Source organism: Lepidochelys olivacea (genome assembly GCF_965140295.1).
Source record: "Lepidochelys olivacea isolate rLepOli2 genome assembly, chromosome: 10".
Taxonomy (NCBI): Eukaryota; Metazoa; Chordata; order Testudines; family Cheloniidae; genus Lepidochelys; species Lepidochelys olivacea.
In genome coordinates, this window is record NC_140420.1 from 84,674,657 (window position 1) to 84,742,370 (window position 67,714).

General features: G+C 62.3%; 4 protein-coding genes across 4 annotated transcripts in view; 3 read left to right on the forward strand and 1 right to left on the reverse strand.

Moving 5' to 3' along the window:
• Positions 1-3,233: 3,233 nt before the first annotated feature.
• On the forward strand, positions 3,234-46,378 carry SEMA4B (semaphorin 4B). The gene is made up of 15 exons (XM_084641783.1): positions 3,234-3,368; positions 11,661-11,900; positions 36,471-36,631; positions 37,205-37,267; positions 38,092-38,190; positions 38,743-38,839; positions 39,274-39,390; positions 39,781-39,938; positions 40,258-40,439; positions 41,252-41,402; positions 41,772-41,982; positions 42,077-42,192; positions 43,018-43,190; positions 44,327-44,421; positions 44,830-46,378. The coding sequence occupies exons 2-15, from the start codon at positions 11,798-11,800 to the stop codon at positions 45,612-45,614; spliced, it is 2,511 nt and encodes an 836-aa protein (XP_084497909.1). The 5' UTR covers positions 3,234-3,368; positions 11,661-11,797; the 3' UTR covers positions 45,615-46,378.
• Positions 46,379-48,878: 2,500 nt separating this feature from the next.
• CIB1 (calcium and integrin binding 1) lies at positions 48,879-55,975 on the reverse strand (the record flags this gene model as incomplete). The annotated part of the gene is made up of 7 exons (XM_084642224.1): positions 48,879-50,220; positions 51,302-51,390; positions 51,503-51,621; positions 51,992-52,145; positions 52,593-52,695; positions 54,297-54,331; positions 55,784-55,975. 7 exons carry the CDS (start codon positions 55,973-55,975, stop codon positions 50,199-50,201), a joined length of 714 nt encoding a protein of 237 aa, XP_084498350.1. The 3' UTR covers positions 48,879-50,198.
• A 387-nt stretch (positions 55,976-56,362) lies between these two features.
• On the forward strand, positions 56,363-61,628 carry GDPGP1 (GDP-D-glucose phosphorylase 1). The gene is made up of 2 exons (XM_084642212.1): positions 56,363-58,144; positions 58,946-61,628. Exon 2 carries the CDS (start codon positions 58,997-58,999, stop codon positions 60,203-60,205), a length of 1,209 nt encoding a protein of 402 aa, XP_084498338.1. The 5' UTR covers positions 56,363-58,144; positions 58,946-58,996; the 3' UTR covers positions 60,206-61,628.
• Positions 61,629-62,639: 1,011 nt separating this feature from the next.
• TTLL13 (tubulin tyrosine ligase like 13) overlaps positions 62,640-67,714 on the forward strand; it is a 22,897-nt gene continuing 17,822 nt past the window's right edge. The window contains 3 exon segments of the mRNA XM_084642204.1: positions 62,640-62,779; positions 62,781-62,898; positions 66,184-66,490. Coding sequence (XP_084498330.1) covers positions 62,660-62,779; positions 62,781-62,898; positions 66,184-66,490 — 545 coding nt within the window. The 5' untranslated portion in view covers positions 62,640-62,659.

Genomic DNA, 67,714 nt, shown 5'->3' on the forward strand with positions numbered 1-67,714 from the left:
CTGTGGACATGCCACACAGGGGCTGTGGGCACCGAGGCTGGGGCCTCGCCCTCAGGCTGTCCAGGCGCTGGGGCCGGGGGGGTGGGGGCGCAGTGGGGGTGCTTTCGGCTCCTGCAGAGAAGGGAAAGGTGTCACGGAGTCCCCGGGTGATGCTCTGGAACGGCTCCCTACAGAGCCAGTCAGGACTCTGGGGAAGTCTCCTCTCTGGGAGCAGCCTGTCTGCAGGACACACAGCTCACCCGGCTCCACCTTCCTGGGTCTGACCTCGGAGCATTCAGCATCCTCTGCCCCTCCGTGCGCTTCCCACAGCCAGTCCACCTAAGTGGGGTCCTGGAGAAGCCAGAGGGTCCTGCCCCCCAACTCCGCAGGCAGACGTGACTCTCAGCCAGTCGGGGAAACAGAAGGTTTATTAGACGACAGGAACATGGTCTAAACCAGAGCTTGTAGGTGCAGAGAACAGGACCCCTCAGCTGGGTCCATTTTGGGGGGCAGTGAGCCAGACAACCCCGTCTGCCCTTCACTCCTCGTCCCCAGCCAGCCCCAAACTGAAACTCCCTCCAGCCCCTCCTCCTCTGGGCTTTGGCCCTGTCCCGGGCCAGGAGGGCACCGGATTCCTTTGTTCTCCAACCCTTTAGCTCTCACCTTGCAGGGGGGAAGGGCCAGGCCATCAGTTGCCAGGAAACAGGGTGTCGGCCATTCTCTGTGTCCAGACCCCTGCACACACCTGCCCTCTAGGGCTCTGCAAGGATCACACACCCTTATCCCACCCCCTAGATATTTAAGGACTGCATAGGGGGTGCTTTCGGCTCCTGCAGGGGAGGGAAAGGTAGAAGGGGGGAGGGGCAGGGTCTTGGGCACAAGGGATGAGGCCAGCGGTTAGCCTCTCTGGACAGCCGGATCACTGACTGCCCATGGTTTCCAGTTTCTCCACGTCCTTTCTATGCATTGGTGAGCGATGCTGGACACAGTTCTCCAGCTGAGCAGAGCGAAACTATCTCCTCCCGTGACTTGCATGCTCTGTACCTCTGTCAATGCAACCTCAAATTGCATTGGCTTTTTTGCAACAGCATCGCATTGCTGACTCATGTCGAGGTTGCGATCCACCCCAACTCCCAGATCCTTCTTAGACGTGCTGCTGCCAGGCCAGTTCTCCCCCACTCTGGAATTGTGCGTTTGGTTTTTCTTCCCAAAGTGGAGCATCTCACATTGGTCCTTGTTGAATGTCGTTGTGTTGTCAATAGCCCAGGTCTCCAATTGATCCGGATCCCTCTGAATTTTAGCTCTGTTCTCCAAAGTGTTGGCAACCCTCTCCCCAGCTTTGTGTCACCTGCAGACTTCATCAGCGTGCTCTCTAGTCCTCCGTCCAGGGCATTAATAAAGATCCTAAATCACACCGGGCCCAGAACTGATCCCTGTGGAACCCCACTGGAGACCTCCCTCCAACCTGACCTCATTCCATTCCTAGTCACTCTTTGTCTGTGGTTGTTTAACCAACCATGTGTCCGCTTAATGGTAGTTCTGCTGAGCCCACATTTCTCCAGCTTACTTGTCACAATGTCCTGTGGGACTGTGTCCAAAGCCTGGCTGAAGTCCAGCCTCTCTCCTTCCGAACCACTAGGCAGAGGCAGGGGGCTCTTGGTGGAGAAGTAGCTGTAGAACTCCCTGCCGTTGGAGATCTGACGGACCAGAGCCTTGCAACATTGGGGTGTCCACACAAAACGCACCCCTGCCCTAACCTTCCCCAGTGCCAGATGCTGCCCGGGAGCGACACAGCCAAGGGGCTCTACAGCAAGCTGGACCCAGGCTCTGGGGTGAGGCCCCTGGAGCTGCAGCAGCATCAGAGAGATGTTCACGTGCCAGATGGTTCGCTGAACTCAGAATGGACGTGAGGGACCTGCTCAGCCAGTCACTCAGCCTTGTTCTTTGACATTACAGTCAGCATATTTCATGCTGGCCCCTGGTTTGGAGCTTTCTGCGCACACCATCCGCTGGCACATGCAGGCTTCCCACCTGTAGAGATGCCTGGGGCAGCAGCTCTCTGAGAGAGATGGTTTCAGGCTCTCTGCAGACTCAGGCAGACCTCCCTCCATTGCATACAAGTGGGTCATGCTTTTTAACTTCCCTTTGCAACCACAAGGGCTAGAAATGCTGATGAGTTTCTGGAGCTGACTGTGCAGCAGGGGGCGAGTATTGTGGGCATGGAGTCCCACATGGGACAGGAGGACTGGTGATGCAGACTGCAATCTGTACAAGGGCAGAGGGAGAATGACCCTCTCCTTGCAAATGCCAGCTGCAGCCCATGGGGTGGTCTAGTTGAAGAGGCATCCCCTGATGTCTCTGGAGGTAGAACCTTTCCTTGCAGTGAGAGGGATGGGGCTCCTGGACCTGCCATGGAGTGACGTCCCATAACCCATCTCTGGGCTCTCACCCAGACACGAGATGCCTGCTTTCTGCGCCTGGAGCTTGCTGCGGTCCCAGGAGCAGGAGTGTTTGCAAGTCTCCTGCTCTGGCTTGCAGCTGCCTCCCAGACAAGCCCACGCTTCCTGCTTGCCAGAGCCTGCGCTGTGGCTAGCCCTGCCGTTCCTCGCCCCGCTGTCAGGGGCTCGCTCACGCACCCCCAGAACGCTGGACGTTCCGGTACTCCTGGGAACGGTGGGATCCCGCGCCGGCCGTGTGACCTCTTGTGCACGGTGTGTGCGAGGTCACGCCAGCAGTGCACTCCGCCTCCCCCGTCCCACACCAGACGAAGCCACGGACAGGGGACAACCCTGAGGAATGTGGGTACCCAGCTGAGGGTGGGCGAACGCCCTGCTGCCTTGTTACGCTGGCCGGCTAGCACACAGAGGGCCCCCGACTAGCCAGTCTGCCCTGCCCGGGATCCCTGCTCCCAGCCTGAGCAGAGGTTTGGGACAGAGCCCCCAGGCCCAGGCCGGGATGGAGAATCCGCCCCAGGGGACACTGGCCCACTCCAGTCCGGCTCTGCCCGCTCCTGTCCCCAGGGCTCCCGGGGCAGCGCTCCAGGGCGCCCTCCCGCCTTCTCTCCCAGCTTTTCTGGGGCTGCCCAGAGCAGGGGCTTGGGACGGAGCCCTGCGGGTGACCCCCGCCTCGCCCCGGCCCGGCCCGGCCCGGCGAGCCCCTGAGCACGGGGCGGGGCCCAGCCTGGCCCCAGCTGCCGAGGTGCGGGGGGCTGGCGAGCCCGGGCGGGGTCTGCGGCGAGCCCGGCCGCCCCTCGCTCTCGGGCTGGGGGCCGCGCAGACCCCGCCCCGCCGGGCAGGAGGCGGCGCGGAGCCGAGCCGAGCCGAGCCGAGCCGGGGGCTCCCACCGGGGACATTCCCGCCCGGGCAGCGGGGCCGGAGGCGTCCGAGCTGGTGAGGACCCGGGTGGGGGGGCTGTCTGTGCAGGGGGCTGGTGTGAATGTGGGGCTGTGTGCAGCGGCTGTATGGGGGGGGCTGTCTGTGCCGGGGGATGTGTGTGGGGCTGGTGTGGATGGGGGTGTGCAGTCACTGTATGTGTGGGGCTGGTGGCTGTGGGGGGGCTGCTGTGGATGTGGGGTCTATGTGTGCAGCGGCTGTATGGGGGGCGCTGTGTGTGCAGGGGGCTGTGTGTGGGGCTGGTGTAGGTGTGGGGCTGTGTGTGCAGGGGGCTGTGTGTGGGGCTGGTGTAGGTGTGGGGCTGTGTGTGCAGGGGGCTGGGTGTGGGGCTGGTGTAGGTGTGGGGCTGTGTGTGCAGGGGGCTCTGTGTGGGGCTGGTGTAGGTGTGGGGCTGTGTGTGCAGGGGGCTGGGTGTGGGGCTGGTGTAGGTGTGGGGCTGTGTGTGCAGGGGGCTCTGTGTGGGGCTGGTGTAGGTGTGGGGCTGGGTGTGCAGGGGGCTGGGTGTGGGGCTGGTGTGGATGGGGGTGTGCAGTCACTGTATGTGTGGGGCTGGTGTAGGTGTGGGGCTGGGTGTGTGGGGCTGGTGTAGGTGTGGGGCTCTGTGTGGGGCTGGTGAAGGTGTGGGGCTGGGTGTGGGGCTGGTGTAGGTGTGGGGCTGTGTGTGTGGGGCTGGTGTAGGTGTGGGGCTGTGTGTGCAGGGGGCTGGGTGTGGGGCTGGTGTGGATGGGGGTGTGCAGTCACTGTATGTGTGGGGCTGGTGTAGGTGTGGGGCTGTGTGTGCAGGGGGCTCTGTGTGGGGCTGGTGTAGGTGTGGGGCTGGGTGTGCAGGGGGCTGGGTGTGCAGGGGGCTGGTGTAGGTGTGGGGCTGGGTGTGTGGGGCTGGTGTAGGTGTGGGGCTCTGTGTGGGGCTGGTGAAGGTGTGGGGCTGGGTGTGGGGCTGGTGAAGGTGTGGGGCTGGGTGTGGGGGGCTGGTGTAGGTGTGGGGCTCTGTGTGGGGCTGGTGAAGGTGTGGGGCTGGGTGTGGGGCTGGTGTAGGTGTGGGGCTGTGTGTGCAGGGGGCTGTGTGTGTGGGGCTGGTGTAGGTGTGGGGCTGGGTGTGCAGGGGGCTGGGTGTGCAGGGGGCTGGTGTAGGTGTGGGGCTGGGTGTGCAGGGGGCTGGGTGTGCAGGGGGCTGGTGTAGGTGTGGGGCTGTGCGTGCAGGGGGCTGTCCGGGGCTGGGTGTGCAGGGGGCTGGTGTGGACGTGGAGGCGGTGCGTGCAGGGGGCGGTGCGTGCAGGGGGCTGGGGGAGCTCTGGGGGGTATATCTGTACCTCTGACTGTGAGGCTGAGGGCCTGGAAGCGTTCCCCTGCCCTGTGTTCTCTGTGCAGCTTGTGGCTCTGCAGTGGGGCCTGTGGTGGGTGTGTCAGTCTGTCTGTCTGGATCCCAGGGAAATCCTGGGACTACCCCCCAGCACTCACCTGATGGTAACCATGGAGACAGCCAGAGAGGAAAGGGGGGGGACTGATTCCAGATACCCGTGTGTCGGTGCAGAGCACCCCCCTCCCCACACATCTGTACCAGGGCCCAGCGGCCTGATCCCCTCTTCCCTTGTCCTGGAGAGAGCGTTTGAATGGGGGGTGCCGCAAGCCCCAGCTGGCGCAGGGGGAGCCCTGGGCATACACACAGTGGTTGTCAGGACCTGCGCGTTACCAGTTTGTACATGGCACCGGTTAGATACAGGGCATGACAGCATGAGGTGTAGTGAGTGTGTCAAGCCTGAGAAGAGTTGCTGACACAGAATCGCGACCCATCCTTTGTGTCACAGGGAGCCAGTGCAGGGCCTTGAGTGGACATGGTGAGCACCACGGGCAAGGGGCCTGCTCTGAGCAGCTGATGGGTGTTGGGGAAACCAGCGAGCGGGAGGCTACACCCGCCAAAACAAGGGCAGGACGTGGCTGGGCTGGACGGTCCCGTGGGGTGGGCTCCGTGTGTAACCCCAGAGTGGTTTCTGTTTATTTGTTTCGGTGGGTGGAGACAGGTGCTGCCTGGAGGCCAGTATTGGGGGTATGTGGGGTGATGTTCCCAACAGGCTCCCTTCCAACGTGCAGCTACCATGTTAGCCTCTCCCCAGAGCAGCAGCTGCTGTTTACGAGTGGACGCGAGTGTATCCCATGCGGTGCCCTGAGCCTGGCGAGAGAGCAATGCCCCAGCGTCCAGCCATCGCCAGCCCTGCCCATCTAAACACAAGAGCCCCTGCGGGGCCTGGTTCAGAGTGCGTTTCCTCTCCTCTTACCCAGCTGCCTGGAAATCCCTCCTGGGCCCCAGACTGACAAGGGGCTGAGGGCTGGAAAGCAGCAGAGGCTGGTCTCCCCTCCCTTTCCCTCTCCTCCTTCACCGTTAAGTCCTTTTCCACCAGGGCAGCTCATTTAATTGTTCAGATCAAGCACTCCTCATGCTGAACATCGAGCTCTGAGTGCGTGTGTGTCTGTGTGCGTGCATGTCATCTCTGCACACGGGTGTCTGGGTCCCCGGGGTGTGCACATGTGCCAAACCCTTCCTCCCCCCAACCCCACAGGATGGGGAAGCTGCACACAGGGTGGGCAGTGTAGCTGTGAGCTCGCACGCCCACAAGCCATTACCTACGCTGCCTGGGTGTGTGAGACTGACCAGGAACATGTGGCCTTGCACATGTGTGTGAATGCCTGGCCTGTGCCATGCATGCTGCATCTGTGCCAGGAACCCTTGCTTCTGCTGCCCCCTTCCCCCCCCACGCCCACAGGGGAGGAGATAAATGGGAGCTTGTGGTAGGCAGGCCTCTGGCTGCCAGCAGCTGGGACCAGACCCGACTCAGAGGGAGCAAGTTTGAGGTGGGGGGCTGCTCCTGGCAGTCTGCAGCAAGCTCTTACGGGGGTAGGCCTCTGCACCCGCTCGGGTGAGATTGTTACTGGAGTGCACGTGGTACATCCCCTCCCCTCCCACACACGGTGCTGCCCATCACGGTGCCCAGACCTCGGCTGGAGGAACAGGATCTGCAGCTAGCCTGGGAGGGAAGGGGCAGGCAACCCCCTGCTCCCTCCCCCCTCAACCCCAGGCCCCTGTCGCGTCCTGTCACCACCCTCCCCCACTTCCTATTGGCTCCCTCTCCTGCCAACCCTTAGCACCCCTCTTCCTGCTTTCAGACTAGACCCCCCCAGCCCCAGGAGAGGCCCATTGGGGAGGGGTCAGAGGGCATGGGGAAGCCTGTGGCTTCCAGCTGAACAGGCCGCAGTGGCCAGGCACACCCGTGTCTGTGATGTCACACCCACTCCCACAGCAGCGCGTGGTGATGTCACAGTCCCCAGGTCCCATGGCCGAGGGTGCTCCCTCCTGACTGGCTGCTCTCGCTCTCTCTAATAATGATGCCATCAAGGGAGGGGAAAAACCAACAGCAGCCGAGGGTGACAATGGGGGGCGGGTCCGAGTTGCTGAGGGTGAAATCCCCTCGGTGCCAGGGTCAGGGTCCTGCCCTGGCGTCTCCAGGGGCTGCGCGGGCTCCTGGGGGTTGGACCTCACTCCAGCCTCATGCTCGGAGCTGGACCCCCACCACACCAGCCCCTCCCTTTGCAGCACCCCTCAACTCTGCGATGGGGCCCATGCCCCCGCTGCAGGGGAGTCGGTCCCTGCGGAACCAGGGCCCGCTATGATGCTGGTGAGGCAGCACCCTCCCCCTTGCAGTGTTTCAGTGGGCTAAGGGCCCGTAAGGTGGGGCAGGGAGGGACTGAGCAGCCAGTCCCCTAGGAGCACAGAGCTCGGGAAGGAAGAGAAGTAGCTATTTGGTAAACAAAGCAGGTGACCCGGGAGAGCGAGGGCCCAGAACTGAGGCAGGAGCTGCAGGAAAGGACAGAACGGTACTCCCCCCTCGGTCTTTCCTCTGCCTTTCACTCTCCTCTGGCCTCAGCTCCTCACCCCACGGGGCTGGGGCCTGGGATCCTTGCACCAGCCTGAGCCCGGGAATTCTTGGCAACCACAAATAGGGGCACTTCTCTCACTCATGTTGCCATGGCAAAATGTCACTGTCATTACTAACTTGTTGCCATGGTAACCTCCAGAGGAATCCGGGTGGTTCTCCAAAGGGCCCCTGCACATTCCCCTCCCCTCCCCCGCTGAGCTCCAGCACCTTCTGGGCCCGTGAGTCCCAGCCCCCAATGTCTGGAGCCAGGGAGGTGAAATGGCAGCAGGGCTGGGCAGCTGGCTCATGGCACAGTGACAGTGGTGAGGGCAGATCAGGCACCACAAGCATCCCTTCCCCTGTCCTGCCTGAGGGGCCCAATGTCCAGGCTCTGGCCCTGACAGCATCCATCTCCTGCCTAGGGAGGGACCGAGCTGGGCTCAAAGCCAGGGCGCTCCGGGACAAAGCAGGCGCCACAGAGGTTGGGTCGTGGCGGTCGTGCCATGGGGCTGTCCCGGAGCTGCGCCCGAGTGGGGCTGTGAAGGATCCCGTCCATGTGGGCCCTGCTGGGAGCTCGTCCCATTGGAACAGGCCAGTGCAGGACTTCGCTGTTCCCGGGGGGCTGGGGCCGCAGTGCCAGGCCGACACAGGGGGCCTGGTTGGCACCTTTCAGTGGCGCTCTGGACTCCCTTAGCCACAAGGGCAAGAAAGCGTCTGCAGGGCAGGAGTTCCTGGGCCCATCCTGGAAGAGGAAGAAACCTGCCCATGTGCAGGGAGGGTATGGCAGGCTTCTCTTCTCCATCCGCACTTGGTGTGGGATCATTGGCACTGCTGGGGAAGGCTCAGTGAGGGCAGGCCGAGCCCATCCTCCCCCCGATGGGCTGTGAACACGCTGGGCAGGCAGGCCATGGGGCCAAGGCCTCTGTGACGGATCATTCAGTCTGTATCAAAGGCCAGAGAACTTCCCCAAATAATTCCTGGAGCAGAGCTGTTAGAATCCTGATTTAAACTGCTCCATGAGGGAGAATCCATCTTGACCACAGTAAATTGTCCAAGTAGCTAATTACTCGGACCATTGAAAATTTATGCTTTATTTCCATTCTGAATTTGTCTAGTTTCAACTTCCAGCCATTGGCTCATGTTAGATCTTTCTCTGCTAGACTGGAGCCCGTTATTAAAGATTTGTTCCCCAGGTAGATACAGACTCTGATGCTTCTCAGATCTGCTCGAGACATGGATCCAGGCACTTCCCAGCCTTCTCTTGGGTAAGCTTCTTAAGCCACAAGGCTTCTTTTCCAGCCCCTGGATCAGCTTCCAGTTAGTCTGTATTCGCAAAAAGAAAAGGAGTACTTGTGGCACCTTAGAGACTAACCAATGTATTTGAGTATAAGCTTTCGTGAGCTACAGCTCACTTCATCGGATGCATGTAGCTCACGAAAGCTTATGCTCAAATAAATTGGTTAGTCTCTAAGGTGCCACAAGTCCTCCTTTTCTTTTTGGATCAGCTTTGTGGCCCTCCTTTGAATTCTCTCCAGCATTTTTCCCACCTGCTTGAAGTGCAGCGACACCTAGTCCCAATTACAGCCTCACCAGGGCTGCCTACAGAGGCCAGCTCACTTCACCACTTCTACCTAGTATTTGTACAGCTAAGGATGAGGCATTCCCAGGCAGCTTGGCTCTCGCCGGGGCACAAGGCTGCTCTTAGGGAGGAGGCAGTTCTCAGGGGATCTCTGTAGCAGCAGCAGCCTCCCTGGAAGCAGTTACCTCCCTGCGGTGCTGGAGCGTGAAGGGCTGCAGGCGCCAAGCTCATCCTGTGGTGACTTGCATAGCTTCGGACACTGGCCAGTGTGGCCAGTTCCTTGGGCCCTTGTGTGAAGAGCAGGCAGCAGGTGAACAGCAGCTCTCCAAACATACCAGGTGGCCGGTGGGTTCTGAATCTTCCAGGTGCCCATCCCCATGGTGTCTAGGCCCTGGCTCTGGGGCATGGTTTCCTCTCACTCTCCCAGCTGCCCAAAATCATTTTTAAATTCAGTCAATAGAATAAAGTTCTATAGTTCAAGAAGGCTCTGGTGTTAGCAATGGTATTAGAGAGGAAGAGAGGTCACCCTGCTGGGGTCCTACCTGGCACCGACAGGGCACTGCTTAGGGGGCACTCACAGCACTGGGGTCCCAGCTGGTGCTGACAGTGCACTGCTTGAGGGAAGCTCACAGCACTGGGGTCCCAGCTGGTGCTGACAGGGCACTGCTGGGGGAAGCTCACAGCACTGGGTCCCAGCTGGTGCTGACAGGGCACTGCTTGGGGGAAGCTCACGCTGCTACAGTCTTGGCTGGCATTGGCTGAACTGAAAGTAAACTAGTGTCTTGGCCAGGAATTGGTTGTTGTTCAGGCCCAGCCCGGCCCTGCCCCAGAGGCAGAGCAATAACCAGGAGCATAGGTGGGAGAGACAGGCTGGTCGAGCCAAGCACCTGGGCTCCAGGTGCCAATGGATTTACGGAGCAAAGGGGCCTATTGCCAGGGGAACCAGCTGGAGCTTGTTTGCAGCCGGGCGCTGAAAGGATGTTTTGGTCCCACACTGTGCCTGCCAGTCCTGGGCATGCTGCCAGGCTCCTCCTGGCCCTGAGCCCTGTGTGTATGGGAGTCATTCCAGCAGGGCCCTGCACCAGCTGCACTCCTCAGCCCCAGCACAGCCCAGGGGCGACCTGCACAGGGCAGGGGTGAGCGGTGGCATGAGCCATCCGTGAGCGTGCGACCCGTAGCGCACTGTCACCCCTCCTCAAGGCAGGCGTAGGAATCTAGGGCAAGCCTTCACTCAGCTGCACCAGGGATGGGGACTCAGCTGTGCCCATGTGTCCTGCCCCCTGCACAGGCAGGAGCAGATGGAAGCCCATCTTGGGAGGCAGCTGGCCGGGCAGTACATACAGAGAAACATGTTGAGTTCCCAGCTGGGCTCACAGAGCGGAGCCCAGTGCTGCCTGGGCGGCCCCCTGCCCTGGCTGTTTATTCTCTGTATTGCAGCAGGCCTAGGCTGCAGCTCTGTGTGCCAGGCGCTGCACACTCACAGCGGGGGAGATGGGCCCAGCCCCAAACTGCTCACAGTCCTGGCCCCCTCCTTTTAGTGGTGAGAAGTCCCCTGGGGCTCCTGTATGCCTGGAAAGGCACTAGCAAGGGATTGCTTTCTGGTGAGCGCGTGGCCCCGGGGCAGGGAGCTGCATGCTCTGGGGGGTGGAGGGGCCGAGCCAGAGGGCTGTGACTGCAGCAGGCATGAGCACACAGGGGGCAGCCTTGGCGCAGTGGGGGAGGTGGGTGGTGGCGGGGCTATGGGGGGTAGCACGGCGGGGTGCAGGGGGACAGAATGGGGTATGTAGGTCTAGGTCGGGTCGGCCCAGCCTCGGTCACCCCGTGAGCAGAGCGGAGCCGTGGCAGGGCTACAGGAAGGGCAGCCCCGCAGCTCGTCGTGGCCTGGGTGGCCGGGTGCCCATGCTGCTGGGGGTGCTGGGAGCATGGCCGCTGCGGCGGTGGCTGGCTGTGTGGGAAGGTGACGATGCTGCCGTGCAATGGGAGGGTGCTGTGGGGCAGGGCGTGGGGGGTACGGGTGCTGTCAGGGATGGGTACTGATGCCGGGGGCAGCGGTGCTCCCACAGTGGGGGCAAGGGGTCCTGGGGGTGTTGGCGCTGGTGGGGGGCAGCAGGGGGTGCTCGCACAGACACAGTGGGGGGAGGGGGGGCAGGCGGGGGGTGCTGTCGCAGGGGGCGCGAGAATTGACACGGGAGGGGTGCTGGCACGGGGGGGGCCGGCCAATACTGTCCCTTCCTAGGTCTGGCTGCCCGTGGGGGGTGGCCATGGGGCGGGGGATCCACGGGGGGCCGGCCGTGCCGTGGGGCCGCCCACGCTGAGCACTCTCTCCCCCTAGGTCTGGCTGCCTTCGGGGGGCAGTGGGGGCCGTGGAGCGGGCAGGGGGGCTGGGCTCTATGGGGCGGGCCGTGGGGCGGGGTTGCAGGGTGGCTGGCCGTGGGGCGGGGTTCCGGGGAGCGGGCAGGGGGCTGGGCTCTATGGGGCGGGCCGTGGGGCGGGGTTGTAGGGGGGCTGGCCATGGGGCGGGGTTCCGGGGAGCGGGCAGGGGGGCTGGGCTCTATGGGGCGGGCCGTGGGGCGGGGTTGTAGGGGGGCTGGCCATGGGGCGGGGTTCCGGGGAGCGGGCAGGGGGCTGGGCTCTATGGGGCGGGCCGTGGGGCGGGCTTGCAGGGGGGCTGGCCATGGGGCGAGGTTCCGGGGAGCGGGCAGGGGGGCTGGGCTCTATGGGGCGGGCCGTGGGGCGGGGTTCCGGGGAGCGGGCAGGGCTCTATGGGGCGGGCCGCCCACGCTGAGCGCTCTCTGCCCCTAGGTCTGGCTGCCGCAGGAGGCCCCGCCACGGCGGGCGGCGGAAAGTTTTGCAGCCGACGGACGGAGCCGGAGCCGGAGCCGGAGCCGCCCGCTGCTGGCTGCGCTGCGCTGCCCGGGAGCGGAGCCCGCCCGCCCGCCATGGGGCTCGGCCTCTCGCTCTCCCTGCTGGCCCCGGCGCTCTGGGCCCTGCTGCTGCTCTCGGCCTCCGAGGAGACGGTGCCGCGGGTCAGCCTGCACTACGGTGAGTGCGGGGGGCGGCCCCGGAGCCCGGCCCGGCCGGTGTCTCCTGCTGGGAGCTCGCCCGGCGCCGCTGGCAGGAGAACCCGCTGGAGCTGTGGGTCGTGTGGGGCCGGCAGGAGGGAGGAGGACCGGAGCGGGGGGGAGCCCCATAGGAGGTTTCTTGGGGCACTAAAGGCGCCTGGGCCGGGGCAGAGATCACAGCCGACAGGCCCCCGCCGTGTGTCCCATGCCCATCAGCAGGCAGGAGGGCAGGACCATGCACGCCCCCCTAGCCGGTGCTTTGTGGGCTCGCCAAGGGCAGAGACTTTCGCACCAGCTGCCGCACATGCAGGCAGCGCTGCCCACGTGTTGTCACAGATGTGCGCGTTTGCATGAATGATGCCTCTCCATAGCGCCTTCCATCCGCAGGCACTTCGCAAACGTCTGGCCCCAGGGACGTGTTTCCCCCGGCAGTGGAGGGGAAGCAGAAGCCCAGAGGTGGGCAGGGACTCCCCAGAGCTCCCCCAGGGAGCCAGTAGGAGAACCAGGACTGGGAGCCGGGACTCCTGGGTCTGGGCTCTGGAGCCTGGGTAGGCGTACGCTCACTTCCACGCCGGAGGCTGCTGCCCGGCCGTGTCGTGCTGTGCCAGTCAGGGCAGCGGGATGGGACCTGCTGCCTGCCTGCAGCTGAGGCCTGAATGAGCAGAGCTGGGAGCTCCAGGTGTGTGGGGGGGGAGGGCTGTCTCTGGCCTCAAAGACCCCATTGACTGCACCGTGTGGCCCAGGCCCAGAGCACTGGGAAGGAGGATGGGCAGGGCTGGGCTGGGACATGGGGATTTGTGTGGAATTGCTCCCAGTGGTGGGAACGTGGGAGCCAGGGAGATCAGAGAAACGCCTTCCCCACCCTGTGGTGTGTGATGTACGAGTCTGGTCTGGCCCAGGGCCCTAGGCCTGGCTCCTCTGGAGTGGCTGGGCTGGCAGTGGGATTGGGCTGAGGCTGCTTTCGTGGCTGTCCGCTCTACCCGTTAGCCCTGTGCTACCAGCGGTGCCCTTCGGGCCCTCGTCCCGCCCGGCTGGCGGAGTGTCCCTGGGAGGCTCAGCACAGGAGACGGGCGCCTGCTGAGGGATCTGCCCCTGCCCCGGTGGCAGCATACAGAGCATCATGCCAATCGCACCCACCTCACTGGCTCCCTTGCGTGGGCCTGGGTTACAGCAGCTTTTGGGAGTGGCTCCTGACTGCTGCTTCTAGGCCCCTCCACTGGCTCCAGGGGCAGGGGATGTGAGGGCAGGGAACAGCTTGGTTAGGGCCTGTGCACACTGGCTGGCCCCATTCTCTGGGCTGGGTTGTGGGAGCTGCAGGGTTGCAGCCCATGTGTCCTGCTGGTGGCCGATTCCCGGGGCCCAGCTCACCCCGCCAGCCTTCATTGGCCACAGCAGGAAAGTTATACACTGTAGAGACAGACCTGACCACTGATCCCGCTTGCCTGGGTCCTGCCTCCCCCTGTGGCCAGTACCTGTTGCACATGGGGAGGTGATGCTGTCAGGGGGGATCCCTCCTCACCCTGCTACCCTGGGCTGGGCCTGCAGCTTGAGAGTTCTCTGTGGACTGCGACTGTTGCTCCAGGACGTACAATTCTCTGGGACGTTCTAACCTGCCCTGCACTTGGCTCTGAGCTGAGCATGGGGACTCTTCCCTCAGTGTGGGACTGAGCGGAGTCTCAGGGGATGTCTTCCCTGCACAGTTCCCCACAGGGAGGGAGGTGTCCGGGCTCTGACATTGCCCTGAGGAGTACAGGGCTGAGCCCCTGTTGGTGCTCCAGAGAGGGAGGAATTAGGAGGTGAGGTGGTTGGGGTAGGTCAGCTGGAGGACTAAGGGGCTGGGCTTGGGGGCTGGGTGGCTGCACAGTGACGTATTTGAACTTCCCCCGTGAGGGGGCCTTCAGGGACTCCTCTGTGTAGTTTGGGCCCAGATGTCGGCGGGTTGACCCCCACTCCTTAGCTGGATAGGATTGTCCTGTCTGGCGTTTGTTGCTGATCTTAGAAAGCACCTTTCACCGGCGCTGAACTCTCTGTCGGGCTGGGAACCCAGGGCCACCCAGGGACAGTGACTAGCCCAGCTTCCCCAGCCAGGCTGGGGAGAACCTGAGAGAGCGGAGGGGGCCTGGGCTTGTGAAGGGCCTGCTTGTCCCCCCACAGGGCTGCGTGTGCTGGGGCCAGAGCCACGGTGATGTGTGTAGCACTTGCCAGCGTCCCTGTGACCTCCCCCAGGGGCCAGTGGGATGGTGCTCTGTTCTGCAACTCCGTGGTGCAATCCTGCAGCCTACGTTCTCCCTGGTGTTGAAATGCCTTGTGACACCTCTGCTAGGTGCTGAGGCTGCAAAACACCAGTGCCCTGCCTACCCCACAAGCCAGAGCATGCCTCCGAATGGTTCCTGCGTGGCAGCGTGCCAGCAGAGGGGGTGCAGCCTGGGCAGGCCCACGGTACATGCTGGCCCGTGCAGTAGGGCCAGGCAGTGGGTGTAAGTGATGGACACAGCGAAGGAAGGGGGAAGCAAGGAGAGAGCCGCTCGCAGGCAGTCAGAGCCGGGGGAGCTCCCCTGTCAGGCGGGCGAAGAGGCAGAACTGTCCCCAGCGAGGGGGTTCCAGGTAGCAGATGCTGCAGAGCAGGCTTCTGCACCCAGCATGGGGGGGCTGCCTGAAAGCCCCCAGGCCAGGCTGGAGAAGCTGGGGTGGGGGAAAGGCAGGATCTGTGTGTTTGGCTGGAGCGGGTCCAGGGAGGGGTGAATAGAGAGGGTAGCTTTGAACTGGGTCCTGGAATGGTGGGGGAGGGGAGGTGCTGGCACTTCCCTGCAAATGAGAAAGCAGGTCGCTGGGGAGGGAAGGGGTTTGCTTTCCGCTCCGCTGGGTCCCATCCTGCCTTGTTGCTGGGAGCAGAGGCTCCTCCCTAGTGCGTCCTTGCCAGGGCAGGCCATTAGTTTGCTGGGCCAGGGTGTTGCACAGGGATCCCGTCCCATGGGCAAGGCTCTGGCACGTCCGTCCTCTGTATATCATGCCCCTGCTCTCAGGCTGCGCTGTGGTGTGTCTGCCCTGGAATTGGCCTGCCAGGGCTAGGGGGAGCAGCCTGGTGGTCTGTCCTATGTGCTGATCTCTCGGGACCCTGCGTGGTTCGTGCTGGGGGCCCTGGCAGAGCTCAGCCCTGCTGGAGTTGGGGAGGGGCCAGTGCCCTGCCCTGCTCCCAGCTGCTGGGTGAGGTCGGAGCACAGGAAGCCTGTTTGCCCAGTGATCAGGGACCAGCCTAGGGCTTGGGCAGCCTGGGTTTCAATCTGTGCTCTGAGATCGGTCCTGGTACTGCAGGGATAACAGCCCTGCCCACCCCAGCAGGACGTGTGACAGTGGAACCGTTACCGATCGCAGGGTGCTCAGGGCTGTGGTGATGGGGGCGGGTGAGCAGCCAGAGCGAGGCACTGGGGACCTGCTGCAGGGAGAGCACTGCAGGGACCCACGTGCATGGGGATGGCTCCCTGCCACCCAGCGGGGTCAGACTCTGCAGCCTTTGGCAGGAGTCTGTTCCCAGTAACGCCCCAGCCTGCCATCTTGGTTTCCCTCCCGCTCTGCTGCGACCAGACCAGCAACCCATGGGTGCTCGCAGGGGACTGCTCGGCCCAGCGCTGCCCTGGGGAGGTGCTGGTGGGGGGCGCTCCCCATGGGTCCTCGCTGGCAGCTCAGACTGGACGCCATTTGCTCTGGCAGGGTGAATGCAGCAAGTTCTTACTGGCCATGTGCTATCTGGGGCTTGGTGCTCAGGGGCAGGTGCAGTGTCTGTTGTACATGGTAGCATTGAGATGCCGTGATCAGGATTGGGCCTGTGGTGCTGGGTGGGACAGCTAGAGCTCTGTGTATGCCCCATCCTGCCTGTGATGTGCCAGGTCAGTTCTCTGGCTTGTGCTGGGCTCAGCCCTGCCTCCAATCCCTGCCCCAGGTGGACCCATCCCGGCCTCACATGCCCACACTGGTTTATGGGCCCTGTCTCTGTACAGCTCCACTCCAGTCTGTGGGTGTGGGGAGGCTGCTCAGATGGATAGCACAGAGCCTGGCCCCTGCAGGCTCCTGCCCTGAGAGGGGGCAGCCTGGCCCCTCACCCCAGAAGAGCAGGGGCCTGCCCTGTCCACCATGACAGCAGGGAAGAGGGTCCATCCTGAGCGCAACCCACTGGAGTGTGCGGGCGGGGCAGGGCAGGGCGAGTTGCTCTCATTCACCTCCAGCAGGTTTGCCTGGAAGCAGCAGGTCCTGTCCTAACACATCCTGTTGGCTGCAGCGCAGGCTCCATGCCAGGCTGCTCCAGGAAGAGCTGCCTCCATGGCCAGGGCAGGAATACCTGCCCCTCCTGCTAGGGGCCTGGCTGGGGCAGGCTCAGAGGTTGTACTTGGGGCCCTGTGCTGCTCGAGTGCACCATCCCCTGCTCTGCTCCCAGCCGGCTCAGGGCATCTTGTCTAGGGGGCCCCGAGTAGCATCGGGACTTCCCTGAAAGCCTGGCAGCTGTTGGGCACGGGGGCAACAGAGGCAGGACCCCTGGAGCTGGGCTGGGATCCGGGTCTGTGCCTGGCTCCTGCGTGGGCATCAGAGCTCCCTGTCTCTCCTGCTAGCACAGAGAGGGCCCTGCCTGGGGGCTGCAACGGAGCAGCTGCTCCTGGGGCTCTTCACATGAAGTGCCCAAAGGAGCCTGGCTGTGGGCAGGGCTGGCTGGGAGGCGGGGGCCCTTCTCCACCACAGTCACTGCTAGCTGGCCCAGTCTGCTCCTTGTGGCCGCTGGGAGCTTGGGTCCGCAGCAATTGTGGCTCGTTCCTTCCCAGGCGGGTAGAGTCATAATGATAGGACTGACCTGGGCAGGTCATCGGCCCCTTCCCCCAGCTCCCAGACAGATGGGACAGGGTCACTAACCTTCCCGGTGCACAGAGGGGAACTGAGGCACAGAGACACAGGAAGGCAGTGGCAGAGCCAGGAAAGGAACCCAGGAGTCCTGATCGCCAGTTCCCCCTGCTCTGGTTGCCAGCCAGCGGGCAGGTGCGGGGGTGGGGGGGGTCCAGCAGGGAGCTGCAGGCAGGCAGCCATCGCTCTCCCAGCCCTGCAGGCTCATGCCAGCTGATTTTGTCCTGCCTGGGTGGCTAGACCCCTGTGAGGGGGATCTGGGATGGGAACTTGCAGGAGGAGTTGTCATCAGTAGCCTTGTGTTGAGCTGGGAGACAGCCAGGCCCCTCTCCCTGCAGTGCAGGGCAGGGTTGAGAGCTGCTGCCCTGGGCAGGTAGGAGGCTGGGGCAGTGAGTCAGAAGGCTTCTCGCTGGGAAAAGGAAGCACTTCCGGGGCCGGTTTCCTGCTCACTCACAGGGCAGGTAACTGCAACTGCTCGGCAGTGAGTCAGCCCTGCAGGAGCCCAGAGTCCCATCCTGAAGTGCCCTTTGGGAGCAGCCTCCCGGCAGGGGGCACAATCTGCCAGGGGCTCAGCCCCTCGGTGCTTGGCTCCAGCCAGCACTTCCGTTCCATGCCCCGTTCTGTCTGCTCTCGGCTTCCCCCCTGGAATCTCCCAGGCCTCTGCCCAAAGGAGACATTGCCTGGGGTGAAAGAGCAAGAACCCCACTCTGCCTGTTCTCCGAACCTGTCCGTGCTGCTCCCTCCTGCAGTGCTGTCCACTGAGACAGGAGACGGTGTGCCTGGGAGTTCTGGACAGATGGGCTCTGAGCATCAGGAGTGCAGGGTTGGAGTCTGAGAGCGTGGCCTGAGGTCTTCCCCCACCTCCAACAGTGTGCGGTGGGGGCAGGTCAGGGCTGAGGGCAGCAGTGGGCCAGGCAAGCTCCTTAAGGCTTGTCTCTTTCATGGTGAAATCCCCCTAGGTCCTGCAAGGTCTGTGTACTGTGGTGTCACGGAGTCCCTGGGTGGTGCTCTGGAACTGCTCCCTACGAAGCCAGTCAGGACTCTGGGGAAGTCTCCTCTCTGGGAGCAGACTGTCTGCAGGGCACACAGCTCACACAGCTTCCCCCTTCCTGGGTCTAACCTTGGAGCATTCAGCCTCCTCTGCCCCTCCGTGCGCTTCCCACAGCGAGTCCGCCCAGGCGGGCTCCTGGGGAAGCCAGAGGGTCCTGCCCCCCAACTCCGCAGTCAGACGTGACTCTCAGCCAGCCAGGAAAACAGAAGGTTTATTAAACCACAGGAACATGGTCTAACACAGAGCTTGTAGGTGCAGAGAACAGGACCCCTCAGTGGGGTCCATTTTGGGGGGCAGTGAGCCAGACAACCCCATCAGCACTTCACTCCATGTCCCCAGCCAGCCTCAAACTGAAACTCTCTCCAGCCCCTCCTCCTCTGGGCTTTGTCCCTTTCCCGGGCCAGGAGGTCTCTGGATTCCTTTGTTCTCCAACCCTTTAGCTCTCACCTTGCAGGGGGGAAGGGCCCAGGCCATCAGTTGCCAGGAAACAGGGTGTTGGCCATTCTCTGTGTCCAGACCCCTGCACACACCTGCCCTCTAGGGCTCTGCAAGGATCATACACCCTTACCCCACCCCCTAGATACTTAAGAACTGCATGGGGGAAACTGAGGCACCCCCACACTATTCAGAGGAAACATTAAGAACAGTTCCGCTTCGTCACATTTCTCCTCCTTTCGAGGCCGAACTGAGCGGGGTCACTTTAGCTGATAACCTGGGGAAGTTTGAAGCCACCAACGTTCTCATGGATGCCCCAGCATCTCTCCCATTCCTTGGTGGGAGTTACACCAGGCCCTTCCAGTTTCACGCCCTCCCTTAGGTCGGGGGTGGTCGACAGCACTTGCATACCACATATGGGAAGGTTTATGTGGCCTGTGCCCTTTTGCCACCCCAAAACCCCTGGGGGTCAAACTGGGATCGGGTCTTCTCCCAGCGCTCCAGTCTGGAGGGCTGCAATTCGGGCTCTCTTGGTTAAGAGCCCCCATCTTGACCTGGGCCACATGCTGTTCACTTACAGAACTAGCATGGAGACAGTCCTTTCTCAACAAGCTTGTCTCCCCTAACAAGTTGGCCAAACACAGCCACTTGGTTATAGGACTGTTTAACTTTCTTAACAGCTTTCACTTCATCTGAGACCTTCTCAAAGCTATCCACACTGCATCCTTCAACAGGAAAGTCAGTGGATCCATTCACAACAGAAGATTTCTGGCTGTTAGGAACTGAAACTTTCTTGATAAAGTTTCAGAGTAGCAGCCGTGTTAGTCTGTATTCGCAAAAAGAAAAGGAGGACTTGAGGCACCTTAGAGATGCATCCAATGAAGTGAGCTGTAGCTCACGAAAGCTCATGCTCAAATAAATTTGTTAGTCTCTAAGGTGCCACAAGTACTCCCTTTCTTTTCTTGATTAAATCACTTTCACACCCTTCAGTTGCAGTAAAACTTCTTGCAAAGACTCCATGAGGATTCCTTTCCCTAGGGCTTTTCTATGCAACAATTCACCCTTCACAGAAATTCTGCCCTTACCCTCTTCACCTAGGGCTTGCTCTAGAGAAACAGGTTTCAGAGTAATAGCCATGTTAGTCTGTATTCGCAAAAAGAAAGGGAGTTAGTCTCTAAGGTGCCACAAATACTCCTTTTCTTTCTAGAGAAACACTTTCCTGAACAACAACAGACTCTTTCTGGGTCTCACTTACATCCAGAATCACCTCTGGCCCATCCAGCAGATTCCTACCCAATCCCCTTTCAGGCAAACTGACAGACTTCCTAGATAAAAGGGTCAGAAGCATTCTCCTTCCCTTTGCCACACACAAGTTCAGGAATCTTTTCCTTCTTGCTACAGGTTTCCACACCCTCAGTAGGTAACACAATCAAATCACCTTTCTGCTCTCCTTGTGCCCTGGCTAGGATCTCACCCTGATTAGACACAGTTACTACACCCTTTCCCAACCACACACTAGCAACAGGCAAAATACAAGCACCAGAATTGTCTGGTCTCTGGGATTTTGCATAGACACGAACTGTGACCTAGTTACAGGGCCATTCTCCTGAGCAGATGCAAACTTAGGACCATTCCCTTCTTGGGCTTTAGCTGAATCCAGAACCAACTCTGAGACAACTGCACTATTCTCAGCTATCACAGGCTGAAAGGCCCCTTCTGTCAGCTCCACAGACAAAGAAGAGCCGGACACACTTTCTCCTTTCCCAGACACACCGCTTGGGCACAGCACACAAGGCTGGTCACAGACAACTGCTTGGAGATCAGGGTAGCTCCCTCCACAGGCAAGTCAATACCCCTGACAGACACAGACACGTTTCCTTCCCTGTCGCACTTCTCCACCCAGCTAACAGGTAAGGTCCAGGAACACTCATCTCCCACTCTCCTCGCCTTCCCACCCTGCTGACTGGACACAGCCATCAGCTCACAAGGCTGCCTAGGCTTATCCAGACTTTCCTTACCAAGCACCTTGTGTCACGGAGTGTGGGGGAGTCCAGGCCCTGCACCCCTCTTCCTGGGATCCACTGAGACTCTCAGCCAGCCAGTAAAACAGAAGGTTTATTGGACCACAGGAACACAGTCCAAAAACAGAGCTTGTGGGTACAACCAGGACCCCTCAATCACGACCTTCTGGGGGAGCAGGGAGCTTAGACCCCAGCCCTGGGGTTCCCTGTGTTCCTCTCCCCAGCCCCAAACTGAAACTAAAAACTCACCCAGCAGGTTCCCTGCTGCAGCCCCTGTTCACATTCCTGGGCAGAGGTGTTACCTCCCCCTCCCCCTCCTGGCTCAGGTGACAGGTTCTCAGGTCTCCCATCCCCAGGGCACATTCCCAGGTCAACACTCCCCCCTCCCTGCTGAGTCACATCGTCACATCTCTCCCCCCTTCGAGACTGAACTGAGCGGGGTCACGCTGACCAGTGACCTGGGGAAGTTCGGGGCCCCCTCTCCGGGACAGCGCATCCGCTATCAGGTTGGCACTTCCCTTCACGTGGACCACGTCCATGTCGTAATCCTGCAGGAGCAGGCTCCATCTCAGGAGTTTGGCGTTGGCTCCTTTCATCTGGTGCAGCCAGGTCAGGGGAGAGTGGTCGGTGTAGACGGTGAAGTGTCGCCCGAAGAGATAGGGTTCTAGTTTCTTGAGGGCCCACACCATGGCCAGGCACTCCTTCTCGATGGCCGCGTAATGTTGCTCCCGGGGTAGCAACTTCTTGCTCAGGTACACGATGGGGTGTCTCTCCCCCTTTTCATCCTCCTGCATTAACACCGCCCCCAGTCCCGTGTCTGAGGCGTCGGTGAACACCACAAAGGGCTTGTCAAAGTCTGGGTTTGCCAGAACTGGGCCACTGACCAGAGCCTTCTTCAGCGCCCGGAAAGCCACCTGGCACTGCTCGGTCCAGACCACCTTGTCTGGCTTCCCCTTCTTGCATAGCTCCGTGATGGGGGTGGCGATGGCGCTAAAGTGGGGCACAAATCTTCGGTAGTATCCTGCCATCCCAATAAAGGCTTGGACCTGCTTTTTGGTGTGGGGAGCGGGCCAGTCTCTGATCACCTCCACCTTGGCTGGTTCTGGCTTTAGGCGGCCGCTCCCCACCCGATGGCCCAGGTAAGATACTTCCGCCATCCCCACCTTGCACTTCTCCGCTTTTACAGTCAGCCCAGCCCCCTGGAGTCGGTCCAGCACTTGTCTAATCTGGGACACGTGGTCCTCCCAGGTCTGGCTAAAGACACAGATGTCATCAATATACGCCACGGCAAAACTCTCCATCCCCCTCAGGAGCTGGTCCACCAGGCGCTGGAAAGTGGCCGGCGCTCCCTTGAGGCCGAAAGGCAGGGTCAGGAACTCATAGAGCCCCAGAGGGGTGATAAAGGCCGATTTCAGTCGGGCATCTGCATCCAGCGGCACTTGCCAGTAGCCCTTTGTAAGGTCCATGGTGGTAAGGTACCGAGCTCCTCCCAGCTTGTCTAGGAGCTCATCCGGCCTGGGCATGGGGTAGGCATCAGATACAGTGATGGCATTGAGCTTCCGATAGTCCACACAGAACCGGACCGACCCGTCCTTTTTGGGGACCAGCACCACCGGCGAGGCCCAAGGGCTGGCAGATGGCTGGATCACCCCCAAAGCCAGCATGTCCCGGACCTCTCTTTCCAGGTCCTGAGCAGTTTTCCCTGTGACTCGGAAGGGGGAGCATCTTATCGGCGGGTGCGACCCTGTCTGCACCCGGTGGACAGTCAGATTAGTGCGTCCAGGCTGGTTGGAAAACAGCTGTCGGTACGGATGCAGCACCTCCCTGACCTCAGCTTGCTGGGCAGGGGTTAGCTGATCCGAGAGGGGAATTGTTTCCAGGGGGAAACCAGCTCTGGTCCCAGGGAATAGATCTACTAAAGGGTCATCTCCCTGCTCTTCCCACTGTCCACACACGGCCAACACCACATTCCCCCTGGCATAATATGGCTTCATCATATTCACATGGTACACCCGGCGGTGGTGCGCCCGGTTTGACAGCTCCACCACATAGTTTACCTCATTGAGCTGCTTGACGACCTTGAAAGGGCCCTCCCAGGCGGCCTGTAGTTTGTTCTTTCTCACTGGGATGAGAACCATCACCTGATCCCCGGTGGCGTAGGCACGGGCCCGTGCCGTGCGGTCATACCAGACCTTCTGCTTCCTCTGGGCTCTGGCCAGATTCTCCCTGGCCAGGCCCATGAGTTCAGCCAGTCTCTCTCGGAAGATCAGGACATACTCCGCCACTGACTCTCCATCGGGAGTGGCCTTCCCCTCCCACTCGTCTCTCATCAGGTCCAGGGGGCCCCTCACCCTCCTGCCATATAACAGTTCGAAAGGCGAAAATCCGGTCGACTCCTGGGGCACCTCCCTGTACGCGAACAGCAGGTGAGGTAAGTACTTGTCCCAATCCTGCGGGTGCTGGTTCATAAAGGTTTTCAGCATCATCTTTAGCGTCCCGTTAAACCTCTCCACCAGCCCGTTGGACTGGGGGTGATAAGCTGAGGCCCAGTCGTGCCGGACCCCACATTTCTCCCACAAGCACCGGAGCAGGGCCGACATGAAGTTGGAGCCTTGGTCTGTCAAGACTTCCTTGGGGAACCCCACTCGGCTGAAAATGGTCAGGAGCGCATCGGCCACGGTGTCTGCTTCAATGGAAGCTAAGGGCACTGCCTCGGGGTAGCGGGTGGCAAAATCTACCACCACCAGAATGTATTTCTTCCCCGACCGGGTCGTCTTGCTGAGAGGCCCCACGATGTCCATGGCCACCTTCTGGAAAGGCTCCTCTATGATGGGCAAAGGTCTCAAAGCCGCTTTCCCCTTGTCCCGGGCCTTCCCCACCCTCTGACAGGGGTCACAGGATCGGCAATACTGCCGGACCGTGGTAAAGACCCCGGGCCAGTAAAAGTTCTGTAGCAACCTCTGCCGGGTGCGCCGGATTCCCTGGTGCCCTGCGAGGGGGATGTCATGGGCCAGGTACAGGAGCCTGCGGCGATACTTCTGGGGGACCACCAGCTGCCTCCTGATCCCACAGGACTCTACTTCCCTTGTGGGAGCCCATTCTCGGTACAGGAACCCCTTCTCCCACAGGAACCTCTCCTGGCAGCCTCTCCTCATGGTCCGTACCACACTGAGGTCGGCCAGGTCCCTGAGCTTCCGCAAGGAGGGATCTTTCCTCAACTCGGCCTGGAACTCAGCGGCTGGGGAAGGGATGGGGCCCGGTTCCCTCTCGCTGGCCAGGTCCGAGGCCTCCGCCTCTCTGAGCCGTGCCCCCTCGGCCCTCCCTCCCCACCAGGGTAGGGTCCTGCGCCTCCGGTGTGATACCCTCCCCGAGGTCAGGGCGCAGTGCCCCTCGCCGGCTCTGGCTACACGTCACAACCAGGGTGGCCTGGGGCTTGCTTGGCCAGTCCTCTAGGTCTCCCCCCATCAAAACTTCAGTGGGCAAATGGTGGTGTACCCCCACATCCTTGGGGCCCTCCTTGGCCCCCCATTTCAGGTGTACCCTTGCCACGGGCACCTTAAATGGGGTCCCGCCCACCCCTGTCAGGGTCAGATAGGTGTTGGGCACCACCCGATCTGGGGCCACCACCTCGGGCCGGGCCAGCGTCACCTCCGCGCCCGTATCCCAGTATCCATTGACCTTCCTCCCATCCACCTCCAGGGGAACAAGGCACTCTCTCCGGAGGGACAGCCCTGCGCCCACCCTGTAAACTGAGCACCCTGAGTCCAGAGCCTCCAGCCCTCTGGTGGAGCTGGCCTGGGGTACTCTTCCCTCCGGGGCAGGTGGTCAACTGGTAGGCCCCCTTTCCTGGGTCGTCTGCCCCTCGTCCAGCTGGGTCCCTACCCAGTTAACCCTGGGTATGTTGGGTCTGCTCAGTTTGTCCCTGAGCCCGGGGCACTGGGACCGTACGTGGCCTCTCTGGCCACAGTGATAGCAGCTCAGGTCACGTTGGTCCCCTCGAGCGGGTCGGAGGGGCCCGACGCCAGGCGTTCCCCGTGGGAGGGGGTTCTCCCTATTTCCCCGCTGGGAGGTCCCGTGGTGACTCTCTCTCTGCATCGGGGGGGGCCTGTTCTTTTGGGGCTCCTCCCGGCTACCCCCTGACCGACTGTTCACAAACTCGTCGGCCAGCTGCCCTGCGTGCTGGGGGTTCTCGAGCTTTTTGTCCACCAGCCACAGCCTCAGGTCGGACGGGCACTGTTCATACAGTTGCTCCAGTACGATTAGGTCCAGCAGGTCCTCTTTAGCTCGGGCCCCAGCTGTCCACTTGCGGGCATACCCCTGCATCCGGTTGACCAGTTGTAGGTAGGTGACCTCAGGCGTTTTACGCTGACTCCGGAACCTTCTCCGGTACATCTCGGGGGTCAGCCCAAACTCACGGAGCAGGGCCTGTTTGAACAGTTCATAGTCCCCTGCCTCCGCCCCTGTCATTCGGCTGTACACCTCCACGGCTTTGGGGTCCAGTAAGGGGGTGAGAAACTGGAGCCTGTCTGCAGGGTCAACCCTGTGCAGCTCACAGGCGTTCTCAAAGGCCGTCAGGAAGCTATCTATGTCCTCCCCCTCCTTCCGCTGGGCCAGGAAGCACTTATCAAAGTTCCTTGCAGTCTTGGGTCCCCCCTCACTCACCGCAGCTGGGGCCCCACTGCTCCTCAGCCTGGCCAGCTCCAGTTCATGCTGTCTTTGTTTCTCCTTCTCCTGACGCTCATGTTGACGTTGTTTCTCCTCCTCCTGCTCATGTTGACGTTGTTTTTCATGATCCTCCAGCTCCCTCATTTTCATCTCCCTCTCCCATTCCAGCCGCCTCCGCTCCAGGGATGGGGAGCTCCGCCGGGAGGATCCCCTGCTGGGTGCCGGGGTCAGGGTGCCCTCGGTATTCGCTGGGCTTCCCCCAACCCCTCCCCCAGGCCCAGGTAGGAAGGGTCTCAGGATGTCCTCAGCAGCAGTCTGACCCCTCCCAGCCCGGTCAGGCCCCAGGGCCCACGCTGCGTCTGCCGGGCGGCTTCCCTCAGGGACAGGGATCGGGTCATCCAAGCGATCCCTCTCCTCCAGCTGGGCAATCAGCTGTTCCTTGGTGGACCTCCCGATGCGCAGCCCCCTCTGCCTGCACAGCTCCACCAGGTCGCTCTTCAGGCGTTTAGCGTACATCTCCCTGCTGGCCCCTCGCAGGCCGGGCAGCTTCCCACGGTTTCCAGGAAAAGCCCCTCGTGTGCCAGTCTTTCTTGAGGTCACCGACTCTTTGCCAGGGTCGAGCTGCAGACTCCTCCGCCCCTGGGACCGCTCGCTGCAATCCCCCGGGGGACCCTGTTACTGCAAAAGTCTTTCTCTCTGGTCACACATTCCCAGGGGTTAACCGCCCCCCGAAACCGTCTCTCTCTGAATCTTCAGCACGCCTGGTCCCCGTCAATTCCCCTTCGTTTTACTGCTCCCCAGTCACTTACTGCAGGAAGCGCCGTTCACGGGGTGCAGTAGATCCCACCGCTGCCACCAGTTGTCACGGAGTGTGGGGGAGTCCAGGCCCTGCACCCCTCTTCCTGGGATCCACTGAGACTCTCAGCCAGCCAGTAAAACAGAAGGTTTATTGGACCACAGGAACACAGTCCAAAAACAGAGCTTGTGGGTACAACCAGGACCCCTCAATCACGACCTTCTGGGGGAGCAGGGAGCTTAGACCCCAGCCCTGGGGTTCCCTGTGTTCCTCTCCCCAGCCCCAAACTGAAACTAAAAACTCACCCAGCAGGTTCCCTGCTGCAGCCCCTGTTCACATTCCTGGGCAGAGGTGTTACCTCCCCCTCCCCCTCCTGGCTCAGGTGACAGGTTCTCAGGTCTCCCATCCCCAGGGCACATTCCCAGGTCAACACTCCCCCCTCCCTGCTGAGTCACATCGTCACACCTTGCCACTCCCCACAGATCCCGTGCCCTGCCTGTGTCTCCCCCCACTCAGCTGGGGTCTCAGCTCCCACTGTGCTCAGCGTTGCCCTTGCTGTCCCAGTGGGGTAGGCAGCGAGCTCGCTGCTTTCCTCACTGCATCAGAGTCAGCCTGAGCCCCCTCTCCGGTGTGCAAGGGGGCAGGGAGCATCTCTCTGTCCCACCCAGCCCCAGGGGTCTGGTTACAAGCAGGCAGGTATCCTGAGCCTAGCTGCTCCTCCCTGCTGCCAGCCAGGTCATCTGCATTTTCTCGGACCATTTCCCTCTCTGCTGATTGGTTCTCTGGATTCAAATTCAAACCCTTGGCAGTTACAGGACCAGGGCCTGGATCCTGTCCCAAAGAGACACAGTCGCCCCACAACAGGGTCTCGCAGCTGGTATCCTGGAGAACCCCAATGACCAGCCAGCCCAACCCCTCCTGGGTCTGCACAGGGATCTTGGACATAGGGAGGGCAAGGGGCTTCGTCCCTCACCCAGCCCCTCAGCATCTGAGGCTGCATCACCCAGGGCCTGACACCAGTTCTCTCTGTCCCAGGATCTCGCCACCCCAGGAATGTCTCCCCATTGACCATCACCTTCCGCTCCCACTGGGGGTCTGAGGGGCCTGGCCCCAGGAAACTCCACACAGACATATAGGTTGGGGTCAGGAGTGGGAGCCTGTCCACCTCCCCACCCATCTGGCTGACTGAGTCTATGGCCTTGGGACCCAGCAAGGGAGCTAGACACCGGGGCTTTTCCGCAGGGTCCTCCTGGTTCAAATCTCCATTAAGAACAGTCCCGCTTCGTCACAGCAATTTAGTCTCGAGGTTCCCTGCGGAACTGGCCTCCCGGGGTCTATCCCCACTCACCCCGGGGAGGTCCCCTAGGCCTCTCCGCTCCCCCACTGCCAGTTCATGCTGCTGCTGCTTCTGCAGCTCTTTGTCGGGCTCTCGCTGTCTCTCACAGTCCTCTTGCTCTCTCGGACTCAGCTCCAATCCCGTCCGTCTCCGATCCCCCGATGGGGAACCCGATCGTGAAGACCCCAGTCTGGTCGGGGACAGGAGTCTTGGGGATGCCTGGCTCCCACTCCAGCTGCTCCCAGATCCTGCTATAGCCGCATTTGGGGTCAGGAATCTGTTCCTTAGAGCGCTCATCCTCCTCCAGCTGCACGGTTAACTCTGCTTTGGTGAACTTTCCAATGCCCAACCCTTTCTTCCTGCACAGGGTTACAATGTCCTTCTTAAGGAGACAGTGACAGGCCGTCACTCCACTCTTCCCAAGTTGTTGTGGACTCAAAGGCCTGTGTGCTCTCAGCTCCCCACGGTTTCCAGGGAGAACCCCTAGTGTGCCAGCCCTTCTCGAGGTCACCACCTCTTTGCCAGGGTCGAGCTGCAGACTCCTCCACCCCTTGGACTGCTCACTGCAGTCCCCAGGGGGACCCCATTACTGCACAGTCCTTCTCGCTGGTCACACACTCCCAGAGGTTAACCACCCCCTGAAACCGCTCCTCTCTGAGCCTTCAGCACACCTGGTCCTCGTCAAATCCCCTTTGTTTTACTGCTCCCCAGTCACTTACTGCAGGAAGCGCCATCCACGGGGTGCAGTACATCCCATCGCTGCCACCAGTTGTCACGGAGTCCCTGGGCGATGCTCTGGAATTGCTCCCTATGAAGCCAGTCAGGACTCTGGGGAAGTCTCCTCTCTGTGAACAGACTGACTTCAGGACACCCAGCTCACACAGCTTCCACCTTCCTGGGTCTGAGCTTGCAGCATTCAGCATCCTCTGCCCCTCCGTGTGCTTCCTACCGCAAGTCTGCCCAGGCGGGCTCCTGGGGAAGCCAGAGGGTCCTGCACCCCAACTTTACAATCAGACATGACTCTCAGCCAGCCAATAAAACAGAGGTTTATTTTTGTATAGATGACAGAAACATGGTATAACGCAGAGCTTGTAGGTGCAGAGAACAGGACCCCTCAGCTGGGTCCATTTTGGGGGGCAGTGAGCCAGACAACCCCATCTGCACTTCACTCCATGTTCCCAGCCAGCCCCAAACTGAAAACTCCCTCCAGCCCCTCCTCCTCTGGGCTTTGTCCCTTTCCCGGGCCAGGAGGTCACCTGGTTCCTTTGTTCTCCAACCCTTTAGCTCTCACCTTGCAGGGGGGAAGGGCCAGGCCATCAGTTGCCAGGAAACAGGGTGTCAGCCATTCTCTGTGTCCAGACCCCTGCACACACCGGCCCTCTAGGGCTCTGCAAGGATCATACACCCTTACCCCACCCCCTAGATACTTAAGAACTGCACGGGGGAAACTGAGGCACCCCCACACTATTCAGAGGAAATATTAAGAACAGTCCCACTTTGTCACATGTGGGGCTGATGTGGGCCTTGTGCAGTGGGTGACTTTCACCGTGGGGGGAGCAGGGGTACCGCCTGCATGGGACAGGCCCTGTGGGAGCAGGTACTGGGGGTCCACGGTATGCAAGGGGCGATTGGTTCCTGTCGGTGAGGCCCTAGGGAACGTGGAACACTGCCCAGGAAGCTGTGCTCACCCCATGAGCATTGCGTTTACTGTGGTACCGGCAGCTTCTCACAGGGCAGCAGAATATTGTACGGGTGCTCTACAACCAGAGCATGGCACAGGGTGTCTCTGGGCCTGGCACTCCTCTCCCACCAGCTTGGCTCCGCGGTGCTGCTCCTGATTCACCCCAGAACTGGGCTGGGGGGGCCTGGACCCAGAATTTGTAAAGTTATTTTTCTCCCCACTGAGTTAGTGGCCAGTGATGGAGTCGCTTTGGCTTCTGCTTCTGTTGGGAGATTTCTCCCCTCTGCTGTGAATTGTCAGCCTGGCCTGGCTGGGCATTGCCAGCTGGGGCTGAGGCAGGCAGTTAACTGCAGGGCGGGGTGAGCCCATGGTTTTCCCCCGGGGCTCTGCTGCCCAGCTGCGCACGGTGCTCCGCACATCACTGGCTGCCAGGGAGTCCGTGTCGGGCCCCCAGGGGAGCGGGGTCCCCAGCAGCCTGCTGAGCTGTGTCCTCGCTGCTGCCCTGCAGCTGCACCTGGGCGCCGAGTCCCGCTGGGCTCCCTCCTTGCCGGGCGTCGCTCCGCCTCACCCACCCTGGGCAGCCCGTCAGCCTGCAGCAGCGCACATGGCTGGGGCCTGGGGCTGGAGCCTTCGCAGTTCTGTGGAGGAAACAGACTCCAGCCCCTGAGCCGGGGGCTCTGCGGGGCGGGGGATCGACTCCTGGGCAGGGGGCAGCTCCCACCAGGCACTGCTCCATGCGGCTAGGCAGGCCAGAGCGTTGCAACCTGGGCCTGGCCATTCCCTGTCTCTGAGGCGGGCAGAGCAGACCCGCTGTGAATCTCAGCACAGCACTTTGTGTGGTTTGAGCACCCCGCCTGTCCCCGGATTCTGGCAGTCAGCTGGGGGCCTGGGGGTAGTGGGCTGGGAATCGTTCACGCCTGGCGGGGCGCTGGGGGGCGGTTAGTGAGCTGGGAATTGTTCACGCCTGGCTGGGCACAGTTGGGGGGGGCAGTGGTTAGTGAGCTGGGAATTGTTCACGCCTGGCTGGGCACAGCTGGGGGGGGGTTAGTGAGCTGGGAATTGTTCACGCCTGGCTGGGCACAGCTGGGGGGGGTTAGTGAGCTGGGAATTGTTCACGCCTGGCTGGGCGCTGTGGGGGGGCGTTAGTGAGCTGGGAATTGTTCACGCCTGGCTGGGCGCTGGGGGGGGGCAGGTTAGTGAGCTGGGAACTGTTCACAACTGGCTTGGCACAGCGTGGGGGCGGTTAGTGAGCTGGGAATGGTTCACGCCTGGCTGGGCAGTGGGGGGGGTTAGTGAGCTGGGAATTGTTCACGCCTGGCTGGGCGCTGGGGGGGGGCAGGTTAGTGAGCTGGGAACTGTTCACAACTGGCTTGGCACAGCGGGGGGGCGGTTAGTGAGCTGGGAATCGTTCACGCCTGGCTGGGCAGTGGGGGGGGTTAGTGAGCTGGGAATTGTTCACGCCTGGCTGGGCGCTGGGGGGGGCAGGTTAGTGAGCCGGGAATTGTTCACACCTAGCTGGGCACAGCTGGGGTGGGGGCAGTGGTTAGTGAGCTGGGAATTGTTCACGCCTGGCTGGGCACTGCGGGGGGGGGGTTAGTGAGCCGGGAATTGTTCACGCCTGGGTCGGCACAGCTGGGGGGGGGCAGTGGTTAGTGAGCTGGGAATTGTTCACACCTGGCTGGGCACAGCTGGGGGGGTTAGAGAGCTGGGAATTGTTCACACCTGGCTGGGCACAGCTGGGGGGGGTTAGTGAGCTGGGAATTGTTCACGCCTGGCTAGGCACTGCGGGGGGCGTTAGTGAGCTGGGAATTGTTCACGCCTGGCTGGGCGCTGGGGGGGGGCAGGTTAGTGAGCTGGGAACTGTTCACAACTGGCTTGGCACAGCGGGGGGGCGGTTAGTGAGCTGGGAATTGTTCATCCCTGGCTGGGCACAGCGGGGGGTGGTGGTTAGTGAGCCGGGAATTGTTCACGCCTGGCTCGGCACAGCTGGGGGGGGGCAGTGGTTAGTGAGCTGGGAATTGTTCACACCTGGCTGGGCACAGCTGGGGGGGTTAGAGAGCTGGGAATTGTTCACACCTGGCTGGGCACAGCTGAGGGCGGTTAGTGAGCTGGGAATTGTTCACGCCTGGCTGGGCACAGCGGGGGGGGCGGGTTAGTGAGCTGGGAATTGTTCATCCCTGGCTGGGCACAACGGGGGGGCTGGTGGTTAGTGAGCTGGGAATTGTTCACGCCTGGCTGGGCACAGCGGGGGGGTGGTTAGTGAGCTGGGAATTGTTCACGCCTAGCTGGGCACAGCTGGGGGGGGGCAGTGGTTCGTGAGCTGGGAATTGTTCACGCCTGGCTGGGCGCTGGGGGGGGCGGGTTAGTGAGCTGGGAGTTGTTCACACCTGGCTGGGCACTGGCAGGGGGTTAGTGAGCCGGGAATTGTTCACGCCTGGCTGGGCACAGCTGGGGGGGGCAGTGGATAGTGAGGTGGGAATAGTTCACGCCTGGCTGGGCACAGCTGGGGTGGGTTAGTGAGCTGGGAATGGTTCACGCCTGGCTGGGCACAGCGGGGGGGGGCAGTGGTTAGTGAGCTGGGAATTGTTCACGCCTGGCTGGGCACAGCTGGGGGGGGTTAGTGAGTTGGGAATAGTTCACGCCTGGCTGGGCACAGCAGGGTGTGTTAGTGAGCTGGGAATGGTTCACGCCTGGCTGGGCACTGCGGGGGGGGGGTTAGTGAGCTGGGAATTGTTCACACCTGGCCGGGCACTGGTGGGGGGGTTAGTGAGCCAGGAATTGTTCACGCCTGGCTGGGCACAGCAGGGGCGGGGTCAGTGCGCTGGGAATTGTTCACGCCTTGCTGGGCACAGCGGGGCGGGGTTAGTGAACTGGGAATTGTTCACGCCTGGCTGGGCACAGCGGGGGGGGTGTTAGTGAGCCGGGAATTGTTCACGCCTGGCTGGGCACTGCGGGGGGGGGGTTAGTGAGCTGGGAATTGTTCACGCCTGGCTGGGCACAGTTGGGGGGGCAGTGGTTAGTGAGCTGGGAATTGTTCACGCCTGGCTGGGCGCTGGGGGGGGGCAGGTTAGTGAGCTGGGAACTGTTCACAACTGGCTTGACACAGCGGGGGGGCGGTTAGTGAGCTGGGAATCGTTCACGCCTGGCTGGGCGGTGGGGGGGTGTTAGTGAGCTGGGAATTGTTCACGCCTGGCTGGGCACAGTTGGGGGGGCAGTGGTTAGTGAGCTGGGAATTGTTCACGCCTGGCTGGGCGCTGGGGGGGGCAGGTTAGTGAGCTGGGAACTGTTCACAACTGGCTTGGCACAGCGGGGGGGCGGTTAGTGAGCTGGGAATCGTTCACGCCTGGCTGGGCGGTGGGGGGGGGTTAGTGATCTGGGAATTGTTCACGCCTGGCTGGGCACAGCTGGGGGGGGTTAGTGAGCTGGGAATTGTTCACGCCTGGCTGGGCACTGCGGGGGGGGTTAGTGAGCTGGGAATTGTTCACGCCTGGCTGGGCACTGCGGGGGGGGTTAGTGGGCTGGGAATTGTTCACGCCTGGCTGAGCACTGGGCACTCTCCGGCCGTGCTGAGCGACATAAGGAGGTCTCAGGGTGGCAGATAGAGAGAGCCCTTGGGCCGCCCTGAGCTGTGTTGGGCATTCAGAGGGCGGCAGGATGGGTGGGGGTGCAGAGGGCAGGCAGGTTGGTGGTTGTGTTCTTGCAGAGGCCGGAAGTGGGTGTGGCATTGTGTTGCCGAGGGGTGGTGGGTCGGTGGCTGGCGAGGGGGCACGTTGCAGTGACAGAGCTCTGTCTGTGTCAGGGCAGGGGGGCTTGTAGGGGCTCTGATAACTGGCTGCTGGGTGAGGCAGGGTCGGGGGCTATTTAGGGGGTGTCCCTTTGGGGGGGGAGGGGTGATGCCAGTGTACTGGGCTGAGCGCTGCCCTTGGATGGCTTCACCGTGTGGAGGATGGTCTGGCTGGCCCATGGTGCTGCAAGCCCTGGGCAGAGGCTCCCCAGGCTTGGCACGGGGGTCATTGTTGGGGCACTGGGGCTGGGCCTTGTGGCATGGGGGCGCCGGGAGCTTCCCTGCGACAGCACCCAGGAGGCAAGGCCCGAGGACAGAGCCGTAGCATGTGGGCGACGTGGCCTGCCTGGTCCCCTGAGGGCTGCTGGGTCTAGGAGTCGTGGCCTGGGTGGGGAAGGCAGAGGGAGCTGTGCCCGGCGCCATGCTGCATGGGCGGTGGGTCATGGGGCAGGTACCCTGGCAGCCCCAGAGCAGCACCTGTCTGCTCCCTGCTGCTGACCCTGTGCCAGGCCCCCTTGCTCCTACCCACCCACCCCACTCACTGTGGGAGGCTGGGGCAGCAAAAACGGCTGCTGGCAAGATGGAGCAGGGACATGGGAGGAAAGTCTCCCCCCTTCCACTCCACTGCCTCAGATTCCCTCCTCACAGCACTGCCCCCAGCTCCTCCCTGCTGCCGTAGGCACAGCTGTTCAGGGGCACCCCCTCCTCAGGAGGGGCGGAGGGGTGCTAGGGAGGCCAGCAGGGGTCAGGGCAGATGGTGAGAGCCCGGGCTGAAGCTCTGTGAGGAGTCCCCCAGCCTTCCCTGTGCACTGTCCCTGTTGTCCCAGAGCCAGAACCCCTCACACCGCTGTGGCCTTGGGCACATGCCCTGCCTAGGAACCTGCCTCTGCTTGGCCCAGGGGCTTGGCCCAGACTCTCCCCTGAGCCCTTCCCAGGCAGGAACTCACGGCAGGGGATTGCTGGGGCACTGGGACGTCTCAGCTCATGGCAGAAAGGCTGAGCCGGCGCAGGGCCCCATTGGCGCAAAACCCTGGCTCTGCTTCCGCTTCTTGCAGCCGGCCTGGGTTCTCAGGGAGGGCTGTTATTTCCAAAGCCCACAGCCCCTCAGGGCACTCAGTCAGCACGGCGCCTGGCTACACAGGTGTCCCGGCATTGCACTGATCCTGCTGACAATCCACGCCCCACCCCTCAATGGGCTCCAGGGCAGTCAAGGGAGGAGGAAGAGACCTGTCACCCCCCACCCACATGGCCACAGCACCGCTTTCAGCTGTGCATCTAGAGTGGGAGAAGTCAAAGTTGGCTCTCCCTGGAGCCAGGCAGTCTCCTGGTCCCATGATCCATATGGGGAGCACATGTGGTTGCTGCTTCTCCCCGGGGCATGCAACACCCTGGATCTGGCAGCCAGCTCGGGCTGGGTCCATCCCACGTCCTCTCCAGATCCCCAGCTGGGCAGTCTAAATGGAGACCACCTGCTTTGCCTGAACCCCTGGGCCTGGAGTCCACTCGAGCAGTGCGGCTTGGTGCAGGGAGTGGATAGCTGTGCTATGGGGCTGGGTGGCCCCCAAGTCCAGAAGTGTAGCAAGAGCAGCTACCCTTGTATTCCGCCAAGGCAGTAGATCAGTGGGCCCAAATGGCAGGGGTCTGGCTGCCAGGTCTGATTCTCTGTAGGGAATGGAGTTAGGGAGCTGGGTCCTACCCCCCGCCCCCACCCCATGGGTTGCCACTGGACGGGCGCTCATAGGGGAGGAGGTTTCCATATGAAGAGCCGCTCTCCTGTCTGCAGGTGGGTTGGGGCCCACGGCTATGGCTAGGAATCCAGGCTGCCACAAATCTCCCAGGAGAATCCAGCACAGACCCAGGAGGGGCTGCCAGGTGCAGCCCCAGACTTCTCCCACACACTGACTTCCCTGGGCAAGGCCTGTGGAACTGGGCCCCAGGCTGGTGACCGATGAGCCAGCCATGCAGCTCCTGGGGGTCACACTCTCCAGGCACCCCAGGTCTCTGCCAGGTTAGGTTGAAGGGCCTGCTTGGCAGCCAGGAGGTGGGTTTGAATTAATCGTCACAAGGCAAAGGAAGCCCCTGAAGCATGCCTGGGGGCAGCACATGGCAGAGACCAGCAGGCCAGGAACCACCAGAAAACACAAGGCAGTGACCTCTGGGGTGTCCCCCAGGCTCAACTGTGTGGCTTGGTGTGGCAAAGTGGGACTGTTCTTAATGCTTCCTCTGAATAGTGTGGGGGTGCCTCAGTTTCCCCTATGCAGTTCTTAAGTATCTAGGGGTGGGGTAAGGGTGTATGATCATTGCAGAGCCCTAGAGGGCAGGTGTGTGCAGGGGTCTGGACACAGAGAATGGCCAACACCCTGTTTCCTGGCAACTGATGGTCTGACCCTTACCCTCTGCAAGGTGAGAGCTAAAGGGTTAGAGAACAAAGGCATCAGGTGACCTCCTGGCCCGGGATAGGGACAGAGCCCAGAGGAGGAGGGGCTGGAGAGAGTTTCAGTTTGGGGCTGGCTGGGACATGGAGTGAAGTGCAGATGGGGTTGTCTTGCTCACTGCCCCCCAAAATGGACCCGGCTGAGGGATCCTGTTCTCTGCACCTACAAGCTCTGTGTTAGACCATGTTCCTGTCATCTAATAAACCTTCTGTGTTAGTGGCTGGCTGAGAGTCACGTCTGCCTGCGGAGTTGGGGGGCAGGACCCTCTGGCTTCCCCAGGACCCCGCCTGGGCGGACTCGCTGGGGGAAGCGCACAGAGGGGCAGAGGAGGCTGAATGCTCCGAGGTCAGACCCAGGAAGGGGGAAGCCGTGTGAACTGTGTGTCCTGCAGACAGGCTGCTGCCAGAGAGGAGACTTCCCCGGAATCCTGCCTGGCTTCGCAGGGAGCAGTTCCAGAGCATCGCCCGGGGACAGCCCGGGAGGGGAAAAAATCCAGTCAAACGGGAAACCAAGGCAAAGGGGTCTTCTTCCACCCAGAGGTCCTGTTACCGATCCACAGGTCCAGTGCTCTGGAACAGGCCTGGGAGACCCCCTCAGTGAGCCAGCCCCCCTGCGTCCGCATCTGCAGCAGCTCTCAGCAGGTGGTGGAGAAGCAGCCGGGTTTAGCTGCACACAGCACAGACAGGCCTGGGGTAGCACAGAGAACAGAGTTACAGCCTGGTCCCTCTTGGGCTGCCCTGAGTCCCAGTTCAGGAGACTCCAGCTTCCAGCAGGCCCCTGCCTGGCCCCTCTCGGTCCTTGTTCTTGTTCCCAGGTGAACCTGACTGGCTTCTTACGGAGCAGGGAGAGGTGTGTGTGCGTGGGCCATCCATGATCATTAGGTGCTAGGTACCAAATGTGCGGGCAATTGGAGTGGCCGTTACCGCAGACAGCTAGATCAGTCACACCTGGCTCTCTGCAGAGAATGAACAACCTGTTCCGGCTAGCTAGTTGATGCAGCATATAGAGGAAACTGAGGCACACACAATGTTCATACAGAATATTACAGAAAAGTCCCATTCTGTCAAAGGCCCTAGCCAGCTTCTTGTCACGAAATTGCCACAGGGTCCTTGTGAGCTCTCAGGGGCTCCAAGAACTGGGGGGAACCCAGGGCTGGGCTAGCAGGGGCTGCAGGTTGGGAATGATGGGCAGCAGCAGAGTTTGTAGGGTAAGTCCACATTTCGTGAGCACTAACGTACCCCTGCCATTTGTACCAGGAAGGAGGAGCCACCCCTGCTGGGAGAGCAGCGGGCAGTGCCCGCGTGCGGATTCTGGAGAGCTGGGGGCTGCCCAGTGCCACAGCTGGGGATCAGGCTGTGCCTTGGGGGTGCTGGGATGCCCAGGGGTGGGTCTGTCTCTCTGCCCCAGGCTCTAAGCATGGAGCCCTGGAGGCACTGATGGGCGTGTTGCTGGCTTTCCCCAGGCTCCTCCGAGAGACCCGTTTGGTGGTTTGAGAAGGACGGAGTCACCAACTACACAACCCTGCTGCTGAGCCCGGACGGGGCAACCTTGTATGTGGGGGCGCGCGAGTTCCTCTTTGCCCTCAACACCAGCCACTTCCAGCCTGGCCCGCAGCACCAGCTCGTAAGTCGCCTGGCCTGGCCCACACGCGCAAGGCAGCAGCCGGGAGAGGGGCCCGCTGTTGCAGGGGTGACTGGACAGCAGCGAGGGCAGCTAGACCAGTCCCTGGGGCGGAAGGAGCCCACTGGCTGGCCCACGTAAGGGCGGGCAGGGGCAAGCACTGGGGATGGGCCTGGCGCAGGCCCCCGTGAGATTCCTTCCCTGGCGCTCCCAGCTTCTCTCCCGATCCCTGCAAGTGGCTGCCTGTTCTGGGAGCCGGCAGGACAGCAAGCTGGGGCTGATAAATTCAGCACAAAGCCAGGCCCTCTCGGAGGAGCAGGGTGCTGGCTTTCACGCACCCCACGCCCTGCTGGCTCACCGGGCCTGGGCGGAACGGGGTGTTTCCTTGTCGCTTCTGGGCTCGGAGCCTCAGGGGTGGCAGCTGCTCCCATGGCCAGTCAGCGTTTTCCAGCGTGGCCGGCAGTGGGATGCCCCGCGGCAGCTGTGGGCCTGTGGCCAGGGGAAGGGCCATGCCGGCTGCTAGCGGGGGGCACTACCAGGGAGGGCTCTCCTGATAACCATCCCCCTCGCCCACAGCTGCCCTGGAGCGCGGACAAGGAGAGGAAGAAGCAGTGTGCATTCAAGGGCAAGGACCCCCAGGTGAGTGCTGCCCAGGCCATCAGTGCACTGCCCCCCAGCTCCCCGGCCTGAGCCCTCTGGGGAACAGCGCACTGCCAGCCTGCCTGTGCCAAGAGACCATGGGGATGGGACAGCAGCCCCAGGACTGGGGAGACGGGCCCATTGCTGGGGAGAGGCCTTGAACTGAACGTGCTCAGTGGGGCAATGAAAGCCAGAATGGGGCCTGCAGCCAGCCCTTGTCATAGCGCTGTCTGGATGCCGGCCCCTAGGGGTGCTGTGGGGCAGAGGTCCTGTTATGGATCCACAGGTCCAGTGCTGTGGGGCAGAAGCTCAGCGGGGGCTGTCTGTCAGTGTTGGTCCCAGGGCAGCGCTAGGGGGTGCTGTGCTGTGGGGTGGGGGTGGGGACAGCAGGGGGCGCTCTCCAGGCAGTGTTTGCCCATTGCCCGAGGGTGGTGCTAGGGACTCTGTGGTGCAGGTGGGGGCAGTAGGGGGCGCTCTCCCCTGATAGCCAGTGCTGGCCCCGTTGCCCCAGGGTGGCACTAGGGGGCGCTGTGCTGCTGGCGGTGCTGTCTCTTGGGGAAGAGGTGAAACTGAGGCCCGGGCTCCTGGCCTGTCCCATGGGGGCCGGTGCTCATCCGGCCCTAGCCGCTCCGTCCGCGTCCCTAGATCCCGCTGGGCTCCCGGGGAGCCGGGGCTGCTCTTCCCTGCGGGGCCTGGAAGCCGGGTGCAGCAGGGCTGCGGAGGCTGACTCCTGTGGGCTGGCGGGGCCTGCGGGGGCTGTGTCTGGGGAGGAGCGAGCCCCGGGGCAGGGCAGACTGAGCAGGTGCCTCTCGCCTTCCCTGCAGAGGGACTGTCACAACTACATCAAGATCCTGCTGCAGCTGAACAGCACCCACCTATACGCCTGCGGGACCGGCGCCTTCAGCCCCGTGTGCACCTACCTCGTGAGTGCTGCGGAGGGCGCCCTGCCCCGCGGGGCCTCTCCGTGCAAGCTCTGCCCGGCCCCGCCCCAGCTCCGCTGCCCCACTCCGCCCCAGGGAGCACTGGCTTGCGGGGCTCTCCCTGCACCCGTGACTGGGCTGTGAGGCAGCACAAGTCCCTGTCTCTCCAGGGACAGTGCTCCCTATTCCCCCTCCCGCCCCGTGCCGGGCGACGCTCTGCTGCCCGAGAGAAGAGCTGAGCCAGCCTCAGGCCAGGAGCAGAGTTAGGGGTCAGCATGTGGGCCCCAGAGCCGATCCCTCCCCAGCATCCCTCCTGCACCCAGTTCTCCTTGGCGGGACTCCAGGCCCAGCTCTGAGCCTGGCAGGGCTGTGGTGAGGGCCCTGGGGTGTGATGGGGCAGCCGGAGGGACTTGGACGGACTCAGTAACTTGGCCAGTGACATACCCTGGGGGCATAAGGAAAGGGCAGGAGACACCCCACCTCCCTTCCCCTGGCTCCTGCCCTCCCCACGCCCCTGCCTGACTCTTCCCGCTCAGAGCATCGTCTCCTCTGCAGAACGTGCAGAACTTCAGCCAGGCGAGGGAGCTGCTGGAGGATGGGAAAGGCCGCTGCCCCTTCGACCCTGAATACAAATCCACGGCCATCATGGTCGGTAAGGAGGGGCTGGTACCTCCCCTGGGGTGGGGATAGGGGTGGGGGGAACGGCTGTGCACCCCGTGGTCCAGCCCGTGGGTGAGGAACAGCCAGCTAAGATGGAGATGGAGCCAGTGGGGTGATGCTGGCCCCCTGGCGGAGGGACGCATGGTGCCCACTCCCACAGCTGCCAGGCCGGGCCATAGGAGGTGCCTAGGCTCCTGGCTGATGCTGCTCTCTGTCCCCTCCTGGCCAGATCGATACGCACCTTTGGCTGGACGGCAGCTGTGGGATAGACCTGGCACAAAGCCGGCCCACACAGGAGCACCCACCTGGCGCAGCTGCCCCGAATGAGGGGAGATGGCAGCTGGATCTGCTCTGGACCCAGTGCCAGCAGTGGGGAGGGAGGAACTGGTCCCTCCTTATGCCCGTGGGTCTGTCTTTCCCCGGCAGATGGTGAGCTCTACGCTGGGACCGTCAGCGACTTCCAGGGCAAGGAGCCGACCATCTACCGGAGCCAGGAGAGCCGCATCTCCCTCAAGACCGAGAACTCCCTCCACTGGCTGCACGGTGCGGGGCTGCTGGGGCAGGGCGGGGCCTGATCCCAGGCCCACCCGGTCAGGGGCGAGCAACAGGCAGCCCAGACAAGCTCCAGGAGCACGAGGAGGTGTCAGCCAGGCCTGGCAGGGGCGGGGTGGGCTTAGGCTGCTGGTCCCGGTCAGACTTTGCCTCTCACCTTGGGCTGCCCTCCTGTCCCCTCTCCTAGGCGAAGCAGGGCTGGCCTGGGTCACTGCTTGCCTGGGAGCCCCCCAAGGCAAGCTCGGTTTCATTCCTTGCCGTCGCTGCCACGCTCCTCCCCAGAGGAGGCTGCGTCTCAGCCGCAGCAACCAATTGCCCAGACTCCGGGATGCTTTGGGATCCCGGGGGGCTGGCACTGAGGGCTCTGTATTTGGGATGCAGACCCAGCCTTCGTAGGCTCAGCCTACCTGCGGGAGAGCCTGCCGCCTGGCAACTCTGAGGGGGACGATGACAAGGTGTACTTCTTCTTCAGCGAGACTGGCAAGGAGTTTGACTTCTTCGAGAACACCATCGTGTCGCGGATTGCCCGCGTGTGCAAGGTGAGCCGCATAGTGTCCTCGGGGGGCGGGGGTCGCGCGTACCTGCTGGGAAGGGCGGCCGTGGCGCGCATGCCAGGGAGGGTGCATGGTGGGGGTTTGTCACGTGCAAACTGATGCGTGTAGTCACACCTGTGCAAGGGGAGGCTGTGCGTGTCACTGCTGGCCCCACCCAGCGTGCGTGTGACTGGGCCTGCAGCACCGCCTGCCGCCCACACAGCTTGCCTGCTTCTCCAGGCTCCGCTCTTCCGATGCAACCGCCCCTCCCTGCAGCACTGGGGGGCCGGGCAGCGCAGGGTGACGCCCACTCTCTCCTTGGCAGGGGGACCTGGGCGGGGAGCGGGTGCTGCAGCGGAGGTGGACCACGTTCCTCAAGGCCCAGCTCCTGTGCTCGCGGCCCGACGACGGGTTCCCCTTCAACGTGCTGCAGGACATGTTCGTGCTCACGCCGGATGAGCAGCGCTGGAGGGACACGGTCTTCTATGGCGTCTTCACCTCCCAGTGGTGAGCGCGGGCGAGGCACAGGGTCCTGCAGCTGGCTCCAGCTAGAGCCGCTCGGACCCAGACCAGGGCATCTCCCTGGGGCACTCCCAGCAAAGGGGTTATTCTGGGTTAGCAGAGGGGAGCGGGGAATGGGACATGGGGCCTTTCCCCACTAGGGGGCGCTGTCCCTTATCTGGCCCCAGGGTTGGGGACTGGCTGGCTCAGAGGGGCAGGGAATGGGGCACGGGGCACGGGGCCTTTCCCCGCTGGGGGCGCTGTCTCTGATCTGGCCCCAGGGCAGGGACTGGCTGGCTCAGGGGGGCGGGGAATGGGACATGGGGCCTTTCCCCGCTGGGGGTGCTGTCTCTGATATGGGCCCAGGGTGGGGGACTGGCTGGCTCAGGGGGGTGGGGAATGGGGCACGGGGCACGGGGCCTTTCCCCGCTGGGGGCGCTGTCTCTGATCTGGCCCCAGGGCAGGGACTGGCTGGCTCAGGGGGGCGGGGAATGGGACATGGGGCCTTTCCCCGCTGGGCGCGCTGTCTCTGATATGGGCCCAGGGTGGGGGACTGGCTGGCTCAGAGGGGTGGGAAATGGGGCACGAGGCCTTTTCCCGCTAGGGGGCGCTGGCTGCAGCTGCTGACAGCTCTTCCCCTCCCGTTGCGTGTCCCAGCTGTTTGCCTGGTCCAGGTGCTGTGGGGAGCTGTGTGTCAGGTGGACTGTGCCCAGCCCACCCGGCAGGGGCTGAGTTGTCTGCTGGGGCTATGCAGGGGCCGGGTGTCTATGGGTGGTTCCAGGACCCTTTTTAGCTGCTGATTTCCCCTCTGGTGCCAGGAACAAAGGGGGCCCGGGCAGCTCGGCCGTATGTGCCTTTGCCATGCGCGATGTGCAGAAGGCCTTCGGTGGACTCTACAAGGAGGTGAACCGTGAGACGCAGCAATGGTACACGGACACCAGCCATCCGCCAGAGCCCCGGCCCGGAGCGGTATGTCCCCCTCTCCCAGCAGGCAGGACTTGCCCCAAACCTGCCTGCTCCTCGGGGCACTGGACTCTCCAGCCTGGTCACACCAGCACAGCCTGAGCCAATCCATACTGCCGCCTTCCAGCGCCTCCCAGCCCCTGGGCATCTTCCTTGAGCTCCTTCCCAGGTTGTTAGCAGGGGCTGCTGCAGCTCCGGGGGGCCAGGAGAGGCTGGTGTGAAAGGCACCAGCACTCAGCCCCTGTGTGTGCGCCGGCCCTCACGAATGCCGCCAGCCAGCTGGCTGTGCCCTGGGACTGCAGGCCGTGGGTCTGTCCCGGTGCTGCAGGGCTGTGCTGTCTGTGTGTCTAGCTCTCTTCCTCTCCGCCCCGCCAGTGCATCACCAGCCACACGCGGCACATGAAAATCAACTCGTCTCTCCAGATGCCGGACCGCGTACTGAATTTCATCAAGGACCATTTCCTGATGGACGGCGCCATCCGGAGCCAGCCGCTCCTGCTGCAGGGCCGTGTGCACTACCAGCAGATCTGCGTGCAGCGCGTGCGGGGCCTGCACCACACCTACGACGTCCTCTTCCTGGGCACAGGTGGGTCTCCCTGGGGAGCTGGTGGGGGCCAGCCAGGCAGGGTGTTCCCAGCCTGGCTGGCTTGACTCAGTGCCCCCCGCTTTGTGCGTTGCAGACGACGGGCGACTGCACAAGGCCGTGAGCGTGAACCAGAAAGTGCACATCATCGAGGAGATCCGCCTTTTCCACGCCGGCCACCCCGTCCACAAGCTGCTGCTGGACCAGAGCCAGGCAAGGCAGCGAGCATGATGGGAAACTCCTGCATCCTCACCCTGCCCTCCCTCAGCAGGCAACGGCAGGGGGCTGGAGGCATGTGCCTCAGGGCGAGCGGGATGGGGGAGCAGGAGCCGCTCCCATACACAGCCTTGGAGCTGCCTTCTGCATGGCGCTGTGCCCAGCCATCCTCCCTGTTCCTGCTGCCCTTAGGCTGGGCACACCCAGAGGGGCCAAGTGCTCTCGGTCAGCCTTTGGGGCAAACTGAGGAGCCAGGGCCAAGCCTGAGCTCACTTCTCCTCATTGCCGAATGGCTCCCACCATGGCTAGCTCTGGCTTCCTCCCTCCCTTGGTAGGGTTTCCTGCACTGAAACAGGCTCGTCAGGGAAAACCAATGCCCCCGTCCCCTGGGGGGAGCCAGGTGACAGGGTCTGCTCTGCAGGTACTGCCCAGCATCAGGAACTCAGGCAAACTCTGTCCTCCCGCTTTGGCTTTAGCAACAGAAACTCACAACCAGAGCGTGGCTCGGCTCAGCCCTTCTGGCCCCGCTGGGCTGCTCCAGGACTCCTCTGGCCTGCTCAGCATGTACCCTAAAGCCTCTCTCCCCAGAGCGTTGCTCCGCCCCATACCCTGCAGGGGAAACGCCAGTCAGCAGAGCCCACTTAGCCTTTTCCTGCCTGCCGACGGGGCGGGGATCTCAGACACAGACGACGGGTAAACGTGGGTTTTGTGAATGACACCTGCCACATAGATCCCATCCGGTGACGCCTCCTCGGTGACACACGCACGCTCAGGCACACGCCCTCGGCATGGAGCTGGCTCACTCTGCTCTCTCCTGCACAGGGCCTGCTTTATGCTGCCTCTTACTCCGCCGTGGCCCAGGTGCCTGTCTCCAACTGCAGCCTGTACAGGAGCTGTGGGGAATGCGTCCTGTCCCGGGACCCCTACTGCGCCTGGAGCGGGGACGCGTGCCGCAGCGTCGCCCAGTACCGCCTGCAACTGTCACTGCACCCCCGGTAAGTGCCGGACTCCTGGGCTCGGCCAGCCCCACCCCAGCCGCTAGCCCCGCTCGGCTGCCCCGCCCCAGCCCCTAGCCCCGCTCGGCTGCCCCTCCCCAGCCCCTAGCCCCGCTCGGCTGCCCCGCCCCAGCCCCTAGCCCCGCTCGGCTGCCCCGCCCCAGCCCCTAGCCCCGCTCGGCTGCCCCGCCCCAGCCCCTAGCCCCGCTCGGCCAGCCCCGCCCCAGCCGCTAGCCCCGCTCGGCTGCCCCGCCCCAGCCGCTAGCCCCGCTCGGCTGCCCCGCCCCAGCCGCTAGCCCCGCTCGGCTGCCCCGCCCCAGCCGCTAGCCCCGCTCGGCTGCCCCGCCCCAGCCCCTAGCCCCGCTCGGCTGCCCCGCCCCAGCCCCTAGCCCCGCTCGGCTGCCCCGCCCCAGCCCCTAGCCCCGCTCGGCTGCCCCGCCCCAGCCCCTAGCCCCGCTCGGCTGCCCCGCCCCAGCCCCTAGCCCCGCTCGGCTGCCCCGCCCCAGCCGCTAGCCCCGCTCGGCTGCCCCGCCCCAGCCCCTAGCCCCGCTCGGCCAGCCCCGCCCCAGCCCCTAGCCCCGCTCGGCCAGCCCCGCCCCAGCCGCTAGCCCCGCTCGGCTGCCCCTCCCCAGCCGCTAGCCCCGCTCGGCTGCCCCTCCCCAGCCCCTAGCCCCGCTCGGCTGCCCCGCCCCAGCCCCTAGCCCCGCTCGGCTGCCCCGCCCCAGCCGCTAGCCCCGCTCGGCTGCCCCGCCCCAGCCGCTAGTCCCGCTCGGCCAGCCCAGCCCCTAGCCCCGCTCGGCTGCCCCGCCCCAGCCGCTAGTCCCGCTCGGCTGCCCCGCCCCAGCCCCTAGCCCCGCTCGGCTGCCCCGCCCCAGCCGCTAGTCCCGCTCGGCTGCCCCGCCCCAGCCGCTAGCCCCGCTCGGCTGCCCCTCCCCAGCCCCTAGCCCCGCTCGGCTGCCCCGCCCCAGCCGCTAGCCCCGCTCGGTCACCCGTCAGCCCAGCCACTCTCAGCCCAGCCGCCCGCTCCTTCGCCCCTCTCAGCTCTGCCCTCCCCCGCAGCTTGGCCCTGCCTCCTCTGCCCTGCTCCTCGCCCCCTCCCTGCACAGGCCGTGCTGACTGCGAGTCTCTCCCTGCAGACCCTGGGCCCAGGATATTGAAGACGCTGACACAGAGAGGCTCTGCCAAGCAGCCAACGTGTCCCTGCCCATCCCCCCCCTTCTCCGATCCCCAGGTAAGGAGGCCTTGGGGCAGGACCCGCTGGGGTGGGGTATGCAAGCCTGCTGTGGGGCGGGGGGCTCTGGGACCCCATTTGTCCATTCTAGCTGCCATTTCCCTGCGAAGGGTGGGTGACGTCAGTGCCAGGCCTGGCCAGGCCAGCTGGGGGTGCTCTCGGAGCACATGGCTGCTGCCCCGCTCCCAGAGTGAGAACACACCCCTCGCGTGCACGTGGACCCTGCCGCAACCCAGAGCTGGGTCCCCAATGGCCACCCCCATTCCCCGGGGAGCCAGGAGAGCCCCCCCCATCACATGTGAGATTCGGCCATTGCCACAGCCCAGGGGTGGCCCGGGCCTGGCGTGGGTAGTGGGAGGGCGGCTGGCTGGAGCGGTTCCTGACCCGCCTGTGTGGCGTACTCCGCAGCAGAGGGACCGCAGTGTCAGCAGATCCAGCTCCTGCCCAACGCGGTCAGGCCCCTGCCGTGCCGGCTTCTGTCCAACTTGGCCTCGCGGCTGTGGGTGCACAATGGGACCCAGATCAACTCCTCCTACCTGGTGCTGCCGGATGGAGCCCTCATCCTGGTGGGCAGCCTGGAGCGGCTGGGCACCTACGAGTGCTGGTCGCTGGAGGAGGGCTTCCAGAAGCTGATGGCGAGCTACTGCGTGGGTGTGGAGGAGCTGTCTCCGGCGCTGCACGGGCCCCCGGACGCTGCGGGCAGGCGCCTGCCTGGCCAGGACGCCATGGAGACCATCAGCACCTCCCGCAGCACCTCTGCCGTGGGCGGCGTCTCCTCCCGGCAGGACGGCAGGAGCTACTGGCCCGAGTTCCTGGTCATGTGCGCGCTGTTCGGGGCCACGCTGCTGCTGCTGGCTCTCTTGGTGCTCTGCCGGCACCGGGACAGCATGAAGGCCTTCCTCAAGCCGGGCGAGTGCCCCAGCGGGGGCCACCGGAAGGTGGGGCTGCCCGTCGAGAGCCTGCCCCTCAACGGCAGCAGCCTGCCCAGCACGGCACCCGACCACAAGGGCTACCAGGCCCTGACCGACAGCTACATCAGCACCCCCCCACACGTGCCCCCGGGCGCCAGCTCAGCCTTCTCCCACTCCGAGAAGAGGCCTCTCAGCGTCCGCGAGAGCTTTGTGGAGGTCTCTCCAGCCTGCCAGAGACCCCGGGTGCGGCTGGGCTCTGAAATTCGGGACTCTGTGGTGTGACCAGGCTGGGGGCATGAGCTGAGCCCGTGAGCCGCACCAGCCCAGGCTGCGCTGAGCCTTCCCAGAGACCTGTGCCATCAGGGTTGCCCCACCTCACCCTGCAGCCACCGACCCCGGCTGTAACAGTGACCTGCAAACTGCCCAGCACAATGTAGCACGTTCTCCAGCGGGCTTCTCGGGGCGGCAGAGCCCCTCCGTGTATCTGGGAGGCACGCACGCTCCCTGGCAGCCCTTGCCCCAGCCCTGCCACCCGTGGGACAGCTCTGGCAGCCAGGGGCCGTTGCCTGGTGCAGGAGCAGGGCGTTCCAGGAAGGCCCAGGAGCTCTGGTGCTGGGAGAGGTGCAGTGGGGACCTGCGCGCCTCAGTGGGGCGGACCTGGCCACGTGGGGCATGTCTAACGCTGACACGTGTGAGCAAGCGACAGGGACCTGCTGCTGCCTGCGTGTGGAGCCCGTTCTGTGGCCAGGCAGGAGAGTTCGTCTGTGTCTCATCCCCCACGTTCCCCATCCTGCTGTGACGTCCTGAGCCCTGTGCAGACATTCACCTGGCGCCTGCCGGGAGCTGGGTCTGGGGCATGTTCTGTGCGTTCGGGCTTTGGGTTGTTTTTACAATGTGACAATGTGAACTGAGCGTCCAAGCCACAGCTCCCTGGCACCGTTGTAGGAGTGCTGTCACCATACCGGCTCACGGCGTTCGCGGAGGTTCTTGCACAGAAATGAGTTGTTGTTGTCTGTCTTTTTTATATAAAGTCCCCGTGTGGTCTCGGTGAGTGCGCTGTCCCTGGGGCGTGACGGGGCTGCGAGCAGAGATGGGCCTGCGAGAGACACCTGCAGCCAGAGTTGCTCAGCGCTTCCCAGCAGAAACCCCTGCTCAGTGAATTGTAACACTGCCAGGTTATAACCGCTCAGGCTGAAATGCCCCATGCTGGAGGGCTGCCTCGGCCTGAACACTTTGGGGAAGATTCAGCCCTTTGAGAGACCAGGGCCAATCCATGGTAACATTTCTTGTAACCACTTCATTGAGCAGCACTGAAGCTTGCAGGCTGTGAAGTGGAGGGGAATTGCGGGAGGGGGTCCCCCTGCTGCTGCCAGCTGCCTTTTACTGTTCCCATGAAAACTTGGCCAGGGTGTAAGGCTGGAACATTCTTAGCAGGGCCCTGTTCAGTAGCCTGATGAGAGCTTGGCAGCTCCATTCTCTGAAAATTGGTGTGCAGGGAGTGTACTCTGGCCCCCCACGGCTCCTACTGCAGGCCAGCCCCACAGCGCGACTGAGCGGGCCCCAGCCCAGGGTGGAGGGACTTTCTCTGCCAGTGCTCCTCTCGGGTGCTGGCCTTCAGACCGGAGAGCAGAGAGATAGTTTGCTGTGCTCCTGGCAGCGAGCAGAAGGGCTTGACCCACGGGGGCGAGGACTGGGGCAGGCTGGGAGCGACAGGAACCACCAGGGTGTGGAGGGGGATGGGGCAGAAGGGTGTGTAGCCGCTCGACCACACTCTTGTCCTGAACCTGGAACCGCAGGTGGTGTTCCTGAGTCTAACCAGTGCTCGGCTCTCAGCAAACAGCTGGGAAACACACTGGCAGAGGTGGTCTCTTCTCCCCAGCAGCTAGTCCACAGAGAGAACCGCCTCCCTCCCAGGGAGTTGTCTGTGCTCAGGGGCTCCCAGGCGGAGCTGAGAACCTGCTCCTCCCAAGCTGCAAGTGCTCCTGTGCCAAGCCAGCATGTGGGGGGCTGTGCCCAGGCGTGTGGCTCTCGGTGATCAGGGCAGGAGCTGATTTTAAATGAGGTCTTGTGAGACAGTAGGGCTCATGTACGGGCCCCTGGCCCCAGGAGGCCAGCCAGCCTTGGCTGACCTATAAGGCCGTGGTAACAAAAAGCCTGTACATTCTGTTTCAAACCTTCTTTCAGCCAAATGCCCCCATTTGGTTGGCCTGGGCGCTGCCCCCTAATGCCAGGCCCCAGAGCTCAGCTTCGTGGCAGGGTGCTTTTCTATGTGGGGAAGCAGCATTTGGGCCTTTGACCCCCACCCGTAGCAAGCTCTCCAGCTGCTCAGCTGCACCACTATGCAGGGAAGAGAGGGAGAGACTTGAATTTCCACCTTTGCTCCCTCTTGTTGAGCCCTTACAGTTCAGTAGATCTAGTGGCCTCAGCCAGGTGCGAGACCCACTGCCAGGTGCTACCACACGGTCATTGACCCTTCTAAAAACCCCTCTCAGCCCTGGGAGTGCATGGTTCTTGCTGCAGTGTTACTGGACAGTTTTAAGTGGACCAGTCTGTTAGTTATGTGTCCCATCCCTGGGGCATGTTTGCACAGGCCACACACAGGGCAGAAGTCTAGCCACAGGCCAGACCGTGTGCAATACCGTGCCCCTGGGGTTAGTGAGGCAGGTTATGGTGCCATTAGGCCCTTGGGGAAAGCCCATCTCTAATACTCACCTTTCTGCAGACCCAAGTGTGAGAGTGGCTGGCTGCTGGCTCTGGGAGAGGCCTCCCTGGAGTTTGGCAGTACTGACAGGTGAGGTGTCCACTGCATAATTCCCCCCACCCCATGACAGGCACGAGGCTCTCGCTGCTCCAGGCAGCTCGGTCCCTGGACTCAGACTGGAAACAAACTCCTTTAGCGCTGCCAGGAAACCCCCAAGCCGAGCACAGCTTCCCCCACCCAGAGCATTGGGGGCAGGAGTCCATCGCTCTGCTAGGAATAGGCAGGCCCCCAGTCTCATCAAGGGATGGGCCCTGCAGCCCCTAGGATATGCCCATGCTGCACTCCTCTTCACTAGAGTGGGAGGGAGACGTAATAGGAACAAGAGGACTTGTGGCACCTTAGAGACTAACATTTATTTGAGCACAAGCTTTCGTGAGCTACAGCATCCGATGAAGTGAGCTGTAGCTCATGAAAGCTTATGCTCAAATAAATTTGTTAAAGTCTCTAAGGTGCCATAAGGACTCCTTTTCTTTTTGCAGATACAGACTAACAGCTGCTCCTCTGAATCCTGTAATAGGAACAGTGAATGGACGGGGAGGGAGAGGACTCAGGGCCCATTAACCCTAAGGAGCAAGGAGTGCCAGTGATGGGGCAGGAGAGACTAGCCTCTGTCCCATCTGGCCGGCCACATCCAGCCCAGGAGGCAGCCTGCAGCCTCCAGTAGTCCAGGTGATGGCAGCTTGCTGCAGGCTGCCCAGAGCATGGCTCAGGGGCTCCTCGTCCTGGGGGTGGGGAAACCGACCCCACCCGTCTCCCCCCCCCACACACACACACAGGAGACAGGCCCAAGGGTAAGGACTCCAGCTCTTTATTCATTCTCCCTACGTGGCTGAGCAGCTCCCTGCCCAGTGCAGAGTACTGCAGGCTCTCTCCCCATGGTGGGGGAGCGCCCAGCAGAGCGGCACGGGGCAGCCAGCTGCTTTACCACGTGTAAGACAGGGTAGAGAGACAGACAGACACCCTGAGTCTGCTCCCCCGCTAGGCACTAACACCGCATCAGGTAGCAGCCAGAGGGTGGGACCACAGAGTGGAGCGTCCTGCCTGACAGCCATGGCCTTCCCCAGGCCTGCGTCACCTGAGTAGCCGGGCAAGGACCCAGGGCCAGGGTGCCTGACAACAGGAATCAGCTGCTGCTTCAGGAAGGGAGGTAGGCACTAGCAGACACACTGACTCCCAGGGCAGGGCAGACTGGGAGTGGCACAGGTGGAAGCTTTACAAGTCAGTTCTCAGCTGTGGTCCTGTCACTGCTGTGGCCCGTGCCAGGCCCTGCCAGGCGCCCGCCCCGACTCTGGCTGAGCAGAAAGCTGTGCATGGTCCCGCAGGAGGGAGCTGGGAAGTGGGCAAAGCTGCGGCACTGCAGCGTTTTAAGGTGCCAGTTACATTATTGCATAGTAAAACAAGCCCCTTGTGCTACATTCCTTTGCCAGACCCCTGGCCCATGTGAGGCAGCCTCAGGGAGCCAGCCAGGCCCGCTGCATCCAAAAGGACTCCTTGCTGGAGTCCTAGCTGCCAGTTTGCTAGTGGAAGGCACAAAGAGAGACTCAGGAGGGTGAGCCCTGGATTATCACAGGCCCCTAGCAGGAGTTCCCCTCTCCAGCTCAGGATGTCCAGGGTAGGCCCAGAGGACTGCACCTGGTTTGCATAGGAGTAAGCCCATGAAAATATAGCCCATGGAGACCAAAAATCCCAGCATGCTTTGTGCCATGTTGATCCCAGCAGCCTCTGCTCTGATCCAGGTATGGCTTGACAGGCTGGGACCTGTAGCCTCCATGGGCCAGGAGTTTGTTTGAAGCACAAGGCAGCTGCATTAAGGACCCTGTGACCCTACCCCTGCAGGCCAAGAAGAGCACAGAAGGCACAGCACACTGGGCAAGAGAGGCCTTGTCCCGTGGAGCCCTGCATAAGGCACTATGGAAGGAGTGCTCCAAGACACCGGACTCCTAGCACAGTACTGGAGTCACCAATATTATTGCATCTGTTTGCCAGAGGGGGAAGGATCCAGACACTGTGCAGAGATGGTGCAGAGCCATGCAGCAGGCTAGGAAGGGACAGACCATGGGCACAGCCAGCCACAGGACACCTCCGTTGGAAGGGACATGGCGCCATCACAGCACGATCTTGAAGGAACTGAAAGAGACAGTGACCAGCCCATTCTCACATGCTAAGCCACAGGGGAGCTACTCGCTGAGGGCACCGTCTCCCGGTGGCAGGGGAAGGGCTGTATGCACCATTGAGCTCAAAGGGGACATGGCAGACCCAAGCAGAATGCAGCTGGTATTTAAAAGAGGATTCTGGACATCTCCTGCCAATGGCTTGAGTGGGGTGCACCCTGGATATCCTGAGCATGGTCAGACAGCCCCCATCAAGCTAGCAAAGAAACAAGCTAGAGGAGTCAAGTGGCCAAGGAAGGGGGTGCATGAGCCCTGGAAGGGGGGCAGGAGGGCAGTCTGGTGCGTGAGGCTCAGGACTAGAAGATGGGAGAGCTGGGTTCTCCTGCTGCCATGGTGTGACTGTGGACAAGCAAATCCCGTGCCTCCGTCCCCCCGTGAAAAGAGAAGGCCCTGCCGTGGCCGGGCGGTGCTCATTCTGGTTGTGAAGCAGGAAGGACAGGCCGGTGGTAATGAGACTGGCCTGGGATCTGGAGCCATGGATTCTACTCCCAGCTCTGCTACAGCCTCCCTGTGTGACTCTGGCGAGTCACTCCCTGCCCCACCCACTCCCTGCCCCACCGGCAGCATGGAGATAAGAGCCCTTCCTCCCACTCCACCAGCTGCGTTCTGTCTGCAAGCTCTTCGGGGCAGGTACTGGCTCTCCACTTACATACAGCACCCGGTAGAAGGGGCTGGAGACCAGACAAATGAGTGGCTCATCTGGGCGCTGCCACGATACAGCTTGCTAGGAAGGGGTCAGGAGCCACAGCCCCATTGAACCAGGACTTTGGTACTTTAGGAAGCGTCCCCCGTGCATTGCGAGGCCTCAGTGGACGGGGCTAGAGATGGGCAAAGGTTTCTTCACTGTTCTAGCGAGGAGCTGCTGTAAAAAGTCCATGTCTGCGCTTTTAGCCCTGCTACCAGCTGAGAGATCTGTGCCCACTCCGCACAGAGAGTTAAGCAACCCCCCCTTCTACCCACTGGCTAGCTTTCTCTGCCTAGCAAGTGCTGGATTTTCTCCAGTCAGACACTGCAGCAGGCAGCAGAGACACGGGTACCTGGCAAAGTCCGGTGAACGAGAAATGACATGCTGGAACTCAGAGAGGTTAATGGTCCCATCCTTGTCAATATCGGACTCCTCCAGGATCTGTCAGGGAAAGGGAAACACCAGCCCTCAAAGCCTGCGTGAGCAGCCCCACACAGCAGGTCCAGCGAGCCCTCAGGCCAAGCCCCACAGATGCCAGGCTTGTTGCACTCACGTTCTGGATGAGCTGATCCATCTCTGACTCACTCAGCCTAGTCTCATCTCCTTCCCCTGTCAGGCAGTTCACCAGCTTCTCCAGGTCCTTCCTGTCCAGGATCCCATCGTCATCAAAATCTTTGGGGGAAAACGTCCAGGTTATCATCAGAGACATTTGCCCATGAGATCCTGTTTCCGTGACAATGGCCTAGCGACACAGGAGATTCCCAAGCAGGAGTTTCCCAGAGAAGGGTTCTTGGCTGGGCCTCAGGCTTGCCCTGGGGGCCTCGCAGCCTCCCCAGTGGAGCTGGGGTAGGACTGGCTAACACCACAACCTGCTCCAAGCACCTCAGACTGCAGCTGGGCAAAGTCATCCATGGACAGCAGGTTCCTGAAGTGACCCGCTCCATGAGAGCAACCCCTGGGAGCAGCAGCCACCCCAAGCCCCCCTCTGCACAGCCGGGGCGGCGAAGCAGAGCAGTCACCCCGGGGCCTGGCTGATCTCTACCGAAGATACGGAAGGCATAGTGGGATTTGATCTCCACTGTGGCTGAGTCACTGAAGACGCTCAGCAGGTCAAGGAAGTCTTCGAAGGACATGCTGCCATCCCCATCCTCTGCAGTGGAGAAGACCCGGCAGATCCGGTCCTGGAACGGGTTTGCCTGTCAACACATGTGGAGTCAACACTGGAGTGAGGCACCAGGGCTTCCCAGTAGGGGCAGGGCAGGCAGATGATCACAATGGTCCCTTCCAGTCTTAAAATCCCTGGCTGGGTGGAGACCCTTAGAACTTCCTGTGCAACTCCATTTGCTCCTGGTTAGCCCCCCGCCGTCAGGTGGCCTGAGAAGCTGGCACCATGCTGAGGACACCTCTTCCCCCAGCCCTGGCAGCTCAGCAGGGAATGGGAAGTGGAGCAAACTCACCGTGACTGGAACCGCCTCCCTGATTGCAGAGCACGCCCAAAACAAATGGCAGCTGCCCCCCAGGCAGGACCGAAGTCTTGGCCCAGAACCAAGAGATCAGAGGGTCTGACCTCGTTCCTCCTAGGGCAGGGTGGGGGGAGGCCAAGCAGCGGGGGGAGGCCAAGCAGCAGGGGGTGTGCACCATACCCTCAGTTCAGGCAGTGTGAGGATCTTGCTCTTGGGGACTCTTTTCAGCAGGATACTCTCCCTCTCCTCCTTTGGCAGCAGCTCACTGAATCTCTTGTGGGCACTTTGGGAGACAAGAACAATTAGAGCATGGCAGAGCTGCTAACAGTCTGGGTCAGAGGCTGCTGAGCTCAGCTGGGAGCCCTGCCAGGGTGGAGGGGTAATTCTTCCCCAGAGCTGCCTGGAGCGGGTGACTATTCCCCAGCCCTGAGCACGCTCCCCATGCTACACCAGAAACAACACCCTGACGCAAACAAGGGGTGAGGGAGGAGGAACAGTGTTAGCTGATCAGTCCCCGGCAGGCCAGCTCTCTTCTCTATCCTCTACAGGCACCGCAATATCCACACTTCCACCTGTGCCAGCTCCGAGACACACCCCACTGTGACCCCCTGCCCCACTCCTGTCCTTTCACAGCGGGGCACTCAGACTCTAGCCTATGCCAGGCTGCCGTGCTCTCCCACTCTCAGGTCTGAGGCAGCTGCAGAGGTTACAGGGCTGGGTGGGTGCCAGGAAGGGACGCAGCAGAGATGTCACCACACAGGACTCCCGTGCAGGACCAACGGTCTGGGCCTGGCCCACATTGCAGGACTCGCTCTCAGCCAGGGCGCCACTGGCAACCAGACTAGGCTGAGTTTATGCCAACAGCTTCACACGCAGCAAAGCTGCATTAGACAAGGCCCTGGGCAGAGCCCATGGACATTTGCAGCTACAGCATCATAGTATCAGTAGGGCAGACGCTGACACACGGCCCAGCCCGGAGATCTTATTTTTCCTGCTTCGCCTCAAGCAGCCCATCAGCGCAGCCAGTAAAGCCAGACGCCACAGAGAGCAGCAGGCTAGAAACACCAAGAAGCCACCACACCCTGAAGCAAAGTCCAGTGCACAGAGGGCTAGGTTCAAAGTGCCCTTGTGCCAGGAAACATACCGAGACGGGGAGCAAGAGCAGGAAGAGGCTCCCGGTCAGAAGGGAAGCGCTACCTGGCCACTGCCCACTGCTGCACCACACTCCCCTCCCGCTTTGCAAGCGCCAGGGGCTGGGATGCTTGACCCCTAGGCCATGCTTCCATATCCACCTCTACCTACTTCAGGGTGCAATGCAACAGCTGCCAACACCCCAGCAACTTGGAGCAAAGGAATAAAGTGCCCCTGCACCGGCTCTTGCACTCAGGGCGCAGCAGGGCGGATCAGCGTACAAGCAGGTTCAGGCCACTCTGACTCTAGGGCCGTATGAACACCAGGGCTCCCCAGGAGCAGCAGCCCCCATACTGGGAAGCAGCAGGGCAGCATTGTTTGAATCAGAAACTGTTTCTTGTCTAACCTTCCCACTGTCCGCCAGGCAGGCCCTACAGGTCACCTAGCAGAGACCATCTAGCCTGTGCTCAGCCCGAGAGCCCGGCTGCTCTTGGAGGCCTCTGCTGCTGCCCCTCACTGCCCAGGAGCAACAACCTCACGTCTGGGTCCAGCTCCACGCAGACCCCTCCCCACTGAGCTCTGGCACCTTCTGCCTGCAATTACTCTCCCCCTCCCCACGTGGGCTGGGGGCTGCTACCCCAAGGGCCAGCATCTGGCCTGCCTCCTCGTGTATAGACCTGGCCCCACAGCTCAGCACTAGCCTCTGAGCGGTCTGTGGGGCCGGGAAGGAAAGTCAGCCCGAGGGGTGCTTACAGCAAGATCTCCTGCTTGGTCAGAAAGGTCAGCTCCTGGGAAAGAGAAAAGAGGAAAGTTAACCCTGCACGTCTGCCAGGGCACCTCAGCTGAGGGGGGGCTCTCGGCACCAGCCTGGGGGTCGCAGGCAGCTCGGCCCAGAGCCCTACTGGGGGGGTCCCAGAGCCCTACTGGGGGGGTCCCAGAGCCCTACTGGGGGGGTCCCAGAGCCCTACTGGGGGGGTCCCAGAGCTGCTGAGCTCAGCAGCAAGGAGGGGCCAGGCCAGGCGCCCCTGGGCGGAGGAGGCAGCAGAGCGAGCAGGGCCCGCAGTGCTGCTGGGGAAGCGCAGGGGGGAGCCCAGGCTGGGGGGAGCCAGGCCAGATGGAGGGGGAGGCACGCTCGGGTGGGTGGGGGCGCTCGAGGGGGGGAAGGGCCCGGCCCGGCCGGTGGGGGGGCGCGCTCGGGTTGGGGGGGAAGGGCCCGGCCGAGGGAGGGGGTGGGGGGAGGGGCCCGGCCCAGGGGGGCGCGCTCGGGTTGGGGGGGAGGGGCCCGGCCCGGCCGAGGGAGGGGGTGGGGGGAAGGGCCCGGCCCGGCCGAGGGAGGGGGTGGGGGGAAGGGCCCGGCCCGGCCGAGGGAGGGGGTGGGGGGAAGGGCCCGGCCCGGCCGAGGGAGGGGGTGGGGGGAAGGGCCCGGCCCGGCCGAGGGAGGGGGTGGGGGGAAGGGCCCGGCCCGGCCGAGGGAGGGGGTGGGGGGAAGGGCCCGGCCCGGCCGAGGGAGGGGGTGGGGGGAAGGGCCCGGCCCGGCCGAGGGAGGGGGTGGGGGGAAGGGCCCGGCCCGGCCGAGGGAGGGGGTGGGGGGAAGGGCCCGGCCCCGAGGGTTGGGGGGGCGCGCTCGGGTGGGTGGGGGGAAGGGCCCGGGCCGGCCGGGGGGGGCGCGCTCGGGTTGGGGGGGAAGGGCCCGGCCCGGAGGGTTGGGGGAAGGGCCCGGCCCGGCCGGGGGGGGGGGCGCGCTCGGGTTGGGGGGGAGGGGCCCGGCCCGGCCGAGGGAGGGGGGAGGGGCCCGGCCCGGGGGGGGGGCGCGCTCGGGGTGGGGGGAAGGGCCCGGCCCGGCCGAGGGAGGGGGTGGGGGGAAGGGCCCGGCCCGGCCGGGGGGGGGCGCGCTCGGGTTGGGGGGGGAGGGCCCGGCCCAGAGGGTTGGGGGGGCGCGCTCGGGTTGGGGGGGGAGGGGCCCGGCCCGGCCGAGGGAGGGGGTGGGGGGAGGGGCCCGGCCCGGCCGGGGGGGGCGCGCTCGGGTTGGGGGGGAGGGGCCCAGCCGAGGGAGGGGGTGGGGGGAGGGGCCCGGCCCGGCCGGGGGGGGGCGCGCTCGGGTTGGGGGGGAAGGGCCCGGCCGAGGGAGGGGGTGGGGGGAGGGGCCCGGCCCGGCCGGGGGGGGGCGCGCTCGGGTTGGGGGGGAGGGGCCCGGCCCGGCCGAGGGAGGGGGTGGGGGGAGGGGCCCGGCCCGGGGGTACCTGGTACTCGTCCAGCAGGTCCCGCGGCAGCTGACTGGCCGAGCCCCCCATGGCGGCCCCGGACCAACTTCCGCGACTCCGGCCGGGCCCTTCGCCCCTCCGCTTCCGGCCGCCCCGCCGCAAGTCTCCGTCTCCAGGACACCGCCCCACGGCAACGCCCCCCACGGGCCGCCGCCTCCCGGCGCGGGGCATGCCGGGAGCTGTGTGTCATTCCCCCCCCCACAGAGCGGGGCATGCCGGGAGCTGTGTGTCATTCCCCCCCCCACAGAGCAGGGCATGCCGGGAGCTGTGTTTCATTCCCCCCCCCAACGCGGGGCATGCTGGGAGCTGTGTGTCGTCCCCCCCCCCAGAGCGGGGCATGCCGGGAGCTGTGTGTCGTCCCCCCCCCAGGGCAGGGCATGCTGGGAGCTGTGTGTTGTCCCCCCCAGAGCAGGGTATGATGGGAGCTGTGTGTCATTCCCCCCCCCCAGCGCGGGGCATGCTGGGAGCTGTGTGTCCCCCCCACAGTGGGGCATGCCGGGAGCTGTGTGTCCCCCCCCCAGCACAGAGCATGCTGGGAGCTGTGTCCCCCCCCTCCAGCGCAGGGCATGCTGGGAGCTGTGTGTCCCCCCCCACCCAGAGCAGAGCATGCTGGGAGCTGCGTGTCCCCCTGTGACAAAATGGGACTGTTCTTAATGTTTCCTCTGAATAGTGTGGGGGTGCCTCAGTTTCCCCTAGGCAGTTCTTAAGTATCTAGGGGGTGGGGTAAGGGTGTATGATCCTTGCAGAGCCCTAGAGGGCAGGTGTGTGCAGGGGTCTGGACACAGAGAATGGCCGACACCCTGTTTCCTGGCAACTGATGGCCTGGGCCCTTCCCCCCTGCAAGGTGAGAGCTAAAGGGCTGGAGAACAAAGGAATCAGGTGACCTCCTGGCCCGGGAAAGGCACAAAGCCCAGAGGAGGAGGGGCTGGAGGGGGACATGGAGTGAAGGGCAGACGGGGTTGTCTGGCTCACTGCCCCCCAAAATGGACCCCACTGAGGGGCCCTGTTCTCTGCACCTACAAACTCTGTTTTAGACCATGTTCCTGTCGTCTAATAAACCTTCTGTGTTACTGGCTGGCTGAGAGTCTCGTCCGACTGCGGAGTTGGGGGGCAGGACCCTCTGGCTTCCCCAGGACCCCGCCTGAGCGGACTCGCTGTGGGAAGCGCCCGGAGGGGCAGAGGAGGCTGGAGGCTCCGAGGTCAGACCCGGGAAGGTGGAAGCCGGGTGAGCTGTGTGTCCTGCAGACAGGCTGCTCGCCGAGAGGAGACTCCCCCAGAGTCCTGCCTGGCTTCATGGGGAGCCGTTCCAGAGCATCGCCCGGGGACTCCGTGACACCACCCCCAGAGCGGGGCATGCTGGGAGCTGTGTCCCCCTCCCACTGAACACTGCTGCCCCACGCCCATCAGCTGTCAGTGGTGGGTGACGTGACCCCTGCTCTGCCATGTGTGAAGTTGGCAAAACCCTCTGGGTCCCTTCCCAACGCAGGCTTGTTCTGGGTGCCGCAGCCGCTCGCTCTGCTCCGCACTGACCCCCAGCCCGGGAGCCAGGCCCCGTGCGCGGGGTGAGGTGGGAAACACGGTACCTGCCACGTTGTGAGCACTGTGTACAGAGTACGAATAACACCAGCACAGAGCGCGCCGTGTGCCGGGCGGCGCCGGGACCTGCAGCGCCGGGCGCTGTTCTCCGCGTGCCGGGCGGCGCCGGGACCTGCAGCGCCGGGCGCTGTTCTCCGCGTGCCGGGCGGCGCCGGGGGCTGTTCTCCGTGTGCCGGGCGCTGCCCGCTGGGGGGTGCGGGGAGATTCTGGACCAACCCCCCCCGAGGCAAACCGCTGGAGTTAAACACAATTTCTACCCCGTTCTGCACCCGCGTGGCCTGGCTGCCAGGAGCCATTCCCCGCAGCTCCCCGCAGCTCCGCCAGGCCCGGCCCCCTCTCCCTCCTCCCAGGGACGCAGAGCCCAGGAGCCGCAGCGGGAGTCGCTCCAACCGCCAATCCCGCCGCTGCAGAGCCAGCTCCAGCCTCTCCTCGGCCGGCCCGAGCCTTGGATCCCGCCCGGCAGCCGAGACATCGCCCCGCCCGCCCGGAGCCGCTCCGCCGCGGAGCCCAGGGATCTGCGGGCAAACCGGGGCCCGCCGCTCAGTGTCCGCCGCAGCAGCCTGGCGCGGCGCGGCGCTGCCCGGAGAGCCCAGGCTGCAGCCGGGCGGCGGGCGGCTCCGCAGGGCCCGAGCCGCAGGAAACGAGCTTCCTTGCTAGCGGGCGGCGACAGGAGGAGCCTGAGCCGCTGCTGGCTGCGGGTGAAGCGGCGGGCCGGGCCGCTGGGAGAGGGAGACCCGCCCGGCGGTGAGTTTCAGCCCGGGAGAGGTGGTGGTGGGCTGGGTTTCAGCGAGGAGAGGCAGGAACGGTCTGTAAGTGTTAGCACGTGTGTGCACACGCCTGCAGACGTGTACATTGCCGGTACTGCCCGCGTCCACACGGGCGCCTCCTGGATCACTGGGGTCAGGCTCCCTTACACTCCTCTACCGTCCTGGCCCCTGCACCACCGTGCTCCTGGCCTCTCCCTGCGCGTCTCACAGCCCCTGTCCTGCAGCGCGGGAGCACGCTCTTGGTGCAGGAGAGTCAGGCCCAGAGGCAGAGGAGAGGGGCCTCCAGCGCGGCTGAGAACCCTACGGCCAACCAGCCTGGGCGGGTGGTCTCCAGGCTCGGCTAGAGTTGTGCAGCCTTTTCCTGTGGGGCTTGCTCCAGGAGGCGCTCTGAGATGGCCCGGAAGCTGCAGGATCCTGCCTCATCTGCCCCACTGCTCACCGGGAAATCTGCGGGGGAGGGGGAGGAGTAGGTGGAGGGAGAGAAACTGAAAGCCAGTGCTTAGCAGCTGCTTTAGGATTTATGTCCCCCGGGAAGGGAGTGGGTCAGGGCAAACTTTCTTTCTTTCTTTCTCAGGATGGGGGAAGCTGTTTGCCTGAGACCCCCTTGATCCATGTCCTCATAACTGCCCCTGGTTATTCCATTCTCTGTTTCAGATAGGGTGACCAGATGTCTTGATTTTATAGGGAGAGTCCTGATATTCAGGGCTTTTTCTTCTATAGATGCCTTCTATAGACACCTCCTGTCCCGATTTTCACACTTTCTATCTGGTTCCTCTAGTTTCAGATCAGCTGGACATGCTGCCTGAGCAGGTGCTGCTACTCCTCTACCATGGCAGCGTACCTGGGTGCCAGCCAAGTCCTCCATGAAACATTGGGGTTGCCCTCCCAGGAGCAGCCAGAGCGCCGTACAGTGTCCTGTGGGGAGGACTTTGTTTATGGTGAAGAGGATTTTGTTCTGTGTGGGGTTGGGTGGTGGAGAAGCAGGTCAGAGGGGCCAGCAAGCCACACCATGTCTCGTTTTGACAGAGCTTTGCAGTCCAGCTGGGAGGAAAAGATGAAGCTGGGTTTGTTCAGGTACCACCTGGGGGAGCTGCAGACCCGTATCTTGCCTGGGAATGTCCGGTTTGTGGCCCAGCTGAACATCCAGAGAGGTCTGGAGAGGAGGAGGCCACAGGACATCCAGAGTATCAGGCAGAAATTCGACCCCCAGCAATTCCACTTCAATAAGATCAAACCAGGGGAAATCCTCTTCCATATGGTCAGGGGCCCTACTCCCCACCATCCCAGCAGGGGGTGCTCTCAGTTCCAAGGGGGCCCGCCAGACTCCAAACTCCCAGGGACACTTGACTGCATCCTAGTGGTGATTAACGTCAGCCCCTTGGAGTTTGGACATGTGCTCTTTATTCCAGACCCCGCTCTCTGCCTGCCTCAGATTCTCACCCAGGAGCTGCTCCAGTTTGGGCTGGAGTCGGTTCTTCTCAGTGCCCACCCAGGCTTCCGTGTTGGGTTTAACAGCCTCGGAGCCTTTGCCTCGGTCAACCACTTGCACTTACACGGATTTTACCTGGATTGGGAGCTCCTGATTGAGACAGCCCCAGGCGAACTCCTGTGCTCCACACTCAACTTCCACTTCCTGCGGGGAGTCCCAGCCCCAGGGTTCCTGTTCTACAGTGAAGGGGAGGGCCTGGAGGCCCTGGCACACAACGTCTGCCGAGTCACTGACTACCTGGTGGATAAAGAGATTGCACACAACGTGTTTGTGACCCGGGGAACTGCTCCTGGGGAGCCAACCCACTCAGAGACCCGCTCTGGAATCCGGGTGCTCATCTGGGCCAGGAGGTCCTGCTTTGGGACCAAAGAGGAAGCTGCATTTAATGTGGCACTTTGTGAGCTGGCTGGGCACTTGCCCATCAAAACTGCCCAGGACTTCCAGAGCCTTACAGAGACAGCAGCCATTCACATCATCCAGAGATACCTCCTCCCTGAGCCACAGCTGTCACAGCTCCGAGGCCAGTTGGTGACACTTCTCACAGAGTAACCACACGGGCTCTGCATTGCACATGGTGTCACGCTTTTCAAGTCTCACTCTTGCGTATTTTGTAACTGCTATAGAATCATTCATTGGGGCAGTCGGGGAGCAGGGAGTGACTGTGGATTTGCCTCCAGGATCCAACGTGGAGGCAACCATGCTGTTTGAACCACTGCCCCTCTCCCTGCGGGCACGGCAGACTGGATCCTCTGGGACGCTGACTGGCCTGTTGTATCATCATTGGCAAGAAAGGAAGAAAGATCTCTATGGCGGGCTTTGTCCTTAACCTTACTTGCCCCATGTGAGTTTAGGTGGGGCTCTGCAGTGTGCTGGGAGTGGGAGATAAAGCGGGGGGGGTGACCCCCAAGTTCCTGATCTCGTTAATGATTGAACTCTGGGCTTGTTTCTGGAGAATACAACCAATCAGCCCCCACCTTTGGAAATACCGCAGCATCACGCAGCTCCTGTCTGCTTTCTTTCCACTAGCACATGGAAAAGGGCCAGTTTGATCAGAATGTGCCTGCGTCCCAGGGGCCTCTTTCTATTCCACAGAGGAGCTTCCAGCATGTACCAATCATAGCCTATCATTTTATTTCAGTGCTTAGATGCTTTATTCCAGTGCCACCATGACAGGCACCCTAAAAACACCATAGATAGGTAGCCCCGCAGGGCCCCCCAGCTCAGAGAGATGGGCCTGGAGTCTACCCTAACCCTGCAGAGCCCCCCAGCTCAGAGAGATGGGGCTGGACTCTACAGTTTGGGGACAGAAGGCTACTCCGGTTTCTATGTCATTGGCAGAACTGGCAGCTAATCTGACTGCAGAATCTTTATGACAGAAAGGAGTTTAAGGGACTCCATGTTAGCCCTGAGGGCCCGAGGGAACGTGTGGGGCAAGCAGCTGGTAGAATCAGCCTTTCACTTGAAAGCTAAGGCCTGGTCTACACTGCAGACTTAGGTTGTAGTAAGGCAGCTTATGTCCACCTAACTCTGTCAGAGTCTACACTACAGCCATTCTCCCACCGATGTAAGTCGCCAAGTACACGACCTAATAACTCCACCTCCACGAGTGACGTAGCACTTCAGTCAATATAGTTATGTTGATGCAGTGTCCGTGTAGACACTGGACTGCTTACAGCAGACTGTTCTGGCTGTCAGTCCCGGGTGGTGGGGCTTAGGCTATTACTGACATTTAAATTGGTGCAAGGACTCCTGGTGTGGCGCCTTAGAGACTAACCAATTTATTTGAGCATAAGCTTTCGTGAGCTACAGCTCACTTCATCAGATGCATTCAGTGGAAAATACAGTGGGGAGATTTATATACACAGAGAACATGAAACAATGGGTGTTACCATACACACTGTAACAAGAGAGTGATCACTTAAGGTTACCCTGAAACCTGTCATTAAGGTGAACTATTACCAGCAGAAGAGCGGTTGGGGGGGGGGGCGGGGGGATACGGGACCGGACCTTTTGTAGTGATAATCAAGGTGGGCCATTTCCAGCAGTTGACAAGAAAGTGCCAGGAACAGCAGGAGGGGAAATAGTTTTAGTTTGTGTAATGACCCATCCGCTCCCAGTCTCTATTCAAGCCTAAGTTAATTGTATCCAGTTTGCAAATTAATGCCAGTTCAGCAGTCTCTCCTTGGAGTCTGTTTCTGAAGTTTTTTTGTTGTAATATTGCGACTTTTAGGGCTGTACTGGAGCGACCAGAGAGAGTGAAGTGTTCTCCGACTGGTTTGTTGATACAGGCCATCGCGGGCCAGCCCTGCCCCTCTGCCTCGCGCGCTGGCCAAACCGGACAGTCGCTAGGCACAAGGATCAGCGGGCACCGCTCAGCCCTCAGGAGCGGCAACGCCCAAGGGCCTGCAGCCGGGACCCGAGCTGTGGCCGCCGAGGCTTGTGCTCAGAGAACGGTGTTCGCCGCCGGGGCGCCGCCCGCGGAACGACGGAGCCGCTGGCGACGGGCCGCCCCGAGGCTCGCCCCGAGGGTCTCGCGGGCCGCGGCCACCCCCGTCCGCCCGCGCCGCGCCGCGCCCTCCCGCCACCGCCTGCCTGGGGCCGAGCGGGCGGCAGCCCTCGGCCGCTCACGCCCCAGGAAACGGGCCCGTCTCGGGGCGGCCTCCAGGGGGCCGCGGTGCTCGCCCCAGGGGCGCCCGCGGGAAGCGCCTCGCCGCTTCCGCTCGGCCACCGAGCCCCCCTTCCTTCCCATCATGCCTCAGTCCCCGCGGCGCGGCGCGGCCCTCCTGCCCCGGGGACGGAGCACCCAGGAGCGCAAGGCACGCTGGGAGGGGTTACTTCCGCCCTGACGCCTTGCCCCCTTACCTCGGCCAATCAAAGGCCAGTTCACACGCCCCGCGAGCCTATCGGAGCCAGGCCAACCTGCCGATCACGTGACCATCCGCGGGCGCGCGGCTTCGGCCCGGCGAGGCCCGCCGGGCTGCTCTAGCCGGCGGCCCCGTCTCTATGGCTTCGCGTGTCGGGGGCGGGCTGTGTTCTGACCCCGCCCCCAGAGCTGGTTTCCCACGAGGGGTGGGGTCTTTCGTCGCCATGGAGACAGCGTCAGGGCCTGCGGGAGCCGGGGGAGGCGCGGCTGCCGCTGTTGCCCCAGGGGCCCTTGCCCCGCCCGCCCGCGGGCCAGAGCGGCCTGGTAACCGGGGCGGGGCCCAGCCGCCGGGGCCGAACGGGGACGGAGCCTCGGGCAGGTCCCACCCTTGGGGCGGGGCCGCCGCACTCTGGGCAGGGCCCCCTGGGGGGGAGGACCCCATCCTGGGTGTGGGGGTGGAGAGGACCCCATCCTGGGGCAGCAGGGGGTGGGGTGGGGTGGGGCAGGGCCCCCCTGGGAGAGCAGGGGGTGGAGCAGGGCCCCCCTGGGGGGGGGAGAGGACCCCATCCTGGGTGTGGGGGTGGAGAGGACCCCATCCTGGGGCAGCAGGGGGTGGGCTGGGGCAGGGCCCCCCTGGGAGAGCAGGGGGTGGAGCAGGGCCCCCCTGGGGGGGAGAGGACCCCATCCTGGGTGTGGGGGTGGAGAGGACCCCATCCTGGGGCAGCAGGGGGTGGGCTGGGGTGGGGCAGGGCCCCCCTGGGGGGAGAGGACCCCATCCTGGGGCAGCAGGGGGTGGGCTGGGGTGGGGCAGGGCCCCCCTGGGGGGAGAGGACCCCATCCTGGGTGTGGGGGTGGAGAGGACCCCATCCTGGGGCAGCAGGGGGCAGGGCCCCCCTGGGAGAGCAGGGGGTGGAGCAGGGCCCCCCTGGGGGGGAGAGGACCCCATCCTGGGTGTGGGGGTGGAGAGGACCCCATCCTGGGGCAGCAGGGGGTGGGGTGGGGCAGGGCCCCCCTGGGAGAGCAGGGGGTGGAGCAGGGCCCCCCTGGGGGGGAGAGGACCCGATCCTGGGTGTGGGGGTGGAGAGGACCCCATCCTGGGGCAGCAGGGGGTGGGCTGGGGCAGGGCCCCCCTGGGAGAGCAGGGGGTGGAGCAGGGCCCCCCTGGGGGGGAGAGGACCCCATCCTGGGTGTGGGGGTGGAGAGGACCCCATCCTGGGGCAGCAGGGGGTGGGCTGGGGTGGGGCAGGGCCCCCCTGGGGGGAGAGGACCCCATCCTGGGGCAGCAGGGGGTGGGCTGGGGTGGGGCAGGGCCCCCCTGGGGGGAGAGGACCCCATCCTGGGTGTGGGGGTGGAGAGGACCCCATCCTGGGGCAGCAGGGGGCAGGGCCCCCCTGGGAGAGCAGGGGGTGGGGAGGACCCCATCCTGGTGGAGCAGGGCCCCCCTGGGGGGGAGAGGACCCCATCCTGGGGGAGCAGGGGGTGGGGCAGGGCTCCCCTGGGGGAGCAGGGGACGGGCGGGGGCAGGGCATTGCAGGAGTTAGATCTCCCTTCTGGGTGGGGTGGATCATCTCAGGGAGGGGTAGGGGTGGTGATGGGCCGTAATGAGGGGATCAGGTGCCCCATCCCACGCTAGGCCCTGGCCCTACTTCTCCAGCCCCACACCCCCAGCTGGAGCCCGCACTCCTGGGCTGTCCTAGCAGTTGGCCTCCTGTGGTGCTGCCCGCCACTGATGTTAGACCTTACCCGTACACCTGGCACACCCGTCTGCCTCTCCCGGGAGGCTGGGGCACCCTCCTGTGGGCTCCATCAGATACTTGTGGGAAGCACACTGGGGCTGTGCAGTTACATTCCCTATGACAGGCGGGGCCTGGGGTGCATTAGGACTGCCGGCCCATCACGTGGAAAGTAACTGCATAGCCCCCGTGTGCTGCAGTGGGAAGCCAGTCTGTCTTTCTGTTATACCTCCAGGGTGCCCATTGCTGTCGTACCTACGCACCATGTTCAGGTGACAGCATAGGCGTCATAACCCCATGTTACATTGTTTCTTCTGTGCTTGCCCAGGCTATTGTAATAGCCGATTTTCCTTGCCAATGACTGACATTGCTGCCTATCAGCCAGCACATGCTGGCATTCTAAGTATAAGGAATCATAGACTTTAAGGTCAGAAGGGACCATTATGATCATCTAGTCTGACCTCCTGCACAACGCAGGACACAGAATCTCACCCACCCGCTCCTGGTACAAACATCTAACCTATGTCTGAACTATTGAAGTCCTCAAATCATGAGACTTCAAGGTGCAGAGAATCCTCCAGCAAGTGACCCATGCCCCACACTGTAGAGGAAGGCGAAAAACCCCCAGGACATCTGCCAGTCTGTCCTGGAGGAAAATTCCTTCCCAACCCCAAATATGGTGATCAGCCTTGTCCTAAATCCCCTCCGACTTTCTGCCAGTGAACAGTGCAGTAAGCTGGCTTGTGTGCACCACTACACTCTTAGACGGCTTGTATGTTAAAGATGCTTATGTGTAAGCAAAAAGAAAAGGAGTACTAGTGGTGAATACAGACTAACACGGCTGCTACTCTGAAACCTGTCATTATGTGTAAGCATAACCTGAACTCAGAGCCCCATATTGCACCATGCCAGACTGGCCTCATGGGCATTGCTGGTCATTATATAAAGGTCATTTATTTCCACATAAATCATTCCAATGACCTTGGACCTAAATGGAGGGTGGGGCTGGGACTTGCGTGTGTGGTTTGTCCAAGCAGCAGCTCACTGTCTATAACACATTCCCATCCGACAGTGCATCTGGCTAAGCATTCAGATGTATTCTTGGGATCTTAGGAAACTTCCTGAAAAAAGGGAAAGTAAGGAGCAAGTGGGTGTGGGTAGACGCATCCCTCATCCAAGGGAGTGGGTGCAAGTGTGGAGCCGTTGAAGATGTAGAAGAATGGACAGTGACTGGAGCAGATGTTTGCACTGGAAAGCTATTGTGCCAAAACCTGTTAACTGGGAGGGCAATGGGGGTCAAACTTTAGGTGACATGACTCTAAGCCTGTCAGTTTGTGTGTGGCAATCCAACGGTGTGTAAAAATACTGTAATTAGGGACACGGTATAAAGGGTCACCCTTTTCCTTGTATGCTGCCTATACGCAATAGGACAACACAGTCAGGCTTCTCAGGTATTTAGAAGACACAGGAGTTCTATTGTGGAGCTAGAAAGGTCTCCTGGGGCTGCTTCTTAGATTCATCACACAGGTACATCTTCCCTAGAAATAGCCCCAGGGAGAGCTCCTGAAATCATTTCTTCAAGAGTCGAATCTGATCTTCAGTGTGCACTAGTGAGTTAATGTGACCGCTGTAACCTGGCGTAGAGCGAAAGGAAAGGAAAAAGGAACAGCTTCTGTGGGTGGAAGGCTTGCTGGGGAACAAGGGCAGAGAGAGAGGCAAGACTGACTCCCTGGGTCATTGCGGGGGTAGGCCAGGAGAAAAGGGCAGACAGGTATAAGAGAAAGGACTTGTTAGAACTTGCCTATGCCTGGGCCTTGGTTGGGTTTGGGACACTCTGATATTGACTGGTGCTGGTAGTTTAAGCTGGTAGTTCAGGTTGTCTTGCACGTGACATACTGATTAGTTTCTTTATATGCAACTTGTAAGAACAGCTAACAGAATGAAGATGAACTCCAGTGACAGCAGCGAATCAGAGAATGATACTGAGGAAGAGGAGGAAGAAGAGTTTGCAAATGAACACATTAAGAGACTGGGTGGAGGAAGAAAAGATATGCGTCAGGATGGCACTCCTCAGGAGGGAGCTTTTGAGGCAGAGGACACATGCCTAGGGCACAAGAGTGAACACAGTTCAAGTGGAAAAAGTGATCTGCCGACTGTCTCACTGATTGATCTGGAAGAACAAATGACAGAAGACTGTGAAGCAGAGACCACTCCAAGAAAGAAAAAGAGAAAACACAGGTGAGTTTCCTCATCGCCTTCCTCTGCCTTCTACTTCCGTGTGTACCTCAGGCTGTCACCTAGGCCTACCAGACCTCACTGTCCTACCAGACCCAAAGAGGAGCCAGCAAAGTCTGTGTGGCCAGCTGCCTATTGGATTTTTATTTACTATCTGTTTCAGGGGCATTCAAAGGCCACTTATCTCAGGATGGAACGTGACATGCTGAGAACGTTACCTTTTCAGGTGTAATTACTGTGGCTACCCAGTACCCTAAACCCCTAGGCTGCCAGTAGTGTGCTAGGCATACCACAACTCAGAGGCAAACACTGTAGATGCTTCTGCATCGGGGCCTTATAGGCACTAGCCCTGGTGGTCCCAATAACTACTCAGAGACATGGCTAATGTGAAAGGGTATTTTTCTAGGGATGGCAGGAAAGTTTGCAGATACCCTAGCTACAGAGACTTGGGCAGTTAGCGTGCAAAGTGTCTGGTAGTGGTTCTTGTTTGGGCCCTGGGGCTGTCCAGTCAGGCATCAAGACTCGTCAGTATGACGGTAAGACACAGGAAGTAATTGTCTGCAGCAGTTAGTTCATGTTAGTTCACCTTCTCTGCTCAGCACTGGTGAGGCCTCAGCTGGAGCACTGTGTCCAGTTCTGGGCACCAAACATTAGGAAAGATGTGGACAAGTTGGAGTGATGCAACAGGAGAGCAACAAAAGTGATAAAAGGTTTAGAAAAACTGGACTATGGGGAAAGGTTAAAAAATGTATGTTTAGTCCTGAGGAAAAAAGTGTGTGTGGGGGTACTTGATCACAGGCTTCAATTACGTGAAGGGCTGTTATAAAGAGGGTGGTGATCAATTGTTCTCCATATTCACTGGAGATAGGACAAGAAGCAATGGGCTTAATCTGCAGCCAGGGAGATTTAGGTTAGATATTAGGAAAAACTTTCTAACTATAAGGGTAGATAAACTCCAGATTAGGTTTCCAAGGGAGGTTGTAGAATCCCCGTCATTGGAGGTTTTTAAGAACAGGTTGGACAAACACCTGTCAGGGCTGGTCTAGGTTTACTTGGTCCTGCCTCAGCGCAGAGAACTGGACTAGATGACTGTTTGAGGTTCTGTCCAGCCCCACGTTTCTATCTTCTTCTTAGCATATGCACAACATTCCTCAGGTGGCCTGTGACCGGCATTCATCATCAGTTTGGTCCGCTGGTTGGATCATTAGCTTCCCCATCTTGGGCCAG

What these genes read in the sequence shown, in the direction of transcription:
- GDPGP1 (XM_084642212.1), top strand. Translation starts at nt 58,997, where the DNA reads ATGGCAGCGTACCTGGGTGCCAGCCAAGTCCTCCATGAAACATTGGGG.
- SEMA4B (XM_084641783.1), top strand. Translation starts at nt 11,798, where the DNA reads ATGGGGCTCGGCCTCTCGCTCTCCCTGCTGGCCCCGGCGCTCTGGGCC. An exon ending in GCGGGTCAGCCTGCACTACG is followed by an intron (nt 11,901 to 36,470) that starts GTGAGTGCGGGG and finishes GGCTTTCCCCAG; the next exon opens with GCTCCTCCGAGAGACCCGTT. An exon ending in CCCCCTTCTCCGATCCCCAG is followed by an intron (nt 44,422 to 44,829) that starts GTAAGGAGGCCT and finishes CGTACTCCGCAG; the next exon opens with CAGAGGGACCGCAGTGTCAG.